The sequence below is a fragment of the Glycine soja genome, chromosome 16, assembly GCF_004193775.1.
Source record: "Glycine soja cultivar W05 chromosome 16, ASM419377v2, whole genome shotgun sequence".
Lineage (NCBI taxonomy): Eukaryota > Viridiplantae > Streptophyta > Magnoliopsida > Fabales > Fabaceae > Glycine > Glycine soja.
This window is the reverse complement of record NC_041017.1, coordinates 37348611-37407064: the sequence shown is the minus strand read 5'-3', so window position 1 is coordinate 37407064 and position 58454 is coordinate 37348611. Positions and strand designations below refer to the sequence as shown.

The following is a 58454-nucleotide window of genomic DNA, read 5'->3' as shown; positions in this document are numbered from 1 at the left end:
CTTTACTAGTTTCTTTGCTATACCTAACTCACGTGTTGAAGGTATGGTGGTCCTTAACTGCAAATGCCTATGGCCATATGGCATATGGCGTGCTTCTCAGTTCTCACCTCAACTTTGACTCTCAAGGGCTCGCACACGCATATATGAAATATTCGACCTTGCACAAATAAAAAAAATATATGATTAATTAAAATATTAATATTATTAGAGTTTAATTTCTATGCATTTAATTTTTAGTATAAAATTCATTACACTAATAATCAATTAAAAAACATTGTTATTATGATTTTTAAAGTGTTTATCATAAAAATCAATAAACTTAATATATATAACATATGTGACGGACTAATAATGTAACTTTTTTTTATAAGTTCATAGATTGATTTTTTTATGATGATGTTGGTATCAAATAGTTATAAGTGAAAGTATCATTAATATGTGAGATTGTGAGCACATACAATCAATATTTTTTTTAATATAATTTATTTTATATTTAAAGGATAAATTTAAATATTTAATTATTTGATTAAGAAACATAAATTACTACTATTGTATTAACACAATATATAAACTAGTTACTCGTATTATTAAACTAGTTAACATAAATTTTACTACTAAATAATAAGGTTAGAATTATATATGATTTAATGGCCACTCAATAATGAAAAAGTTAATATCTTTAAGGGTGTGTCGGTAGTTCTCCTTAATAAAAAGAAATGAATCTTGCTATAATTAATATTTTTTCTTGTAAAATAATAATAATAATAATAATAATAATAAAGAATATGGCGGTACTAAAATTCAACTCAGTTGTGTAAAAAAAAAGTTCAACTCAGCCATTACATGTATCTATCTAATCTACATGGCATTATTTTCCTTCTTATCCGTCATTAATAGCCTTTAATCAATTCTCCACTCCCAACTTATTCCCAACTAAGATTTAAAAAAATAAAATATGAGAATGGAGGCTCCTCATTACGGCGAGCTTGTAACGAAATGACAACGTTAACCATTGGTTCATTCATCAATACAACTCAGTATTAATTGGCCCCACCCATGAGCTCACGTGGATACCCTTCTCTCAATCAATCTCATCTTTCCACCATGGCTAGTTTTGCTTACCAATAAAGAAAGGGTTTGGTTTGGCTTCAGAGGGCAATGGGCATGCCAAATTAATTAGGCTCATGTTCCTGCACAGTATATTTGTATGTCACAGGGTGAAAAAATAAACAGGGTGTTAAGCTATACATTTTTTTAAATGTTATATTATCTTATATACATGTTTTTCATTGATTAAAATTTATTAAAAATTATAAAATTATGAATAAAATTTGTTAAATAAGAAATCATACCAAAAAATTTTGTAAACTTTAAAGAATTTAGTCAAAAAGTGTGTTTAAAAAGAATATGTTAAAAGACACTATTGTTACCGACCAAATCTAACAAAGTTGATAGATAATTGAATTTTTTAAATATATTGATAAATGTTCAACTAATTATACCTATGAAAAAATTTTGTTTAAAGAGATATAACCACTTGGTTTATGACCTTTATATCTTAAAGATTAGTATGATAGTTTCTGATTATACTTATATTTTGTTTTTTAAGAAAAAAAAAAAAAAGAGACGGTGTTGTTAACCTTTTTCAAAAAAGTGAAATGGTAATGGAAGAATGGATAGAGGGTCACAGGGAAAACTTTAAAAGCACACACAATATGAAGTATGAACACATACTACTTCACAGGGTTAAATGGGGGTCGGTTTGGCATTAAATGTAGCTACCAACAACTAGCTGCACAAATTAATTGCTTCCATATAATGGCCTGAAACTTAGTGCTTGCTGCTCTCTTAATATTTGCTTGGAGAATTGGGCTCTCCCAAACAAGTAGCATGTAGTAGCAGCAGCATATGTTGTTTGTGGTCATCCCTTACATCAGTTGATCAGAATATATAATAGCCTTTGCTCCAATCACTTCCTCTTGTTCATGCCATAAACTAAACCCTTTCAACAGTTACAAATGTATGCAACTCCACAAAGGCTCTCTTTTTGCATGAGACATCCTCTCTCTTAAAACCTCCCTCCTTCAGTCAAAGCTCCCCCAATCATACTATTCCCATTTCACCACTCACACTTTTTTCCTCTCGCTCTTATAATAACTTCCTCATATATACACTTACTCTCCTTCAATAGGGTAACTTTTGAATTTGGTGCCCCCCCCATCTTTTTTTTTCTCTATTTTGTTTTGGAGTTTGGAACATATATAGTATTGAAGCCTAAAAGATTTTGAAGAAAAAAGCGATGAGAAACTCTGAAGCACCAACACATGGTGGCATGGAGATAGAAGCAACAAGGCCTTCAGCTGGGAATGGTTCAACAATAACCCTACCAGGGTTGAGTCCTCTGAGTGAGACCCTTTGGAGGGAAAAGGCCAACACTGCAGAGATCATTGGTGATGTCTCAGCAAGGCTCACATGGAAGGATCTGACTGTGATGGTCACTCTCAGCAACGGTGAGACACAGAATGTTTTGGAGGGTCTAACTGGTTATGCTGAACCAGGAACCTTCACTGCTCTCATGGGACCCTCTGGCTCAGGAAAATCTACTCTCCTCGATGCACTTTCTAGTCGTTTAGCTGCAAATGCCTTCCTCTCAGGCACCATTCTCCTCAATGGTCGCAAAGCAAAACTCTCTTTTGGCACTGCTGTGAGTCTTTTTTCCTTTTTTGCCTTAACAAGTTATATACTCCCTGGTAGCTAGGTATGTGTTAATATATAGGAGCTTTATTTTATACTGTTAGATACTATATTTTTTTTATTTTTAAAATGGAAACTTTATGGTATCATGGGAAATTTAAGGGCTTTGATATAGTTACTCAGAAAGCCTCTCTTTTTGTTTCTCTCTTTGTACTATGTCCAAACTCTAGGAGTTTTCTGGGAACCATAACAACATAAAATTAAAAAAAAAAAAGATAGATTTTTAATTTCAAGAATGGAGCAAAATGTTTCATTCTCTTCTGGCTATGTAGTAAATGCTCTATACTAAATGCATGCTAGCTGTCCGTGTCTATGTTTGATTGGAAGAATATATAGTTAGTTTGGTGATAACACTTAATAGTATTACTTTCGTGATCTATCTTTGTTTACTTTAGGATTTGTTTGGTTTTGAACTTTTTGAGAGTAACTATGGTCTATGGTTTTTCTTAATTATGCCTAATAGACTACTACTCCATGTGTTATGTTTGAACATTTAAGCATATCATTATTAATTTCTTATGCTACTTTTGCCAAAGGGGTACATAATTTGTTCCTAACAATTGGTTCATTATGCGTTGTAAACATAATTAATTAGGCCTATGTGACACAAGATGACAACTTGATTGGTACCCTAACGGTGAGAGAAACGATATCATATTCAGCCCGTTTGCGTTTGCCGGATAACATGCCATGGGCAGATAAACGTGCTTTGGTTGAGAGCACCATAGTGGCAATGGGGCTCCAAGATTGTGCTGACACAGTGATTGGAAATTGGCACTTGCGTGGGATCAGTGGTGGGGAGAAGAGAAGGGTTAGCATTGCCTTAGAAATCTTGATGAGGCCAAGGTTGCTTTTCCTTGATGAACCAACCAGTGGACTTGACAGGTTGTTAGATATCATTTTATGTGCATTTATTTTCCTTGTCCTAAGTGATCACACGTATGCTATTTAGATTTATTTAACTGCTACCAAATATGTGTGTATAATTGTGCTCCATAATTGTGCCTTTATGGTGATTGACATTTATATAGCAAAAAGCATAGTCATGCACGTTTAATCTTAATTTCTCCCCCTATAAATGCAGCTTTTCCTAAATGGGGTTTTCTTCTGGTACTATAATTTTAGTAAAATAGAAAATATATTATGTAATGATTTAATTTCATTATACTGTTTGTAAAAAATATTTTTATTTGATAATCTGCAGTCATGTCTTTTAATAAGTTTCAAAATGTCAAAATTTGCATTTGAAATTTTTTATAAATAAAAGAATAAGTATTTGATATTTTAAAATTTTGATACTTCTCCTTTTTATGATAATGAATATGACTTCTCCTTTTTATTTTATTTGGCTTTTAAGATAAGGAATATTTCTTTAAAAAATTACTAACTTTTTTGGTTACAAAAAATTTACTATGATAAAATACTTTCTGAAGTTTTGTTAAAGTGATAAATATTTTGAAACAAATTAAAATAATTAAAAATGTGGGATTTTTTTTATTTTTAATGTTTTTACAACAAGAGAAAGAGATGTTTTAAACATGTCCTAAAATACACAGTAAAAAAAACCATTTTAATTGAAGGAGCGGTTCAGTAAGTAGATAGGTTAGAGAATTCTCTTTTCCAAGTATTTTGTCTTTTCTGCTGTTACGTCTGGGTGCAATTAATTGATGTATGCTTGTCTTGTAGGTGTTTCTAATTTCTATATCCGCGTAATAATAAACTTTCTACTAGTATATATTTCGGGAAACGAAAAACGTGCTGCAATAAATAAGGGCAATGCAGTCTCTCTTTACATAATTTATCGTAGAAGTTCTTATTTTTCTCTATAAAAAAATTGTACAAACAAATACAATTTCTTAAAATGAATTTGGAAGTTATGTCTTCGTCTTTTTGTTGTTCTACATAGTCACAACATCAATTTGTGTGCACCTTCTAAAGGGAGATTACAATATTCTATAAATAATAGTATTTTTGTTGGAGAATGTTTGTTATGTCCCCAATTGTTCAAATTTGTAAAGTAGGAACATCTCTTTTTGCTGAACTTATGTCTTGATTTTTTTTGGATTTTTGTCTTTTGTGGCAGTGCTTCAGCTTTCTTTGTGACTCAGACACTACGTGCCTTGGCAAGGGATGGAAGAACCGTGATAGCCTCTATTCATCAGCCAAGTAGTGAAGTGTTTGAGCTATTTGACCAATTATACTTGCTCTCTAGTGGCAAAACTGTTTATTTTGGGCAAGCTTCCGAGGCATATGAGGTTCAACTCATTTCTCATTTTTTTTTTCTCCTTTTTGCAATGTTTCTTAAATGTACTATGATTGTAAAGAAATGGAGTTTTTTTTGTGATTGTTCCAAGTGATTTTGTCTGCAGTTCTTTGCACAAGCTGGCTTTCCATGTCCTGCTTTGAGGAACCCTTCTGATCACTTCCTCAGGTGCATCAATTCTGACTTTGACAAAGTCAAGGCCACTCTTAAAGGGTCCATGAAACTCAGGGTATTCACCTTTTTCTGCTTTATTATGACTCTCAATTTTTGTTTTTCAATTTTACAGCACTATATATACAGTCATTAATTACTAACCATTTTCTCACTTAAAATATACCTTTTAATTTTTATTTTGGTTGTAAAGCTCTTTCCAAAATTTTGAAAGTATTTTTTTACAAGGGGTGTGTGTCGGGGGGGTGGGGGGTTGAGTTTATTTATTTACTTTATTTCTAAATATTATCACTACTTTTAATTAGGTTATGGTTATGACAACATTAGTTTCAATTTGTGTTTTTTATCAATTATTGTATAACTACATATGTCTTTGCTAACATTTAGTTTGAACCTTACTTTCTAGTTTGAGGGAAGTGATGATCCTTTGGACAGGATCACTACTGCTGAAGCTATCAGAACTCTTATTGACTTCTACCGCACTTCTCAGCACTCTTATGCTGCAAGACAGAAAGTGGATGAGATATCCAAAGTTGTAAGTGCTTTTGAATGGATTTAATTTAAAAAATACCCAAACTTAAAAATGATGCAATTGAGTATAGTATATATATGCTCCTTTTTTTGTTCATTTTCTGGAGTCAATTCTACAATGTTGTGATCTTAAGAATGATGCATTTTGCAGAAGGGAACAGTGCTTGAAGCTGGAGGAAGTGAGGCTAGTTTTCTGATGCAGTCTTACACCTTAACCAAACGTTCCTTCATCAACATGTCAAGGGACTTTGGATACTACTGGCTTAGGCTTGTTATCTACATTGTAGTCACTGTTTGTATTGGAACCATTTATTTGAATGTGGGAACAGGCTACAACTCTATTCTGGTACTTATCTTTGATACTTGAAAGCAATTGAAATTGTTATAAATGGAACAGTTTGGCAAGAAATTTGTCTTTCTTGGAGTTCATGTGCTTGACTTGTTTTTTTCCAGGCTAGAGGTTCTTGTGCATCTTTTGTCTTTGGTTTTGTCACCTTCATGTCAATTGGTGGATTCCCTTCATTTGTTGAAGACATGAAGGTAAATGTTTTGTGGCCCTTATGCAACCACTAATTACAATCATCATTATACTCAACATAATGTAGTAGAATATCTGACACATGCTATTTCAATCACAGGTTTTCCAAAGGGAGAGGCTTAATGGCCACTATGGTGTCACTTCATTTGTCATCAGCAACACATTATCTGCAATGCCCTTCCTGATTTTGATCACCTTTCTCTCTGGAACCATTTGTTACTTCATGGTTCGCCTACACCCTGGCTTCTGGCACTACCTCTTCTTTGTGTTGTGCCTTTATGCCAGTGTCACAGTGGTTGAAAGCTTAATGATGGCAATTGCTAGCATTGTCCCCAACTTCCTCATGGGCATCATTATTGGAGCAGGAATTCAGGTATGCATGTCTCTCCCCAGAATCTAGCACATGTACATTAAATTACACCCATCCAAAACATTAACATCTCTTCTTTTAAACTGAGAAAACTTAGATGCAGTTTCGTAAGTGCTTTTAGTACCGTTCTCCAATTAGAATTGGAGTTTCATCTCGGCTGTGATATTTAATGGAATATTTTATACAGAAATTACTGAGATGAAACTTTAATTCTGATTGCAGACATCACTAACAACATCTGTAGAGCTGCATCTAAGTTTTGTCCCTTATCAAATGTCAGAGTACTAATTACACACCATGTTGCATAAGCAGTTAAAACTAGTTTGTCTATCTCGCTATGGATATTCAGAAATATTGATAACTCTTCACCTATTTAACACCTACGTATAGAGAGATAGACACAATTTTCTTTTGGTAAAACCTTTGAGCTTAATTTGCTCTATAATATGTTAAATAGTCCACTTGAATACTTGATCATACATTCATACCTTATTAAATTGATTTTCCCCCCCTTCTATTTTTGAAATTTCAGGGCATATTCATGTTGGTCTCAGGCTATTTTAGGCTCCCACATGATATCCCAAAGCCAGTCTGGCGCTACCCAATGTCATACATCAGTTTCCACTTCTGGGCACTACAGGTAAACATATAGAACTAGCACAGCTCAATTCATGAAAGCCATGCATGTGCTTTTATTGCATCTAACTTTGATGATTCAAAAAACAATGAAAACTCTTTCAGGGTCAGTACCAGAACGATTTGCGCGGTTTGATATTCGACAACCAGACACCAGACCTTCCAAAGATACCGGGTGAATACATCTTGGAAAAAGTGTTCCAAATTGATGTCAACAGATCAAAGTGGATAAACTTGAGTGTGATCTTCAGCATGATTGTGATCTATCGCATCATTTTCTTCATCATGATCAAAGTCAACGAGGACGTGACACCGTGGATCAGAGGGTACCTTGCTAGGAGGAGAATGCAGCAGAAGAGTGGAGCACAGAACACAACTATCGCACCTGATGTTCTCACTCAGTCACCATCTCTCAGAACCTATGTTTCCACTCAAACAAAATGAAGGCATCAGAAGTTTGACTCAAATAACGAAGCTTTCATTATCAAGTAGGGATTAGATATATATAACTTAACATTCTTCTTCTTATTTTTATACATTCTTGGTCTTTAACAATGTTGGCATATACTCTGAGCTTCCCTAAGAATGGGATGAGTAATATGAAATTCTGGAGTGTTTTATTAGTAAGTCTTCAATGCCTACTGTTTATAATTTTTTCTTACCAAATCCGCAATATATATATGTTTCATTGTCCTCCAAGACTCTTGAGTTCAATTAGTACCAAAAGAGGGGGAAAAAAAAAGAGAACTATTTTGTGCAAGGAAAAGATTACCCTCTTCATATGTCTAGAAGCACCATGATCTATTATGTGTTGAACATCAGTGAGCTAGGGTGTGGTCGTAGTCAAGCTTTGAATATTTAGTAAGGACTTACACAAGTGAATTTAATAGTAATCTGACCTAAAACGTTAAGACATTAAATATATGAGTATTTGTTACTTGTATGTTACTTAACATATTCAATTCTATCCAACGTGAAATTTCTTGTTTGCACGTGTATCCCAACAATTTCACACATCGTGGGTTGTCATTATCCCAACAATTTTTTGCCTTTTTGATCCTGATCGTTAAGTGTTAACTAACAATGTTTAAAAGAATTCATTTAATTCATGTTAATCTCAATTGTAACTATAGATATCAAAATGAGATGTTTTAAACTAAAGATTAAAAGAGAAAATTAGTGTAATTATAAGAACCAAAAGAGTAAATAAACATTTTATTATTTAGTCATGTAAACAGATTTTGTTATAATGTATCGTGGATAACTAATTTTGCCTCTCCCTTCTTTATTTCTGTTTCTTTTATTTTCTTCTTATGCTTTTATAAATCCAGAATTAAATTTGGATTTGGTTTCATTTTATATATCTTGGTACTTTTCATAAATTTGTTTGGGCCAACATAGAATTAAAAAAATGGTCTGCTTCTATTTTTATTTTTTTTGGTTTTGGGTAAATTCCATAATCCTAAATTCCAAATGTAAAAACTAAATAATAAAATAATAATAAAACTCGAGACTTTTAGGAGCCTCTATAATCTAATAGCTGATCATCAATATATTTTGTCCTCTAGAATTTATTAGTGGAGGGAGATCCCTTTTTTTGTTCGCACATACCAACAATAGAGGAATCATTATCTCTTAAGTGAGCGAATCATTAATTTAGTTCTTGAAATTAGTATAAGGAAAGTCCCCTGATGCTAAGAAAATAGCAAAATGATTTTTAAATTATCAATTTATTTGACATACTCTGTTAGACTATTTGCAATGAAAGTTGTTTATAGGGTTTTTAAACTTAAAATTTAGTTCTGAATCTTCTGATGATGTGATCTCGCCATTAAAACAATTGTCATGACAATTTTTAACATGAGAACCCTTTGTTTATACAAACAATATATTTTTAACCTTGTGGAGTAATAGTGATGTGATAATTGTAGGTCACGAAATGTAAGTTAAATAACTTTACCATACTTGCATCATTAAAAAGGCTCTTAAAAAGGCTGAGTTGACTTGTTAAATATTTAAGTGACATTCAACTAAACACATGTTCAGAACTGATCAGATTAATCCAAAATTGGATGAGCAACTGCACTTTATTCTCCCTCCATTCAACTAAATGTAAACCAACTTGCCTTGCCCTTGCAATCCCCCACTGCCCATCCTCTACTTGTCACTAGTGAAAACCACAACCACCATAATAATGGCAGCAACCACCCACCTTGAGTCACAACCACAACCGCCATAATAATAATAATACCACGCATGTACCAATGTACATTTTTTTTACTAATACCAATGTACATGTCTGTTCTCTCATATTCGCTTTTTTATTTTTTTTTTGTTAATTTGTTTTACTAGTTGTAGTTGGATAAGGCTCGGCTCAATCTTTTTCTTCTCAATTAATGTTTTGGGATTTTCTTTGTGTACCAGTTATTTTTCTTCTCCACTTAACATATTTTTTATACTTCTAACATTAGTACGACTCTCAAAATCAGCCACATCATTTTCAAGAATGTTGGGTTTTGCATCATTTACTATTGCAGCATTGTTCACCATTATGTCCAGCTTTCCACACTTGGATATAGTTGTGTTAACTGCATTTTCAACATCGGTTTCTTTGGACACATCACAGTGTATATAAGATGCATATTCAGTTCCAATGTCATCTTGTACTGATTGTCGTAGTTGATCTTGAATGTCTGCAATCACCACCTTTGCCCCATGTTTCCAAAAGAGCCTTGCCATGCATTCACCAACTTTTCTTGCCCCACTTGCGATCAAATTAAGCCACTTTTCCTTCTCATCTTACTTGAAAATTATCAGCAATTTTCATTTTGTTTTCTAATGCCCCCTTAAAATATATTTTTCATGGCATAATTGATCTCCTATATCATAAATTTGAGCACTTCCTTTAGACTGTCAGACTCTTCACTCTTTTAATTAATTCACTTTTTTTCTCTCTCTCTCTCTTCTTTTATTATATAATGATCTTCAAGCACAAGTTCTCAGAATAAAATTATTTTTTAAGATTTTATAATTTTTAAATTTATTGCCTTTAAAATATTATTATTACTATAGGGCAAAAGGAGACACTTTGTGCTTCTACGTTTTCTTTAAAATAAAACATATAATAAAGAGAAAGGGAGGAAGTTAAATAAAAATGCAAGTGTACAGTTGAGGGGGTAAAAAATCAGTTATGATGGGGAGAGTGAAGATGATCTCATGTGCAATTGGTAAAGTCATATAAAGAAAAGTGAAGGAAAAAAGAGATGTCTGCTATTATATATTGTTATTATATATAGATCATACAATTATATTCAAATTTAAAAATTAAATTAAATAATATTTTATGTTTTTATGTTAATCAGAAGGAGCGTTTTGCCAAACCTCGGATGCTCTTAATTGTTACTGTATTTATTTTCATGATAGGATATCCATCACCTGACTTTACTTTATGTCATGGAGAAAACTAAAACATATACGAATCATTAGTTAAAATCCTTTAACTATATATGTTATTATGGAGTAATATAATTTTTGCGCGCCTCCCACAATTCAAAAGTGCTAAGATATATTAGAACAACAACAATAATTTGTTTCAACCTTATAAAAGAGTGTGAAATGGATTGCTAGAAAGAAGAGAGATATATAAGAAGAGTGGGAAAAAGAAAGGAAAAGAAAAATAGATATGATATATAGATGATTAATAGAAAGAATAAGGGAGAAATAAAAGCAGAAAGGGCATGACAATTAAAAGTAAGAAAGAGGATGTGAAATAAGTATCATGTTTGGTTGATTGTGTGAATTATTTTAATATATCAAGCTTACTGATATGAGATATATATATATATATATATATATATATATATATATATATATATATATATATATATATATATATATATATATATATATCAAACAATCAATATACACACATGGAGTGCGAGCTCATCTTGTTCTGTGGCTGTACGAGTCTGAATCCAAAAACCGTGGTTTGAACTAGTTAAAGTGCTTTGTGAGTTTACATGCGTATATCTATGACAATAAAACAAAAGAGATGAAAAATATACATTTCGATAGTTGAAAGGACGAAATTAATGTAAGGTCATGTGGCATATGCTTTTGGACTTTGGAGAACATACTTACCAAATAAAACATTTACTCTAAAAATATATTAAAACAGACTAATTATATTTAATAGTGATTTTTGTTTGTTTGATGAGCCCATCTAATTTTTGGTTTTCATTTCTGACGCACGGGATTATAAATTAAAGTCAAATAGCAATGCAATAATTTTTTCAATTGAAATGCACTTCTAAAATAAGCAAAACTAAATGTGACACGCACACACAGTACTCTTCAATACTAAGACACTAAGAAAGTCTCGTCACACACACATATACTTCAATGCTACACACACTCTTCAATGCTAAGAAGATAAGAAACTCTCATCACACAGATATATACTTCAATGCTAAGACGATAAGAAACTCTCGTAGTATGGATTATAATTGAGTCAGTACCCATTAATATTGACCACAATCTGATGGAATGCACTCGTACCATTATTGATAGTCGGAAAAAAAATCCATGCAAGTGTAGGTATTAATTGATATCTAGAGAGAAATTAAAAATATACTATATATATAATATAATGTCATAATTTCTTTTTATAAATGTATCAATGAGATTTTTGATATATAATCTTATTATATGAGTAATGATAAATAAATATTTTATATTTTAAAAATTTCATCATTATTTTCATTTTCTTTAACTCTCTTTTCCTATATATATTATAAACCTTAACATATGCTTTTATTTTATTTTTCTTTCTAAATATTTCATATCACATATTATATTATATAGGTATTTATCAAATATTTTTCTTATTCTTTATTAGTACAGCTATCCTTGTATCACGTTGATCTATTTCCATTGAAATCCACCTCTAAATTCCAAACTCCCAACCAACCCCCACATACTTTTCCCTTCTTTTAAAACCCCTGGGACGCCCAAACCAATATGCGTGTTTGGTTTTACACGTTACTATCCGAGTTAATTAACGTAGAAGTAACGCTATATCTAATTTTTGATTTTTGCGTCTTCCATGGACATATGCAGCTCATGAATGCAAAACACAGGGAAGAGTATGTTTAGAATTAGATGTCAACTAGGAAAGTTCAAAAGTATTTTATTTTATTTTTCTTGTTCTTCATTTAATTTTGTGCCTTAGAATGCAAAAGTTTAATTACATCAAAATTCTTAAAAACAGATTTTCAACAATTGGAAATATAAGAAGGATAAAACATCGGAGACATTCCTGTCCAATGTTAAACTTCATAAATGGTTGTTGGATCGATATTATTTTCATAAAATATAATCTGTTTAGTAAAATAATATATTCTGATTTAGCAGGTAGTACAGTTTTGAACCATGATTTTTTTTTTATAAGCAGTTTTGAAACATGATTAATAGGACGTAATTTTCCTAAAAAAATATAATTAATGCAAATACTAATTTTTATTACAAATTTATATATGAAGGTTCTCAGTGGCATACGAAACCAATGATTGAAATTTGAAATTTGTTTTGTTTTTAAACATTTACTTTATCTTATGTTAAATATTTTTTTTTTATATTTCAATAATTTATTAATTTAATTAATATTTTGGAATATATAGTTATAACTTTTTTTTTGGTATGAAATTTATTGGATTAACTTTAATTTAGATGGTTGTCCCCTCTATCAATTTATGCTGGTTCCATATGGTTAGTTAGTTTTTTTGCTTTGGCTTGGGTACAGCTAGCCCTTCTAATGAATTTGTATATCTTGAAGTCTACATTAGAGAAGCAGATGAAATGGGATGCATTATTTCTCGATCGGGACTGCTTTTATCATTTATATATATATATATATATATATATATATATATATATATATATATATATATATATATATATATATATATATATATATATATAAATGCATTAAATGTTGCTTTCAATCACCGAACACCATTTTCTTTTTATGACAAAAAGAGAGTTTTTCTTCCAGGCTATTTTTGTATATTAAATTTACTCATTTTTAAATTTTTTACGTACATGTAATGATATTATTAATATATTTTTCCTAATCTAATTTTTATTAATACGATAGCCATATAATATAATGTACCAATCATCGTGTCATTGGTCTAAGTAAAATGGAATTTATATATCTTAAATTAAAGTGTCGAATTTGAATATTATGTATGAAAAAGAATAGGTAAGAGAGATTTTAAAGTGATCAATTTTCTTGATGTAAATTAGTTATTGATAAAATCTTATTACATTAATAAAATTTTAAGTTTGAGTCTTATACATAAAAAAAATATGATAAGAAGGAAAAATACTTCAAGATGATCAATTTTTGACATAATAAATATTTCTTTACAATGTTGAATTGGCTTAAAAAAAATAAAAGATGGAAAGTTATGGAACTATATTACATTGGTTCTCAAATAATGGATATTACTCAACACAATGTTAATTAGGTGTATTCAACATCATCAAACCAACATTGAATTAAAAAAACCAACATAGGTTCTTCTCAAATTTAATGCAGGAAGTGAATCATGCATCTATATGAATCAAGTCACATCCTACATCAGTTTATTAACAAAATCAATGTTGAAAGTCTTACCTATTACATCAATTTTCTTTTAACCCGACGCAGAATCTAGATTTTGTTTTATGTTCATTGTCCCATATTTAAATACCTATAATTATGTATTTTTTTATACAATGTTATCGTCACCCATATATGGTGAGTTTTAGGCTTTATAATAATCAACACACAAGTTGTAATCAATAAATTATAAAATGAAAATACTACGTAAAACACATGTTTTATAGTTGTGAAAGTTTTTAACGTACGTGGGAAATTACGATCTGCTATACCAAAGAAACAATTTCGTTATTAACAATAAATAGTACTAGAGAGAGTCTTAACGTGCAGAAACAATGCATACAATGACCAAAATGAATGTTATAAACTTAAACAATGACAACAGTAATTAATTAATATTAATAAAATTGACCTAAGACAATTGCTCTAATGACTTTGCACTCTCCATGTGAACACCAAGTTTATTAAATCAATGTGTCAAAATTTGCAGACACTATAGGGCTGACATGTATCTCCATGGCCACATCAGTGCTGATTAAGTTAACGGAGTTAAGCACTTAGCTAAAAAATAATAATTAAACAACATAATATTTTGTATTTTGAGAGATCAAAATAGTACAAAATTTTTTAGGGGCTAAAATCTAATTTGAAATATTTAAAGGGACAATAAATATATTTTATTTTTTATTTAATAAAATATTTTAAATTAAATTTCAACAATATTATATATATATATATATATATAAATAAAAGATAATATGATGAATGAAATTCTTATAATATAATAATAAAGTATATATAATAATATTTAATGGCATATTATATATATAACATTATTTTTGAAAAAATATATATGACATTATTATGTATACCTTATAATATATAATATTATAATCACATAAATATTGAGAGACTATTTTTCATATTGTTGTTTTCTAACTTAGTCATTCTCAGTATAAGAAATACATTGTACTAAATAGTATAAGAGAATCTTATTGTAAAACAATCACTTACAAGTGATGGATGCAATAGTTATTCTTTTTCAATCATATATTGGTCCATCATAAAATACTTAGCATTCTTTTAATAGTTAAAATAGGATAGGATAAGATATGGTATAAGACTTTGAAAAGTTATAATATTCTATCTAAAGTTCTAATTTTTAATGTATACCAAATAATTAACATTATATTATGATGTCTTGTATTTGAGACAAATCAAATGATGATAGGTTGTAATAGTAGTAGTAACAATAATATTTATGTGATAGTTACATTGAAATAGTATAAGATGGTGCTGAAAATGGGGTGAGAGATGGTGGGAGAGAAGAAAAGGTAAAAAATGATTATCTTATCATGTTATTTTTTAACTTAGGTTTCTTCTATTGAAGCATGGACAATAAATATACCATTGGAGAAAAATAGAGGATAATAAATATACTACAACAAAATAATAAAATAGACAAAAAAAAATAAGTAATTCATATTCTATTGAAACTGCAAACAACATAACCCAAAATAATATTATTCTATCCTATCCTATCATATTATGACCACTGAACATATTCCTTACAATACTTGCCAATGGAACCCAATAAGAAAAACACTATTAATCATTTAATAAATAAACTTTGAATAATCAACGAATATAATCTTTTCTAAACTCCTAGAAGTAACGCACCTTAATAATTTGCAACCACGAAAAAGCTTTCTTTTCAATCAATATGAATATTATCTTGCTAGTAGAGCCCTCAAAGTACGTACTTGCTATTACAACCCAATAAAAAAACTATATTTTAAACATTTAATGAATAAACTTTGAATAATTAATGGATATAATCTTTTCTAGACTCCTAGAAATATAACATTGTTGGGTAGCATATATTGACATTACGGAGTTGGCGGCAAACACGTCACCTATGTACTCTGAATCACACGCTGAGTTTCATTAAATTTATATTGTATATGATTCACGTGTTAATGTGATTAACGCACAATGATAAAAAAAAATGTGATTAACGCACAATGATAAAAAAATGTGTTAACGTACGCCTTATAATTAGCTTACGGAAACATGCTCCATCCCAATTGTGCTGTATATATATATAGAACAGTTTAGTATTAAGGTATGCATGTGTCTTATTCAAAACCTTTTTCATTACAGAACTATACGCAGAAAGATATATATGGCTCAGAGTTTCACCTTTGACAGAGATGAAAAGCAGGTTTTTTTTTTTATAATTATTCTGTCATTAGTTAATTAAAACCTTTTTTCTGCTTTATATTTTCTTCACAATTAAGATAAATGTTCAAAACTTATATAAAAAACATGTGTGCTGAAGTAATTATCTTTTTTTAATCAAGAAAACCATTAATAATTTATTATATTGGTCACGCATATTGAGTTAAAAGATACACAATTACGGAGATTTTTCCCCAGTAATTAGTTGTTATTAGTTATTATTATGTTATTAGTTTATCAATTTTATTAATGATTAATCTTTTATAAAAATATTTGTCTTATCATTTTGATAAAGTCTTCTCTTCCAACGAAATGAATATTAGTTTATACTACTTAAAACCATTGTACTATATTATATTGAAGTTAAAATGTATTTATTGAGTACAAATAAAACATAAATTAATGTGTATGTTCGTATATTAATTCAATAGGCAGCTCGGTAATTAAAATTATATTTGTATAACTCTTAAATTAGTAATATAAAAATCTTAAGTCTAAGAATACTGTATCAATCTCTCATATACATATAAAAATAAAGTGTGGACTAGAAGCATATTAGATGCTATGATCTCTTGATCAGCAAATAGTTGGCTCGGTTATAGAGTTGAATTTGATTCCTTCGAAAAAGATCTAAAAAAATTTTGAGTTTGAATTTGTGAATAAAAAAACAAATAATCATAAGAGAAGATCTCAATAAAGATAAATATGCCGATATATATAACATGGTTAAAAAATATTCTCTTTCTATCAAATTAGTTAATTATATATCCAACTATCAATATACTTTCTGATTATTTGACGATTATATCCTCTGTACAGGTACTTTTCACTGGAAATTCTTGTGTGAAGATAGTGACTTTGAACAGAACCCAGAAGTTAAATACCCTTAATTATGAAATGGTATATAAGTTCCTATCTATTTCTAATTGTATATATCTTAGATAAACTTTCGTTGTTGTCGTTTAGTCTAAATCCATAACTGTGAAACAAATCCCTTTCACTATCGTATCTCTACTACATTGTATGAAAAATGATAATAATTAATATGTTCTTTAACTGTGTGCAGATTTATCAAATAAAAAAGAATTTACAAATGTGTGAGAATGACCCTTCCGTGAAACTCGTGATATTGAAGGTAAATCGATCAGGGTCGGGGGGAGAAGATTTCTTTACGGCCATACCAAATTGAATATGTGGCTTCTTAAACTTTTTATCTTATATTTTTGTTTAAATCAGATATATAATTAATTTTCCTTTAATTGAAGTTGTAAATAAACTTTTTCCTCCGAGTTAATAGGCTAATGGAAAAGCTTTTTCTGCTGGTGGCGATGTAGTGTCAGTAATCATGTCTTCACTTGCAGGTACAATTTCTTTATATCCAAAACTTTGTTCAATAAAAATTTGAGAAATTATATTTACACTACACATTCATATATATATATATATATATATATATATATATATATATATATATATATATATATATATATATATATATATATATATATTTCATAAATTAATTGAATACTGATTTATCTAATGGAAGGTCACCTGGCAAGCTTAAGTGATAGCGAATAATGTATATGTGGTGTTACAAAAAACCTACAACAATAATTTTAAATTTTAGAAAAATGAAAACCCAAATTTTTTTTGGGCCAAAATCAAAACTTACTTATTTTAGGGACAAAACATGTTTAACTCATTTTAAATAATGATTTATTTGCTTGTCAAGATAAAGACTATGTTTATTTAAGAATAACTTTGTAAACAAAATCAAAACTAAGTTACATATAAAAAAATATCTTTGATCTAAATCAATATTTTTTTGGTCTTCAATGGCGCCAATGAAGATCAAACTATGTTTACAAAATGATATAATTCATTAATTGATTTATTATTATTTTTAACAATTTAGCATTAGAAAATGAGGTTGAAAATAATTAAGATGTTTTTAATTTATTTATTTCAGAAACTGAAACAATATTTAAGATATTTTCTAATTTATTTATTTCAGAGCCTGAACCAGATACCGATTAACAATAAAAAAATTGAAAAGCTATTTTCTTTTTAGTGACCGAATTTGACACTGATTCAAATCTTCAAAGTTTTTTGTTTTACTTCTTTAGTACCAAATTTGCATCGGTCACATTCCAGTGAATGATTCCCTTTCTTTTCTATAAGATAGCCTAATTACTTTTAGCAATTGAAGTTTTCGACTGATAATCAGTGACAGATAAATCTTGGGTTGCTACATAGTTTATCGCTAAGGTTGTGTTGATCGGTCACTAAGGTGTGTAGTGAAGGAATTTCTATGTTTAGCTACCAAAACTTTCAGTCGCTAATCAATTAATTTTATTTGTTACGATTAAAACTTATCTAATTGGAAGGTCTGATTGTTTAAGTTTATGTATGGTCTATTCTATTCTTTAAGATACAAATTATTAGATGGTGAAATATAAGGGCTATGCTAATTGCCTGTTACATTCTTGTGTATATTCAAAAAATAATGAAACAAGACAAACATCCTAATGGACTAGATCATCACTTATGAAATGACATAGATGTATTTTCCAACATAATTTTAATCCAATTGACTAGATAATGCACATCCAAATATGTTTTGGGAACTCTATCTTCTCCCTCACGTTTGTCATTCCTAAATCTTCAAGTATGATTCCTATATAAGAAATGATGCTGTTTATTCTTTTTTTTGGTACTCTATGACACGGATGGTTATGGATAGAAAATTAATGTGTTGCTTAAAAAATAATATTTTAATGGTAAAACAAAATTAAGTGTAAATAAAAAATATATAAAAAGTAGATTGTTTAGGGGTAGCACTATTGGAGTAAAATGTGAGTAAATTGCTTAAATATGATATGTCATAATATGTAGTCCAGTTTCGATTCATTTAAAACCCAAAATAGGTTTGCTTAATTGATGCTTTAAGAATAAATTATTAGGTTAGCGCGGCCATTAAGTTAATTGTCTTAATTAACGTATATTGGCAATTGTATTTATTTGTTACGAGGCCATCTTTACGCATAACAAAACTCAGTTACTTTGTAATTTAGAATTACATATGCTGATCTTCTACATGAAGCAGGACACTGGATCTATGCTTCGATGTTTTACAAGAAATTGCTTACTTTAGAGTATTTTATAGCGACCTGCAGAAAGCCTTTGGTGAGTTTGTTAAGTCCCAAATGTTGCTTTAAAATAATCAATTTGAAATTATTTTACTTTAACTTTTATACTTTTAACCAATTTGAAATTATTATAGGAATACCTTTTAAGTTAATTATTATCAAACAAACAAATTTAACATTAAGTGATAATTTATAATAGGATAACAACATAAAATCTATTGACAATGTTTTGTCTACAGTAACAAATTAATTCAACTCATTTCATTAACGATTCAATGATAAATATGTAAAGGAATATTTGTTCAAAAACTTTTAAACTTGCATAACTTGTTGCCACCTTAGCTAGAGAATAAGTAACACCATTTGCTTATCTCTTAACAAACGCTATAATTTGAATTGAGAGTATATATTTACACTCTTGAGATGAAGCCAAGGTCAGAAAATCTTGGCTCGAGGACTAATTAAACACTATGTTAATGTGTGTTTTAAATATTTTGAAATCAGGTCTCTCTCATTAATGGATTAGTCATGGGAGCAGGAGCAGGCCTATCCATAAATACGATGTTCAGGGTTGTGACTGAAAAAGCTGTAGGTTTAAATTTCAAATGAAACTTTTCTACATTATTCTAAAAATATTGCCACTAATTGAAAATGATTTATTTATTTTTATAATGATTGCATTGAAGTCAAGACCTAAAACCTCACAATTGAAAATGGTTATATATGTTGTGTCTTATGTACTGTATTTTTAAGGCCTTGTGGATATGAAACATATATCCTAATCCATTTTTAAATACGCTGTTCATTTAAATTTGATCTTATGGATTATTTGTAGGTATTTGCGATGCCAGAGGCATCCATTGGACTTTTTCCTGATGTTGGTGCATCCTACTTCCTTTCTAGACTACCTGGCTACTTTGGTAATTAACTAGATTTCTTTTCATTATTTGTATCAATGTATGCTTGAGTAATTAAAAAACTGAATCTAATGAATTAAAGACTACAATACATCCATCTAGGGAATTTTTATAGTTTTGATTTTTGATAAATATATCTATGTATGGAAACTAATACAATTAGGTATTAACTTCCCTTACCCAGTTCTCCAATTAACTACCATCTCCAGTAGAAGTTTTTTAAGGCTGGTTCTTAACATAATAATTGGTTCTTCCAAAACGTTATAATTGGAGTGCTCCATGTTGTCTCCACATTTAAGAACAGTTATTGTGGAAGAACTCAGAATGTTTTAAAATTAAAATAATAGTTTTATATTATACAATTTATCAAGAAAACAGAGGAAAAATAACATTGTGAGACCTACTAAAAATAAATTAAGAATCCAAGATGGATGGATTTTAACATTAGAGAAAAAAAGAAAAATTCTTAAATTTATTGAAACCATTATATTAGACCCCAAAAAAATGAAACAAAAACTCAAAATGAGTTTCAGCATTGGAGACGCTCTTCTGGATTCAAAGTACTCAACACAGCTGTACATATATGTACATATTTGTCCATTATTATATTGTACTACCAGCACACCAAATTTCCTTTACATCATGCTAATTTTGCATTTTAATTTTGGCTTGTTTTTTTGTAGGTGAGTACATTGGACTAACTGGTGCACAGCTAGATGGAGCAGAAATGGTAGCATGCGGTTTAGCCACCCATTTTGTCCCTTCAGTGGTAAAAATATTTAATACCTGCTTATTTTACCGATAAAAGTTTAATTCTTATACCTTTTAATAAAAAACACACATATTTTAAGAAAAAAATTAATTAAGATTAATTTTAGTATGCAGTAATAATTGAAAATTAATCCTATTAAAAATAATTCGACTTAATTTTAAAATAAATAATTTTTTCACATTTTTCTCGTCTAATAATAATATGCACGGTTCCTTTAACCAAAGGAGCAATATGCTTTATGTTATCACACTAGTAGAAAAAAACACATTTACAATGTCGTTTTGCATCGATTAATATGGAAGCAATGTGAAAAACTGTGTTAAATTTAAAAAATGCCTATTATGTTAACAATTTTCTATAAAATATATTCTAGAACTTAGCATCCATTAAATAAGTATTTTTCTCAACCCCATTTATTTATCCAACACTTGAATTTCTTATGTAATTTTGAAGTATTATTATAAATTGATCATAATTTTGTTTTTCTGAGCCACAGAAGATAAATACACTAGAAAATGTGCTACAAACTGTTACTAATTCGAATTTACCAATAGCGGAAGTTATAGAAACATTCGCAGAGAAAGCAAATGTGAAGGAAGACAGCTCATTCAGAAGGTAAATAATGAAAACTATAATCATCGATCCTCTAAAGATTTGGGGTAGTTTCAGAGTTGAGAACTAATTAATTCTGATTTTTCACGAAAAAGATTGGAGATTATAAACAAATGTTTCTCAAAAGGGACACTGGAGGAAATTATTATATGCTTGGTAAGTATACATGTATACATATATTAAGATGTACCTGAAAAAACTTTTTATTCTTTAATTTTGTACTAATTTGTGGTCATATATATATGTATGTATATGTGCTGAATATAAATGGTGTGGAATATCATCTGAATTATATCATCTATAGGAAAAGGAATCAGAAAATGGAGCAGAAGAGTGGATAAAAAATGCATTAAGTTCCATGCGATCGTCTTGTCCCTTGAGCCTCAAAATATTTTTGAAATCAGTAAGTATATGATGTCAAGCGAAAAAAAACTTGCTTAATTATAATCTCTATGCAAATAATTATTAACTAGTATGTATAATCAATTAATTAGAAACCTTTACTTTCATTCCCAATTAGATTAGAACAGGCCGTGTACAAAATATTGAACAATGCCTTTACCGGGATTACACCATTGCTGGCCACTTCCTCAGAAGAACCATTAGCAATGATTTCTATGAGGTAATTGTTTTGGACTAACTCCATTTAATGATGCAAAGCAAAATAAATGAATTGCAAATAATATTTAACATTTTTCTGATTTTCTGTACAAAATAGGTAATTCTCTACATGCTAGTGTTTATTTTTAGTCTTAATTACAAACAGTTGTGAAGCCGGGATATATCATATACCATATAAATTTAGATAAAATAGTCTATACACGTTGCTCAATCACAAATTCACGTGTTTGTTAAATTTATTGATAATACGTGTTTCTTTATACTAACAACGTATATAAATTAAATTCATATATATATATATATATATATATATTAGTCATTTTTATGAAAAGGACTATTAACGCCCTTTTATTTGACCCTTTATTCAACTCAAAAACCTACGTAGGGGACAAGAGCAAAGCTGATTGATAAAGACAACAAGCCCAAGGTAAAACTAATTAAAAGATAGTTCTCCTATCCTATCTGCTTTCTACAAAATTTAGATTATTATGTTATATAAATGATTAATTTTACCTTCATGTTTTGTGTTTTATTTTATTAATTAACTAGTGGGAACCTTCAAAGCTAGAGCTGGTTAGCGAAGAAATGGTAGATCAGTGCTTCAGGGATATCGATGAGGAGGAAATGGATTGTCTGAAACTTCCTGATAGATCCAATTCTCAAATTGCAAGCAGGTTGTAGATTGTAGCTAGACACAAGCTTTTGTGTCAGGAGAATTTTAAATAAAGAAAATTGGGTTTGTTAACGTTTAATTTGAGAAAATGTTTGTTATGCGATGTTAATGTTTCAAGGCTTGCAATTAATAAGTTCCGTTTTAGTCTTCTATATAGAAAAATTGGGTATTAGCTCTTATATATCTGTTTTATGCAAGTGTATCCGGTTTGCTTCTATATATGTATTTTCTCAAACTATCATGCCTCATCTTTGTCACACCTTGTACTACTGTGGGAGTCTAATAATAAAATTTCTTGCATATAATATCTGGAACTAGATTTTGAAAGAAGTATAAATATATGTTTGATCAACTTGTTTCAACTCTACTATAATAAATTTGAAAAATGCTGGATAACAAGATGAAGCTGTTAGCGTCGCCAAATATTGCTTCTATATAGAAAGTTTATATGGATTTATTGGTGCAGTATTACTGTTTACTACGGCAAATTGTCTGCATCATAGCAGCAAAGTATGTATGGTGCGGTGAGTACCCTTGTTTTTTTAATGAAATATGCACTTTTGGCTGATCAAAGAAAAAAAAAAACCCGTTTACTACATACTAAAACAGATTTCAAGTTGACCGTGGAAAGCAAAACAAAAATAAGTGATAAGTGTCCAAAGTGCGACACATATAGTTACTTTAGTCTTGGTTGATGTATGATTATATTCACTACTCATGTATGTATTAGAAATCCAACACTTGGGTTATGATTTGATTTTGGTCAACACATGCGTATGTTTTAGAAATCCAACTCTTGGGTTATGATTTGATTTCGGTCAACACATACAATTTGGGTTAATCTAGTGTTTTGGCGAAGTGTCCGGCCCACTATACAGATTGACCTTTAAGTTCAATCCAAAATAGTTATCCCCAACTGAGTATATAATATTATTTTTGTTGACCGATAAAAAATAATATTTGGAGTAGAGAGATGGGGAATATATATATATATATATATATATATATATATATTTAAAGAAAATGATTAAATTATACTGATATAGCTTTGATTTATTATTATATTATTTAAGAGAAAAATATCAAATTATGTATAACTTAAGTAATTATTATTCCATTTAATAACTTCATATAAAATATGATTTTCATTGATTCAAATATTGAATTATTATATTTACATATTATTAAAATTATATATATTAATTTTTGTCAAAATTAAACATCAATAATTAAGTAATCAAATAATTCATATTTTAATATATTTTTAAAAAATTATATTATGTTGATTTTAATTTAAATAAATGAAATAAAAAATAATTTTAGATTAATACGAAATTTTATAAATATAATCTATATAAAAAAATTCAACTCAAAAATGAATTTTAAGAAAATATTATTTAAATAAAAATTATTAAATAATATAATAATCGATTAATTTACTCATTTTAAATGATCATATCAATAACAATACATTATAGAAGAGTTGTTGGGGGGAGAAACCCACATGATTAAAATCTATTACTTATTTTAGGATAAAATGTATTGTTAGAGGCACTTGAGTGAGACAAAATTAAAGGCTGATGGTTAGATTCTTGATCCAGAGGTGGGGTTGGGTCCAAGGTAGAGATCGGCAAGTCCAAAGCCTAGAACGTGGCCGGATCCTACAAGCGCGTGGTTCTATATTTGTGATATGAGAAATCGTTTTCACCACTTCTCATTTGTTTACTGATCTAATTTCTCAGCTTTCCCTTCTTAAGTTATTTATGTACTGTTCATTCAAAATGATTACGCATAAAAGTTGTATTAATATTTAAGTGTAAATTCACTCCATAAAAATCATGAAAACAATATTATTTTAAAAAAATAACAAAAAGATAATTTGAAAAGGGATAACAGCAAAGAAGACAAGTCATTTTTGTTTACTTGGTCAGTTGTACACTCAACAATAGTGTGGAAGCCAATATTGCACATAAGAGGATCTTAATTAGATTAATAAGGAAAAATCAAACTTTGAACATAATCTGTAGAGTGCAACCAAAGTTTTTTGAAGGGAATTTCTATACGCTCTACCCTATTATCTCTCTGCTGGTTATACAATATAAGTTCAGAACCTCTCTTCTTTGCCAGAAAGAGGACATGGCGGTTTTCAGATATCCACCATTGGTATTGCCGATAAAAAAAGACCATAAATTTGAAGGGACCAGCATGTAAAATTCAGCATTAATCGAGTCCAAGACTCCACAGCTCCAAACTCATTCATTTGCCAAAAAGAAAAACCGCTTCTCATGTGATAATGAAAAAGACTAAGGCAAATATCCATGCTGAGAGTGAGAGGGTTGATTTTATTAAGATCACTAGGAAGCAACAAATATTTGTATTTCTCATCCCTTAAATCAAATGAATAAATTTGACACTGATTAGGATTATCAGTGTCAAGGGTTGCGATCCTGTTAAGTGTGCCTTTGACGTACTGTCCATCAAGAAAATCAAACCAACTTGCAACCTTTCTCCTACAATTGTCGCCTAAGCAATGAATCTCACTTCTGTTTTCCGTGATTGTGCTTTCACAACCATAGAAACAACCTTGTAAATGTTTCTTGAATTATCATAGCCAAAACCCATCTTCACAAATGCCATGGGAATCTTAATTTGTATACTTGGCGAATTTTGGGATTTCAACCATGGCGGGGTTCCAAAACTGGACCCAGGCGAGGTCAAATCCTCGTTCATGAGCCGTATATAGCTCTCAAACAAACAAACCAAGCCATTGCTGAGGGAGATATGGACAAGAATGAGGAGCAGACATCTTTGTGAAAGAATTTTGAATACTGAATCAAAGGAAGAAGACACAACTAATAAAAAATTATCAACATCTTTTAAAGGACAAAAATAACTGTTTTCAAAATAAGAATTGTAGAAAATTCAATTCTTTTAAAAGCTAGAGGAAAAATATGGTTGACTTAATTTTTGGATAAGCCAATGAAAAAATGGTTGACTTGACTTTATAATAATAGATTTCATATTAAAGTGTAAATATTTTTAATTATAATTTTTATTAGTATTATAATTTTAAATATGACAACACTTAAGTCACTTTTGTTATTTGTAAAAAGTATGTTCAATATAAGTCTTAACGAAATATATATATATATATATATATATATATATATATATATATATATATATATCAATAATAATAAAATTAAAATATAAAATATATTACTTTTAAAATTCTAGAAAAAAGAAATATGAGTACAAGAGATATGTAAAAATTTATTTAAAAAAAAGATATGTAAAAATTGTTTATATGTATTGGTCATGAAACTTAAGAACTAAAAATACAATTGATTAAAAAAATATTGAACGAAAAATGAACCATAACTAAATTAAATTTCTTAAACTACAACAACTTATTTAAAGTAAATGTGTACATATTTTTATTAGTACTACAATATTTCAAATAGTACACATTAAAAATATTACGTTACAATAATATATTTCGAATTGAAGTAAAATATTTTCATTAGTACTATAACTTTTAAAATAATATATATTTAAAAAATATCTTAGATATGACAACAGTCAAGTGGCATGTTTTTGGGGGAAAGATTAAATACATGTTTCAAAAGACTATTCAATAATTTAAATACATTAATTAAAATAATAAATATTTTCATTGACCCATTAAAAAACAGAATTTATATTACGAAAATGTCTTAAAAAAATATTTTTTTATTATCAGCTTATGATATAATAATTATGAATACTCATATTAAAATATTTTAAATTGTAAAAATATTATTCCTTTTTAACTTTAATTATTTTTAAAAATACAACATTTCGTTTTTTGTATATGGTATCTCTATTTAAAATTTAAAATTCATAAATATAATAAATAAATTCATAATAACCAAATGAATACATGAGTTCAAATAAACAAATAAAAAAAATCATCAATGCCCACTATCATTTTCCTAATACTTAATAATGAAAAATAAATTATTTTATAAAATGTGTATTATAAAAGCATATTACAGACTGAATGACTTTTTTTACAGAATGTATTAAATGATTAGTGACGCGCGGTAAAAAAAGAACATTAGTAATACAATTTATTAAATAAATAAGAAATAGAATAATTAATATTTAACAAGAAAATGTTTGAAGTGCTACTAATTGGTGGAGTTTTTTTATTTGTGGATTTTAGGATAAAAATAATACGAGAACCATATATATGGCCTTCCACCTACCAGACCTCAACCTCAAGATCACAAGATTAACTTACTCTCCAACACACCCCACGTAAATTTCAAACCTTATCATTACTCTCATTGAACAAAATTTGTTTTGTAAATAATCTTTATTAACATGTAGGATGAAAACGATGTCTTTTCATAGTTAAACATCATGAAACTAATCTTCCTAAGAACAGAAATTACTCAAATAAGTTTTACCTCTTCTAAAAAAGGACTAATCCAGTTGATAATTGATTAATATAACCACACGCGAAGATATAATAATGATTACATGTATTATATAGATGAAAGATTTAATGGCGACTGTACATGTTGTACATCTTAGGTCTTTGTCTCACTTTACTAAAGATAATTGACAAAAGGTTATTATTGTGTTTAGATAATAAATTGTGGCCTGGTGAGTAGGGTAAGACGTCCATTGCATGTGCTATGAAGGAAAAAAAAACCTATGGCACAACTATAGTAAACATTCAAACAAGTTTAATCAAAGCTTTCAATGGCACGTGTTTCCCATTTTTGCCTTCCAACCTAACCATTAATATAAAGAACTTAAATCAATATAGAGTGAGAAAGGTTTGAAAATTCTTTGTCTACTTTATATTTGTTCCAATTTCTTTTCATGGATCCTTTCTTCCTTGTCTCTTTCTTCATCTTCCGACAACATGCTGTAGTTAATTACTTCTTCCACCCAATCCCTCCTTTTCCTCACTTCACTTGGCAATATCATGCACACATCTGAACCACGTTATCCTGCGATTCACTCTCACAATAATTTGGTCTAATATCTTGCACTCAAATGAAACTGTCAGCGGGCCCCAATTACGGCCTTATTAACAGAGATGGGGCCATCTTTATTAGAGAGTTTATGAAGTTTTGTCTAAGCTCCTATCTTAAACATGATATGTCACATTAAAGTACTAGTAGTATTAATTAGTTTTACTTTATTATATAAACGGATGAGATTTAAAGTAGGATTTAATTGATACTAATTCAGCTTTATTGTTTGCTGAAATGTCAGTCTTATGTTTTGAGAATATGTCAGTCTTATGTTAGCAAGTTATAATAATTATATTGCTCATTGAAATTGGAGTGTTTATTATTTCAATGTCTACATTATATTGAAATAACAAACACTCCAATGTGGCAACTCAATTGGTTAGGATTATAATGTAGATCGATTGGAGTATTTGGCATCCCAATTTCGGAGTCAATTCAAACACAATTACCATATTACCAAACTATATTTTGGCCGGCAGATCAATTCACACATAACTAAAACCGTTTTAATCATTTTACATATTTTACAAACATATATTCAAACAAACAAAACCTTAATGGTGATTAACTTAATTATAGCCCTTAAGGTTGACTTCATAAACTGCAGTGCAATCATTCTTTAATGTTTATCCACTAATTTTTCAAAAGATATGTTGCAACATTTCATCCTATACATAAAACCCTATTCCTTCAAAATACAGAGTAAAGTAGTATGTTCGTCCACCATAACCAGTGCACAATTGAATGGCTTCTTGCTGTCTCCTATGCCCATGTTTAACACTTGGCCCCGATTGCTTCTCAACAATCCACATTGATTTTGCAGGCTTCTTGTACATAGGACTGTTGGTGATCATAATCTAAGTGCCTTTTGAAATGGCTGGTTGATCCACTACTAATAATGGCTACATATGTCTTCTATAATTATGTACGTACTAACATTTCTTGGTCCTATGCATTCTTCAACTTCACTTCTTTGAAGTGATCCCAAATTGCAGAAGTTTTCTTTACTTTTATCCTTTTGGTGCTCCTCAATTCATTTGCACACAATGTTCCTTCATTTGCATTTGCATTTATATCAATCAAAGGAGTCAACTTATACAAGCACCCTACCTCATCATCATCTTGTGGTGTATCTTCAAGAATAATGAGGAACTATTAGTATGCAAAATAATAAAATCCAAAAGCAAATGATATGGGTGAATCTAAATTACTATGTTTTTTTTATTGCATTTAAATAAAACCAAATAAAGTAATAAACAAATGCTTAATTTGCAATGTTCAAAGTACAAATGCTTAATAGGGTTTGTGCTTATTTTTAAACATAAATATGTTTAAAAGTAAACACAAATCCTATTAAATAATTAAAGTCTATACCTAAGTCTCACAAATTGACAGGCACTTCCTTTAACCCAATAACATATTATTGAGATCAAGTGCAAGTCAAAAGAAAGAAATTCTTATATTAATTTTATGTCAAAAAAAAAAATTGTTGACATAATGATATAATGTAAAACTCGATATTTGTCATTGTAAAGTTAAAAAATGCAACCGAAAAATCAACTACCCAACATTTGTCATTAAAGTTTGGAAAATATTAAACTATCATTTATTTCTTGTGGCTCATATTAATTCACCCCAAAAAAGGGTAAAGCCTTTTCATCCTTACAAATAAAATAAAGAGATGGTAGGTAGTTTACCCAGCTAGTGTCGTCTTGCTCCTACCTTCAGGTATTTTTAGATGTATTACAAATCTGCATTTTTGGAAGAACTGAGAAATCCCTCGTGGTATGAGAGAAATTACTCATAATCATAGCAAAACATATTCTACAATATTTTTTAAACTTCACCTCATTTAATTTAGCAATTTATTACACCAATTAACAAGTTTCAAACTAATTACAAGTTAGTCAGTGTATATACTTCTAACCGTAGTTTAGGGTTTCAGTTGCATAACATATTCTATAATTGTTAATTTGAAATGGCGAAAGGCGCAGATATCATGTATCAAAAAGAGAGAAAATAGAAATCTTATATAATAGATGGTTTCAGTTGAATAACATGCATGAATATAATAGCATATGCTAGGAAGGTATAGGTAACGCTATATATAATTTTACAGAAACATTATACACTTGAAACCATTAAGAATATTCATCATATGAAAACCTTATTTGGGTCTAAAATAACTGGGACAATCATAAGCCGAGCAAAACGTTTGAAGAGCTGTCATCGCCAAGAGCACAAAGGTGGCAAGAAGTGTGAAGAGCTTCCATGAATTGTACACATATTCAGTTAAGGTTCTGTAGAGGTTGGCCTTCCTCTTATCATGGTAGTACTTGTTCACTTTCTTAATAGTCTCATCCAACTTCTCAGTCTTGGTTGGTCCAATGGATTTGCTCATTCCATTGAAAAGTTCCTCAGTTTCTTCCACACTGAGAGAGCTACTTGAATCTATGATCCCTGCATTCTTGAGAAGCTTCACATCCTCCACAGTGTCTATGATGCCTCTCATCAATTCAGTGTACCTTGTGAAGATTAGAAAATCTGGTTTGGTCAAGGCCTCATGAGCCACAAGGTTTCTCATTATCACTTCTGAGTTCACATCCAATTTGAGCACAGGGAGGTAAAATATGCCCTTCTTTTCGTCGAAATCGATGGCCATGTTGCCACCTTCCACGGGTTGGAAATAGACCCCAACTGAGTGAAGCTCACGCACACAAGGGATGTTGACCACCACAGGAGTCTCTTCTTCTTCAGAAAGTTTTGGGTGTGATGAAAGACTTTCAAGGTGTGAGGACATGTTGAGTATTGTATCTATGTGTCGTTTAATAGGTTGCACAAGCGGAATATTCACGTCCTTCAGCTTTTTTGCAGACTCTAGTGTCCATGATAGTACATTTTTAACTTTCTTAAAGTGATTAGATGCAGCTGTGCCTTCAGATTTTGAGCTTTTCTTAAGTGTAGAAGTACCTGTGGTAGAGTCATTATTACCAAGAAAAATTATTAGCTAGATAGTCTCAATGGTTTTGATTGATCTCCATGTGATATATATTTAAGTTTTTCAATTTTGCAAGAAAGAATAATTACAATTGTGTCGTGTGAAGACTAGTGGAGACATATAATAGTTTCATAGTATCTAATAATTTTTCTATTATTTTGGAATTTAAGGAGTATTAGAAATACACTCTCTAATATATTTCCTTTAATTTCTTTTAATTTGTTAAAATTTATTAAAAATTGAAAAAAGAGAATCATTATAAAATTTTATATCATTTTTAATAAATTTTAATCAATAAAAGAGTGTGTGCAAAAAAGTGTATTCTTAGTATTTTTCCTATGGAATTTACACATACCTTCGCTTTGATCAGGTGTTGTTGGTGTTTCAGACTTTTCAGTGTGAGAGACCACCAAATGGTACATAAGATCCAAGATATGGTAATGCTTAGAGACAGCTTCAGAACCTGTGGGGATGTGAGTTACCTTGAGTGGAGAGTGTTTCTTGCAGAATGACAAGAGCATTGAACCCAAGAACTCTAGAACTGAATCAGCAGGTTTGGAGCTTTCAAGCACCAAGATCCTCACTAAGATGTAGGTTGGAATTTGGTTCTCCACCATGATGATGTCCCTTATGATGGCATCCTTGGTTAGCTTCACACCACTTAGCTGAACTTGGTCTTGTAATCCTGTCATGAAGGAACCAGACACTTCCTCATTGAGATAATTGTGGAAGAAATCCAATAAGAACAAACCGTCAATGGCTATGATGTATAATAAGGTATCTTCCTTGAAGTCCAAGTATTTGTGGTAACTAGCACGGATGAATTGCCCTGTGCTGCGGAGTTGCTCAATTAGTTGTTTGAAGTCATGTTTTTTGAAGTGATCTAGGACCCCTTTGGCTGCAAAAACTTTGAACCTTTCCATGGGATAGAGGTCTGGATGAAAGTGAGTATAAGGACCAATGGCTATAAGTTGTGGGGAAAAGGCTTCTGGCTTGGCACAACTCAATGATTTAGGGACTTGGTATATGCACACAGGCATTTTGTTCAAGATTGAGAGGTTGGTTTCACTCACCAACTGGTTGATTTGGATGACCCAGGAATCTTCATCGGATTCTGAATTGAAGATTGAGGGAGAGGCCATGGGGGATTTTGCTTTCCCTGATGGATATGCTAGCTATGCAATATATGTTAGTATGAATCACAATTGATTCTTGGCTTGTTGACACCATAAAACTTTGGTTTATTTATATAGAGAAATTGTATACAATTTCTTTACACGTGAAAATATTATATATATATCATGTAGAAAGATAAAAAAGAAAGAAAGAAAAAAGTGTCTGAAATGAAAGACAATGAAATTAAAAAAATATTATGAAGATGTTTCATAATATAAAATACTAATGTTTTGAAAATTTTATAACTCTTTTAAAAGGGCGGTAGAATGAACTCTGATTGTGACAGACAACCACCTGTGTAAAATGTGGATGAATTTCTCTGATTATTAATTATATATATGATTATAAGGGGACAAAAATCGTACTTTTTTAAATTATTTTTGGTGTTATTTTTTAATTGGAATTGAAATTTTCCTTTGATTGATTTATATTGACCTGTCATATAGACTTTTATTTCTACGTCAATCACTAAGATAAAACTCAATTTTAATTTTAATTCACAATACTTTTAAGTCTATGGTCATGGTCATGTGCCCACATTAAATGCAATTGCTGTCTTGATTTGCCTCTCTAATCTTGTGCCGATAAACTAAGGAAGGTGACAGATTATCTCAGGCTCTTCAATTTCATCCTTCATTAATTACTAGTTTATAAAGGTGAAATAAATTTCTATTACTATTTGTAAATACAATTTAATGTAAGCCTTCCAAAAAATAAAACAATTTAATGTATTTTAAGTCTTTTAAAAATTGTTAATTTAAGGCCATCAGAAATACCATGCATGAATTTCTAAAACACGTGATTCGCACTACAGTTTCAAGTCTTCGATGTTACCCAAGTCTTTCACATTATGATCATGCGGCCCACAAATATATGCAATTAATGTGATGAAAAGTGATTTTGTCGCTCTAATGTGAACCAGTTGCAGCTGGCAAGGATTCCAGGCTATTGATCAATTCCATATACTCCAATCTTTAATCTTTGTAAATATAATTTAATGTGATTTTAATCTTTTAAAAATTGCTAATTTTAATTCTTGTAAATTTTAACATTTTTAAGAATAATTTCTATTGTTAATTATGTAACGTAGAGTACAATCTAATCATTTTATCTCAAAATAGATACCATGTAACATGAATAGATACATAACATATCATTAATTAATAAAAATAATTTTTAAAAATTTATGAGTATTAAAAATAACAAAATTTAAAAAAGCACTACCGATAATACATATAGAGAGAGACTAATAACATATTCAATTGTAGTTTATAATATCAATTAGGGTTTTTTTTCCATATCATTTGGCATTAGCTTATAGTAAATATTCATGTACAAATAACTACTGATGAACTTATTTTATGCCTTGGCCAATTATTAATTCTATCAGAACATGCCAATAAAAAATTAGTTATACTTGCATCATTATTGATACATACTATATATTCATAATAACAAATAAATTGAGGAACTCAGCTGCATAAAAATACAGATGCAATCATTATTTTTTGCTAAGTAGTACTACAATTATCATGATTAATTAGTATGTGACTGCTATATTAATTTTTTTTTGCAAGATTGATCATCTTATGACACTAGTTTCAATTAACCAAAAGTTTACATGGAATTTTTTTTAAAGATGTATGAATTTAGATAAACTTCTCAATAAATATTTATAGATGAAGAAATTAAAAAGTAACATGAATCAAATTTTTTTCAAAAGTTAAAATCAACTTATACTGTATCTTCACATTTGGATTAGTTAGATGAAAGGACCCGCTAAAAGTCATATTTTTTATCTAAACAAAATAAAAACTGAAAAAAGTCATATTTTTTTTTTATTCCGGTCAATTTGATTTTCAATTCCTATTTTCTTACAGTGTTTCAACTTTGCCCCCCACCCGCCACCAGCTCTGTCCAGTTTTGTCTTAACAGATGCTATGGGAGTTTAAAGACCTTAAGATTGTAATCTGTTTGTGTCCTGTTTAACTATTTTTCCACTGATAAAAAAATATTTTGTTCACCTACTTTATTTATACATTTTAATATATTATTTGGATCAATCACTAGTGATATAGATGTTTGTTTTGGAAACATTGTGATATATTATTGTTCGTTGTGAATTCTAAAATTTCATACTTTATTTGCTTTGTTTTTTATCTTTTGGCACTTAGGTTTTAATCGATTTTTTTTATCATACCAACAGATAAGAAGGTTATTCATTGTTTCCGTTATCTGCTAAGCCTCTTCAAGCTTCCCTCCAATAAATAGTCGAAGGTAAGTTTGAATTATTAAAACTTATCAAAAACAAATTCGTGTGGGTGCTGGAGAAGACCAATTATTGGTTCTCTTGCTTGTGAAGTTAAATAAAGGGGTTGATTCAATCACAACCTGAGTTAGGGAATTAAATAAAAAAGGTGACGGCATAGATATAGTGCTATCATTATTGTTAATAATTGTTTATTTGAAGATAAAAGTTGACATTTTTCTGATCCTGATGAATGTTATTGGTATGAAACAGTTTTGTTAAATACAGTTTATATCCTCATTCAGTTTCACATGCTCGTTTGGTGTCTGTATTAATTCATCATTATGGCGCAACAAGCATCATCATCATCATCATCTTCTTCTTTCATATCAAAATACAAGTATGATGTGTTTCTTAGTTTTCGTGGTGCAGATACCCGTTTTCGTTTTACGGGTAATCTATACAGTGCTTTGAGTCAAAGGGGAATCTTTACCTTCATTGATGATGAAGCTCTGCGAAAAGGCGAAGAGATCGCACCTTCTCTTGGCAGAGCAATAAAAGAATCCAGGATTTCCATCATTGTTTTCTCCAAAAATTATGCATCTTCAACATTTTGTTTGGATGAACTTGTCCAAATCCTTGAGTGTAAAACAAAACAAAACATGTGGATTTTTCCGGTGTTCTACGAAATAGATCCATCAGATGTGCGGCAGAAGAATGGGAGTTACAAAGAAGAGTTTGCAAATCACGAAGGTGGAAGATTCAAAGATGATATTCAGAAGCTGCAAAAATGGAGGAACGCTTTGCATCAAGCAGCTAATTTGTCTGGTTCGCACTTCAAAATTGGGTAACACACCTCTCTCTTTCTTGGTTTCAGTTTAATTTACTTTTTCCGGGAATAAATGTTCGTTTTTTATATCTAAAATTTTATTTATAATCTATAATGATAACTATAATAAAAAAAATATTTTCTCTAGCCTCAAATATAAAAAACTAATTAAAAAATTTAAATAAGCAGTAACAATCTCAATAAAAATTATTATTTTTTAATTTATCTTTCATTAGAACTTAATATTGAAAATAAAAACAGAATCATTGGAATTAAAATATTAATTAAATGAATGTATTTTAGAAATTATAACATTAAATATAGTAAAATTAACTAATATTTACTTATACTTCAGACTAAGAAAATGCTATATTTTCTTCTTATATTTAAGATTGGATGGAGTACTTTTTGTGATTTACCTTTTTTAATAAACTATTTTACTCTTTTACCGCTTTCTAAACTATCCATTAATTTACTTTTAATTACTTTCTAAACTACTCAGTCACTACAACTATTATTCTTCTACAGGCTCTTATATAAAACTATCTAGAGTAAATTATTAAAAGATAAAAATCAATTTTAATATTTTAAAAAAAATAAAAGATGTGGAAAAATTAACAGGTCCATATTACCTGTCTTTCTACCAGTAACTATAAATAAATAAATATTTTTTAGTATATAAATAATATTACATTTAAAACTAATAAAAACATATTTGTTTATATATAAATTTTAATTTTGAATAATTTAAATAGTAATATAAGGTTTTGCTTAATGTTGCGTATTTCAATACAATTTAAATCTTAAATTTTGAAACAGTAAACATTTTATTCATTAATATTAAAAATATTTATTACTAACAGTAAATTAACACTTTACGAGGTATTACCTTGGTTATGCTTGGGTTTCTATGACAGATAGAGATTTTTAAAACTAAACTAAATCAGACATTAAGTGGAACTAAAACTTAAAGCTAAAATATCCTTATACAAGAGCAAAACTTAAGATGGTAAACTACTCCATTACATGCTTGGGACTCAGATGCCGTACAAGTTTATAGATTCACATATTTCACCCTAAAGATAGGTCCCTGTCTTTAATAGAGTCAAGTTAGGTGGTTCTTTATATATTTCTGGATTTCTTTTTTTCCTTGAAATTTTTCTATCATAACTCTTAGATGTTGACTTGTCAAGTTAATAGAGCCAATGTAAGGTGTGAATGAAATATGTATTTTTTTCTTCTAGGTATCAAAAGTCAAGAAAAATTTATTGGGAATTAAATGTTCCGAAATTTTTTCAGGTAAAAAAAACACTCATCCACACAAATAGACACATACAATCCAATGATCCTTGAGTAAATAATTTTTCTTTTGTATGCGACAATAATCTCTTTTATTGAGAAAAATCTATGTCCTTTTTGGTTGGTCATATTTATCGTGAGGGCAACACTTGTGCAGATAGATTGATCTCTCATGGAATTGATGAAAATGGATTTTGTCCGTGGGACTTTGTTCCCTCATTCATACCTCATTGTTTTGTGAATGATAGACAGCAACTCGATCACATAATGTTAAATATATAGAAAATTTCTCTTTTCAGGAAAGAGCTAGAATATATAATTACATTACAAGCATCTGATAATTTGAAAATTAGTGTGGTTCTCACGTAAGGTCACACACAATCACAGTCGCCAGGAAAGAGAAATTTTCTATATATTTAACATTACGTGAGTTGCTGTCTATCATTCACAAAACAATGAGATATGAATGAGGGAACAAAGTCCCACCGACAAGAGCTAGAATAATTACATTACAAGCATCAGATAATTTGAAAATTAGTGTGGTTTTCACGTAAGGTCACACACAATCACAGTCGCCAGCATGCCATTTACATAGCACTTGATAATGGGCCACTTGAGTAATTAGAGTGGAAGGAGATTTGATTTAAGGCAGAAAGTTCAATCTCTAATTATTATCTTGTAAAGAAAACTGAAATAGCTATCTTTTGAGCAAAAATTAACCGACTAAGATAAATTTAAATCTTCAAGTCAATAAATATGACAGTTTTCTCAATATATAATTAAGGATATATATACTTGCGTGACTAAACACTTCGGTGTTTTTTGTTATTATGCATGGCTTAAAAACATTTGTGATTTCTTAAGAAGAGAATTATAAGTAATGTTTAATTTCTAACTTTATATAATATTCTTGTGTTGCACAAATTTATGTTAGCATAGAAAATATAATTTAAATTTGTAAAAAATATAATTTGTCAGTCAACAATAATTTCCAACTTCATGATGTTACCCACAAACAAACATATATATGCTGCCCCCAATTGTAGGAACCCACAACATAAATGCCAAGAAGTGTCCATATTAACATAAATTAATTTCAACAATTAACCAAAACCAATTTGGGAGTTTGAATTTACAAGCCACTTGCCATAATTCTCATCTTTGTACATATATAACACATGTACAAAACATATGCTCCATCTAACTCATTTCAATTTCAACAGGCTGGTAACCTCTCTGAATCGACTCTTTCACTGCATCCAACACCACCTGAGTCTTGCTTCCTACTCAAAACTGGCCAAGTCTTCTCAGGCTTCATTTCACACCCCTTAACCTTTTGAACCAAATCAGCAAACTCCTTAACCATCAAAGCATCTTGAGAAAACCCTGTCTCTACAACATGCTCATTTGGCTTTGGACACCACATTCCCGGTTCAATCTTCCCATAATCCAACTCTGAGGCCTCCAAAAATTTTCCATGCCCTAAACTTTCTTCAAATGGAAGAGCAAAATCATGGAGACGAAGACACCCTTTTGTTCCCAAAACTGTTACATCAAAGGTTACATAGGAGAGCCACAAGAGATTATTGCACCTTCTTCATTGAGAATTGCTCCTGGGAATGCAAGCACTGATTTTGGAAGTTCATAGTCCACAGTCCATAAGATGGCTCTTATGCAATACCAACCAGTGTCACCTAGGGCACCAAGACCATCTAAATCTGGCTTCACACGAATGCTGTTTTTGAGAAATTCAGGACCAGGGTTGTATGTGAGGCAAGTGTGTATCTGATGAAGAACACATGCAAAAGATATATATACTCAATAACATGTTTGAAATTATAACATCAGGTTACGTGAAATTGTACATTAAAATATAAAAAGATTATATCACATGTTTTATAAGATAAAAAAATTGTATTATGGAACTAAATTAAAAATATATATATTAAGTTAAGGTACTAAAACACTCCATTTTATATACCTAAAATATATAAAATATTTATTAATGATGTGTTTTGTAATAAATATCTAAAATTTATTAAATATTATAACTAGTTGTTTGTAAATATTCATTTAATAACTAACTAAATTAAATATTCATTATTAAATAATGAGATATAAATATTTTTTTAACATGATATATCTTCTTTTCTTTGATATGAATTTAATTAACAGTTTTTCTTAACAGTAGATCTCTAACTTTGTAAATAGTTGGCAAACGTTTGTTGGGCAATGTCCTGTTTAATTCTGACCCAATATGCTAAAACACCAGAGCGTCAAGACGGAAGAAATAAGAAATATCTGGGTGTAAAAATATCATAATCAAGTTGCGAAAGAGTCCTCAAATCAACACTTGGTAGCTCGTTAGATATGTACAACGTTCTAATTAAACAAATAATAATAATAATAACTTCTTTTTTTACAAGTAAGTTGATATCTTTAGGTCAATATATGCATAACTTTCTGGGCAAAGAAAGAATTGAGAAGATTAAGTGGAAGAAGATTAAGTTTCAGTTCCTCTCGCAACTAAATTATGAGTAGAAAAAAGAGGTTATTATGCATGCTTTTATGATACACAACAAGCACGTCGTCCTCAACTGGACGAGTTTTGTCGTTTCTACTTAAAGCTTATTATCATCATGTGTTTTTAGTTAACAAATTAAACCTAATTAAAGATAAACGTTATTTAGTAATAAGAGCAATATCTTGATTGGGATTATTAAATTGAGAGTCTGAATTATTGGAGTTGAAATAAGGAAGGCTTACAAATTCTTTATACTGTTGTTATTTTAGAAATATAATTTCGTTTCCAAGATTTATTAAATTCAGAATGGTTGCTTATAGCTCTACTTAACCTGATTATATTCAGAATGAAATCAAAATTTTACCCTATCTTATGCATAAATATAACCGTGTCGTGCGAGATTACATTTATGACCAAAGCCCACATCGAATGGTATTATAATAGCAAGTGAACTGGTTACACTATAAAATGAAAATGTTGTCAAGCAATTACTTACGGAACCGTGTGATGAACACAAAGCGAATTATTCTTTCGCCTTTTACTAAAGAATACCGTGTGTTCGTCACTCAAAGCGGTATACGCCTATTTTTGGAAGAGCACTCCAATGGAGGGCTCTGCAATTTCAGTGCAAATTTCGCTCATCTCTTTGTTCTGCTTCTTCAATTTGAAACTCAGCTGCTAGTTGTTTCAGTTCAGCTTCTTCACTGTGAAACAGAATTGCAACTGCTGCAACGTGGCTTAGATTGAACCATGCCACTCTTTAAATATTATTGAACGAATATTGATTCTGTTTTTGTTGAACAGATTAGTACCTTATGTTCGCTTGTATTTCCAAAGCCTCTCCGAGGAAGAGCTAAATAATAACCTTTTCCGGAAGAAAGGTTTATTTGAATGAGGGGAATAAATTAGGGAAGATACTTTGGAAATTTTTTATTGAAAACAATACGGGGTCGATGAAAATGAAAATGTAGCAAAACATTATCTAATAGTGAATTGACTTATCGCAGAGTGACGTTTGATTAATTAAACTTAAGCTTTGTTGAAGTTATATATGGGATTTAGCATGAATATCCAGCTGGGTTGTGAAATGTGTGTACATGTAATGCCTTGTGTTCCTCGTTCTTCAATTATGCAAACTCTCTTCATTCATACAGCGATTTGAGAAAATTCAGGAGCATTCATGAATTTTTGTATTGAAAAATTCAAGATCCAACACATTAAACAGGCCAACTATATTGTGGAATTATTGTTTCTCTTTTTCATGGAGAGCAAGGACATGCATTTCTCAAAACCACTTCAAATTGTTGTTTCTTTTCAATTCTCTCACTTGAAATTTTTGTACTGATTTTTTTAATCCTTCCATTTATAAAAAAGAATCTTGATTAATTTAAAATTCAACTGAAAAATAAATTTAAAATTTGATAAAAATTATTTTCACTAATGACGAAACTCATATTATTCAAATGATTCAAGTATATTAATTACATTTGTTCATTGGTTAAAAAGCTTGTTTGAGGCCCAATAGTCCCACATCAGTGAGAAGAGATAACAATCACTTGATGTTTTATTATAAAATACACTTTTCAAATTAATATACTTCATACTCTTCGCAGCCTTAGCTTTTTACTAAGATCAGATATAGTTTATGTTCTTATCGGTTTAATATGTGGGCGATTGGCACAACCCATAATTAAGTTTGAACACACAAGTCGCATGAGAATGATAAAAATGACCCAAATTTGCTAAAATAAGAATAATAAAAATGACCAAATTTGCTAAAAGCAAATTACTGGCCACTGAGCTTTTATTTCTTGTTTTATTTGTCTCCCCTAACATAACAAACAAAGCCTAAAGGGGCTTCGTCCATTTGAGAGAGCTATTAGTTTTTCTAGTCATCTCTGGACTTGCAAGGTTTGTAGCAGAAGTCGTTGGTGTCAAGACAACGACACTGTCCTGGCTGTGAGCGTGTGCACATACAGCTCTTACAATCTGAGTGGCATGAATTCAGCCTAATATCTTCACAGCTGCATTGAGGAGGCATTGAGCGTGTGCACATGCAGAGATCACAGCATGGTTTTGAATACTCATCATCATCATAACTTGATGACTGATCACTTTTGAAGAAGCTCAGTTCCATGCGTGCAGCTGTAACCCCCACAAGGAAAAGAAGCAACAAACACACCTTTAGCACCACCATGTTGTTCTTCAAACTCATCTTTATTAATTGTTTTTGCTGTGAAGAGAAAAGAACCCGTGAAGTGAGTTATTTATATTAGAGGATTTGCAGATATGAAACGAGAGGTACTTCTGAGAGTTTTACTCTGTCGTGGAGTTACATGTCATGGCTTTTTTTACTACTGGATTACATTTGAAAGGTGGCACACATGCATGATATGGACATTGGTGTTGGTTCCACGATTACTAGGTGCTGTCTAGCTATATCTGCATCTTCTGCATGAAAAACAGGTCCAAGTATATTAGAAAATTAATCTAAGTATAATCAAAATTTTGAAATAGAATAGGAGAATTAGTTAATTATATTTGATGGGTGACTAATCAGTGTCTTATCAGAACCAAAACCGTGATTCAGAAATTAAAGGAGAAAATATTTAATTCTTATCTTTTTTTAAAAAAAAAAAAAATTATCATCTTAAACATATATACAGCCCCAGCATTGAATTATTCTTTGTATTTTTTTTTCTTATTTTCTTTAACTGAAAATAGCATTTCATCATTTTCTTTTCTCTTTTTAAATAATAATATTCTTTCTTTCAATAGTTCTTTTTTGAACTTTAATATTTCCCAAAATTACTTATTTTTATACTGATCACCTTATTCTTAATTATAACATGTCTTTTATTTTTTATTTTTATGATGACATTTTAAAAAAAGTGTAACACGGTTGTGTCGAGCAGATCGAATTCCTAAAATCATGATTATATATACTCATTCATAAACTACAAATGGCCTAATGGAATATTTGCTATCATGAAGTTGAAGGAGAAATTTCTTAGCCCTACTTTTTTTAATTATTTTCAATTTCAACTCATTTAATTTTATTTCTACTATTCCACTTCCAAATGTACTTAGATTACTTTCTTAATCCAACCTTTTTTATTCAACTCATTGCAATTTTTATAATTTCTACTGTTCCACTTTCAAATACACTTAGATTATCTCATTGTAGTCACAGGGAATAATATATTTAATGGAATAATTTATGTTGTATTTTTATGTAAAATTTCTTTTAATTAATATAATTACCTATTATGAGTAAAATTAATCTCCAACGCATGAATTTGAAAGCATCCATATGATGTCTGATCCAGACCAAAAAAAATGTACTTAGATTAATTCTCTAAGAACTTCTTAATACCATGCAGAAGAACATGCAAATAGACAACGCCTAGCAATCGTGGAAGCAACCTAAACCTTCATATCGTGCATGTGTGCCACCTTTCCAAGTATGCAGAAAAGGCATGACATTACTGCTCCAAGACAAAGTAAAACTCTCATTATGTGTCACATTCCATATACAAATCCACTTATAAACATAAATAACTCACTTCCCGGGCTATTTTCACTTCAAAATTAAGAAGAAAAAAAAAGGGTTTAAACAACATGATGGTGCTAAAGGTGGGTTTCTTGCTACTTTTCCTTGTAGGAGTTACTAGTTTAAAATTTGGTTAAATAACCATTTTTGTCTTGGGTAGAGTAATAGTAAATTGGTTTCTCAAAAATAAAAATTTTAATTTTAATTCCAAAAAAAATATGATAAGTTTATTCTTTTGTTAATTTTCGTTTATCACTGTTAATGAAAAAACATACGTGATAAAAAAAAATGAAAATTCAATATAATTGTTAAATAGATTGAACTAAAATATCAATAAATTTACCGTTAAATTAAAATATTTATTAGACCAAAATATCATTTATTTTTTTATTGAACCAAAATATCTGTAATTTTTTTAAATCAAAATGTTAATATATTTTCTGAAAACAAGTCTATTTGATTGATTATAAAAAATATTTAGATAAATTTACTTGAAATTAAAAAATTGTAATATTTCTATCCGTTATTTTAGTTATTTATCATATTAATAAGAATAACATGATATTTTAACTATAGCAAAAAAGTAAAATTCTCACCTCTCTCCGAATTTTTTTTATGAAAAACTTGTTAAAAAACATTCTTGAAAAACATTATTTTACCGGAATCTTAATATTTTTTAAAAAAACGGATATCAATTAAACATCAAAAATTAAGATTTCTAATCCAAGATTATCAGAAAACTCAAAATTTCTTCTCTAGCAAATGTCTCCTCAAGGAATTAGGATGATGACGTGGAAAGTTTCACAGAATGGTTTGAATGTGCAATGCAATTTGAATGTGGAGACAGGTTTGCACTGTCTCAGGGGCTGCACTATAGAGAGGCAAGTCTGGTCTTATTTTTGCAATTCTCTGAATGATTCGTTCGATAGTCATGATTGCAGAATGTGACTTTTAAATAACTTGGGATCATGTCGTGATCAAGATTACAATTATTGGAACATTTATTTTCTTTGGAGTCACTTTGTCTTTTCTCTAGAAGTATTCTAATGAGTATATCTTCTTAAATAAGAGGATGCATGCAAAGGACATCGTAGAAGGTATCTCTAATTAATATGGTGGATTCTATTGTTAAAAAAAATTGTACAATGATAAGATCATTCATGGTTTACAAGGTCGGAAGCAAGTTGTTAGTTATTGGCAGCCACCTTCACCAAGGCAGAGTTCAAACTTAACAGTGATGATGCAGTAGTAGTTATGGGGGTGTAGCGGTTTGTGGAGGTATCATTAGGAATGAGAATGATTGCAATTATTTTTTTCATATGCTTTTAAGCTCAGATTATACTCCAATATTACACAGGCATAGTTGTGGGCAATTGCAATTGGAATCTAGCTTGCATATATGGTCAAGGGGTTTCAAAGAATTGGAGGTTGAATATAATTCTAAGACTACCGTACATTGATCTACTTTCAGCATGGATGTTTATCAACTCATATAGTGTTCAAATTGGCCAGTTTGGTGAAGGACTTTGAACACAAAGGGGAGGGATGTATGTATTCCTAAAAGCACATATATATGTGACGAGGGAAACCAAGTAGCGGACCTATTGTCTAAGCATGGTCTTAATATTGACCCTCATGGTTATGTCTTAATTAATATTTGTCAAGAAAAATCCATTTAGGATACATTTTATTAGAAAGTGAATTTTTTAATGAGATTAACTCAATTCTACAAAACCGTCTTGTAAAATAAAGATTACTTTTTATTTATATAATTTATTTTGACATTATATTTTTATTCAATGTGGATTTTAAATAAATTGTTTTGGATGTCTTAGTTCCTGTCTTTCACAAAAAATAATAATATATTTCACACTAAACTAACCTTAAATGAAAAACTCATTTTGAATTGGATTAGGATTTTGATGGACACTAAAGTTGGATTTGAATCGAGTTTGAATATGTAAGCACTACCCTTTAACTTACACCTCTATCCTTTGAAACTAGCTTGCGAGATATATATATATATATATATATATATATATATATATATATATATATATATATATATATATAAAAGTTTAAATTTCATTTTCATATTTTTATTTTTATAATAATTAAAATATACAAATTACAAAAAAATTAAATTATAAAATTAATATTATACATTTAATATAAAATATTATATAATTCTTAAATATTTTATTTTCAAGATATTTATTATTTATTATTTATTAATCTTTAAATTTTATTTGAATTAAAATGTAATTAATAACTTAATATATAATTTATTTAAAAATATATAAATAATTAAATATATAAAAAAAGTGTGTTTCTAACAAATTTTCTCAAATATAATAAAATCTAACAAAAACGAAGTTAGATGCAATTTTTTTTCCACCTCTCTTAAATCCATCCCAAATACACCCCAACGCACTAGTATCGACCTAGTGGTAAGAGGGTTTGGATAAGTCATGAGATTTTAATTTTGTTGCTTGTACAAAATAATTCTAAATACATTCATATTTTAAATAGAAAAAAAAAGAAGCGAGTATGAGGAATAATCTTGTTGCTATCGTTGTACAAAATAATTTCAAATACACTCATATTTTAAACATGCAAAAAAAAAAAAAGGGGAGTGCAAGAAAGTTTCTCATAAGTTTTCTCAAATCTAATGAAATCCAACAAAAAACAAAGTTAGGTATAAATATGTTATTTTTGTCTCTCTTAAACCCATCTCAAATAAGTCAACACAAGATTAACCTACTGATCAGAAAAGAAATTTTAGAAGCTTACACAAGATCCTAGGTTCTAGTCTAAGCATCATCATTGTTGGAAAAAAAAAGCATACCTTATCTTTTATAGAAATGGAAAATGAAGAGTTAAACACCGGGACCCATCCCATTGCCACATATACCTAAGTAAGTAAAAAAAGACATGCCTGAAAATAAGTTATTTGATGTGGTCTTGTGGGGTCATTCCGTTTGCTTTTGTGTTAGATTCGTGCCTGTTGTACTTTTCACCGTTTTATGCTCTGTTTCAGTGAACAACAACGCTGCTTCTTCACTCTGCCCAGAGACACGCACACTGCTCTGTACTCTGTACTGCACTAATCAGCTATAACTCTCTCAAATCTCTGCTTCTTCTAGAATCTTCCACGGTACTTTCTCAACACTCTCACTCTCAGTCAACGCAACCTCTTCACCGGGTATCTACTCTCTCTCTCTCTCTCTCTCTCTCTCTCTCTCTGTTTTTCTTTCCGTTCCCCAAATTACATGATGTTAGTTGTTGTTTATGTCGTTGAAGACGATGATTTTATAGGGGTTTTCGTTCCATTTTGCTTCTGAATGTGTGTTTCCTTTGGTTAATTTATATTTGTATGTTATATTCTCTCTGATTATTCTTGGTGCTTTCGGCTTCTCTCTGATTCATTTCAGGTTTCAACGGCAATAGAAAATGCATGCCATTTTTTTTTTCTTGCTCTTATTATTTTCTGTTGTCAATCTGTCATTTTTTTTTAATGAATTTGATTGTTTTGTTGGAGATTGGCAACAGAGAGAGCATGTGAATAGGGAAATTTGCAAGGTGGAAGACTGAAAGCATTTAGTGGAGGAGGTTGGATTTAGGGTCATTTATGATAGGTGGGATGGGTGATGAACCTCATGCAGGTTCTTTCGGGCTGGAGGAAATTTATGGGGGGGTTCCGACCCCCATGAGAAGGAAAAGGAAATACAGGACAAAGAAAAAGGAATATCAAGGATGGGGATCGACTTCCCTTATTTGGTTTCTCGAATCCATTGGTAGAGATACCAGCACCGAGATAACTCAAAGTGAGGTTGCAAATATTGTAATGGAGTATGTTAAGCAGCACAACCTCTTTCATAAGACAAAAAAGAAGAGAATTGAGTGTGATGAGAAGCTGCATTTGCTGTTTGGGAGGAAGACCATTAGCCGGCTGAAAATCAATGACTTGCTTGAGTCACACTTTGCGGAGAACTGTGAGGAGTCCTCTGATGGTATTTTCTTTGACTCAGAAGATGATGAGAGTGCCTTGACAGCTTGTGAAACCCCGAGAACAGCACCTTCGGAGAGGAAGAGTCAACCAAAGAAACCAGCTTTTGAAAAAACAAGGAGCTGTTTTGCTGGCATTGTTCCTGCCAACATCAAGCTTGTTTATTTGAAGAGGAGTCTAGTTGAGGACCTTTTAAAGGACCCTGAAACTTTTGAGACTAAAGTAGTTGGAAGCTTCATAAGAATCAGATGTGACCCAAATGATTACCTTCAGAAAAACTCACACCAGCTTTTGCAAGTCACAGGTAATTTGGCTGCTGTTGGTTGATTATGACATTGCATTCTAATAAATGCTTCCCCCCCCCCCCCCCCCCCCAAATATACACTTCACTTTGAATAGGAATGTTCATCAACTGCTTAAGTTGAACTTATGTTTGTAAGAAACAGAGGTTACAAACTGAAATGTACTTAATTACTTCTTTTTACATCATTAGTTTTTAGGTCACATGTATATGATGAAAACTGCTTAAGCTTTCAGTTTTTAGGCCAACTGAAATGTACTTTTTTGTACATCATTAGTTTTTTACATTGTCTGGATTGAAAATTTTGGACTATTTGAAATGATGACAATGAACAAAATTATCTAATCCTACAACATCACGCTGGTTGGGACTTGGGATTCTCATAAATGAAGCCAATCCCAATGTGCTTATTATTTTGTACTCTATTTTGCATTATTAGTATAGGTCAAGGCCTGGTGTGGTTTGTCCTAATTGAATGATTTGGACTATTCACCATGAATGACAATGAACAAAGCAATCTAATCCAATAACCTCAGGCTGGGTGGGATTTAAATAACTGGGAAAAAATTGTACTTAATTGTGTACTGCTTTTTGACATCATTAATTTAGGTCACGTGTCAGTTATGATTCATCCTAATTGAATACTTTAGACTATTCACAATGAATAACTGAACAAAAAATCTAATCTATATGGTTCCCTATTAATTTTCTTTGGGCTCCTTCCGGAAATTATTTCTCTTAGTGTTTTGTATCAATCTATTATTTGTTCATGAATTTTGAATGCAATTGACAGTTGAATATGACAGATATAGAACAATTAGGCAATGATATTTAATTCTTCTAATTAGCTGAATTTTTTTCTGCGCTACCATCCAGGTATGAAGAAGAGTTCTGAAGTAAAGGGGGAAATTCACCTTCAAGCTTCTGGTTTCATTAAAGACATCAGGATTCAAATGCTTTCAGATGATAATTTCTCTGTGGTACAGTTAATATGTCTTGCTACTTTCAGTTTTAGCTTTATTTAGCAAAAATTGTAGACTCTGTTAATGAGGGTTAACTCAACTAGTAGGATCAAATTTTATCAACTTGAACCCAGTTTGAATAAACTCTTAGCAAGCATTTATAAGATAAGAAAATAAAGAGGTTTAATGAATCAAACTTCTCCCATTAGTTTTTTAGAAGCTCCCTAATCTAATTGTCCAGAAGCTAGGTGCATAAGTTGATTTTAACTTTAAGGGAGAAATTTGACGCATTTTACCTCATATTTTTTTTCTCCTATAAGTGTTTGTTGATAAATTTTTCTGAATGAGGCCTTAATGGTCTATTGACTCAAAGGTCTTGGGTTTGTTTCATGCTAGTGATCTCTCATTGGTATGTCATTTGTAACTGTAAGTGCCATTTTAAATGGCCTCTCATTGGTATGTCACTTGTAACTGTAAGCACCATTTTGAATGGCTTGTGCTATGCCATGAACTTGGAATGCAGAAACTTTTTCTCCCCTTAAATTTTCTTGTACCCAAAAAAGAAAAAAAATGTTGACTCTGGTGTAAGCCAAAACTGCCAAGTTTTCTGTGTGTAATCATTGTTCTTGATCAATTTCTATCAAATTAATGCTGGAATACTTCATTGACAGTTTCAAATAGGCACATGTTAGCTGGAAGTTGATGGTTGGTTAGATATTCTTTTCTGCTGATTATCTTCAATACTATCATTTTGTATCCTAAATATTTTTCTTAATAATGTGAAGATTAATTATGGATGTGATGAATGCATAAGGTCTGCCTGTAACCATGCCTGATAGAGTTAATGCCAAATAAATGGTAAAGCAAAACAGGACTCCGGGGGTGTGGGAAGGGGGGAGGGGGAGTTCTATGCATCATAATGGTATATGTTGTCTTCTGACTATAGCAATTAAATAAGAATGGGAAAACATCTTATCATTAATAAAGTTCTAGAAAGTGATTCAAGTTTTGATATAACTTTTTGAACCAACTTAGAGAATCTGAAGAGACAAAGTATACTTCTTCAAGCTTTTATTCTAGTACCAATTGGTGCAAAACTAAAATGTGGGAGAAATAAAGGACGGGGTGGGAACTAGAAGAAAGAAATTGATATAAAAGTAGTCTTGTTAAGTTTTAGTAAAGCCAGTACCTTGCTCTAAACTTTGGGGGTCTGGGGTAGCTGCTGCTATTTTACAAAACCGCATCTTCAGTCTAACCTGCAACTACAGGGTTTATTTATGGATAGTCTCAAGGACAAACCTAAAATATAACAGACAATAATCTAAAGTTAGTGTCAAGTCATGTAGGAAAATGCAAAGCTTAGAAATTAAATGGAAGTCTGAGAAATAGGACAAGGAGCAAAATGGTTTGGAAATTCTTTTACTAAAACAAAACTCGAAGTAACTACCATACAAATTCCGAACTCCATGCTCTACTTTGGAAAAAGTACTTTCTATTATCAACATTAATAAGCTAATAATTATTTTGTCATTTTTTTTATATAAATTTGTTTTACTTGCTAAAATAGTTTAAACAAGTGTTGAGTGCTTACAAATAAATAGCATACTTTTGCATAAGAATCACAACTTTGTGTAGCTACTTTATACTATCTTCTCAATGATATTATCATTTTCAAGACCTTTCTGCTTTCCGTATCTGTATTATTCTGCCTTTAAATTTTTTGGGTTTGAGATTATGTGACTTTGGTTTCAGGAGGAGTGTGAGGATTTGCACCAAAGAGTAAAAGATTGCTTGGTCAAGAGACCTATGATTGTAAGCTCTTTTTATTGCTTTGAATTATTCTAAAATTGTGAAATTCCTGCAGCACTAGAACAATCCACTTCCATAAATTGTGAAGTGAAAGGAATACAGAACACAATGTATTCTGTATACATGCAAGTCTGTTTTACTCTAGATACTAGATATTTTGTCTGATTCTTTTTCAATGAACAATTTACCAAATTTATTGATTGAATTGAAATGGTTGTTTCAGAAATCATTGGATTATTCTTATAAATTGTTGAATCTTTTTTGCTTTCTGTCAATTCATCTATCTTTTTAATTTAAATTTAATAAATTGAAATTTGAAAAAAAAAATATTTTCGTCAGGACAATGAATCTAAATAATGACATTTTCTTTTATACATGGTAGGTGGATATGGAGCAGACAGCTAGAGTATTGCATGAGGATATGACTAGGCATGTATGTACTGAACTGCAACTGAACCTTTTGTTTTGATTGCTTTCATTTATGTTTCTGTTCATGATTTTCTCATAATTTTTCGAGCTAATTTTTGAATCGTGAATATAATCAAATTGTAAGATTAAGGGAGGACACAATGAAAAACAGCTTGAACTATATCATATAAATGATAAATAATGTATAGTTTTCAATATAACATTTTTTACCAATAAATTGACAAAATAGCTTGACCACAAGTCTCACAAAGCAAAATCATTACACATAATTGAGTTTGTGAAGCCTCTATTTAAGAAGGATGAAAAAGAGCAACGGAATGTCCTATTTCTTCCTGTAGCCAACGTCACCTAGTTCATGTTTGGTAATAGATCATTTTATGGAAATAATTTCTGCCTTTGAAAGGTGGTATAAATAAGTGACCTCAAAATAAGCTGAAGTAAACACACACCTAATGGGAAAAGACTTGGTTACTGTTGTATACTATAAGAAGGCAGCTGGAGTCATTTTGCAGGCAGTCCCACTTTTTACTCCATGTGTTGGTGTTTGTATATATGCTGATGACTTTTGTTGTAACATGTTTATGCACCAGGAAAAACCAAAATTCAGTTCTATAGCAGCTTGCATTTTTTATACTTCTTTTTATGTGATGATTTTGTTTTAGTGGCTTGCAAGAGAACTTATTCTGCTACAAAATCTTATTGATCAAGCTAATGAAAAGGGTTGGCGCAGAGAATATCCTTTTCTGATATTTATTAGATTGACGAATTTTCTATATTGTGGTAATGTCTCCCCATCCATTTTTGCATCAAAAGATAGCAACAATCTAGTTAACGCATTACACCACTCTTGTTATACAACTAAATTTGTTCTCTAATAGATACTTCATACATATTAACTGTACTATTTGTCATAAATAAAACCATTGGCTACTTATGGCAATCTATATACATAGTAGCCAATAACAAATTCATGATCCTTGATTGTATATATTTCTAATTCTAATTTTATTTGTTTATTTTTGCAAATACTAATACTGATTTGCTTGTTCAACTAATAAATAAATAAATAAAATGTTGACTATTGTTGATATTGGGAAAAATGCAAGTGTCACATTGATCAGAAATATTGTCCTAATAGGTAACCCTTATCTTATGAACTAACCTTTGAGTTGAGTTAGATTCAATCCCAAATTGTAAGGTGGTATCAAAGCCTATCCTAGATTCAATATTGAGCCACCTACCTATTATTTGCACATCAAGTCTCACATTATTAGAGATAGATGTATGAATCGTGCATATAAATGGGGGGCAACTTTCACCCTATGAACTAGCTTTTAGGGTTGAGTTAGACATAAACTCAAACTGTATGAGTTGGTCACCTAATTGATTTGAGCCATCAAATCAATTCTTGTTCAGTCTGTGTTTCATCTGACAGTTGCATAATTCTTCTTTAATCTGTCTAATATTTCCTGCATCAATTCTTTCAGTATTATTGTAGGATAGTTTTACTTTTAGGGTGAAGCATATTTCTCTTCCGAACCACATCACATACCTTGGATATTTACTCAATTTCTCTCCTAACCCCAACCACCTGAGTTATGCCCAGGTGGCATGGGAGAGGAGAGGGGGCAATCTCTGTGCTTCTATATGGCTTTCACTTATTCTTTTTTTCAGTAAAGTAGTATACATACTCCTGAATTAAAAAGCAATCAATTGTGGTGATGAACATTGTGTTTTAAAATTCTGTCTTGTCATGTGTATAATGCTATTGCTTTGTTTACTGATCCTTTTTAAGTCAAAAACTGTAAGAAAGGTTTTCTATGAAGAAAGGATTCCTTAATCATTGGCAGTACACTGGACGAGTACCTACGAAGAAGGGAGAAGCTTCAGAGTCCTGACGAGCAGGAACGGTTATTGCGTGAATTTCCTCAAGTTATTGCAGATGAGCAAAAATCAGAATCTACAACACCAGATGTTCTAGATAAAAACGTAGAAAACAATTTACAGGAGTTCTGGCAGGCTACCTATACAAAATCATCTTCAGTGACTGAGGTCCCAAATGCTGTTGCAAATACAAAATTGGATATTGCTGATCTTGTAAAACAACAGAGAAATTCACCAAAGTCAATGTCCATTCCCCGCAGAGCACCAGAAGTTCCTCTTTTGGATATGACAAATAATAGCACTATGTTGAATTGCATTTCTCCAGACACCACAGGTTTGTTATAAACATTCTTCTTTTTCCATGATTCTTTATGGTAATACCTATCTTTTGCCCAGCATCTCTCTCTTTCTCTCTCTGTAATTTAAAAATATTGTATCTCTTAATGAATACCAACCGACTCATCTTAGTCCATGCTAATGTCATTCTTTAATGTTCTTGGCATCTTTTGGCAGAGCACCAATCCCGTGGCTTATCTGTCCAACTGCCACCATTTCAACAAACAAACTTTGCATATAAGAATGACATGTCTAAGCCAGCCAATTCACATGAAGCGAAAATCTCTCAAGCACTGCCTGACAAACAGATGTGGTCATCTCAGATTCGAGTTATAAGGCTAAGTGATGGCTTACCTGTCCAACAGCCACCAGAGCAACAAACAGACTTTGCATATAACAATGGAACATCTAAGCCAGTCGAATCACAGGAAGGGAAGATCTCTCAAGCACTGCCCAACAAACAGATACGGCCATCTCAGCTTGAGGTTATAGAGCTATGTGATGACTTATCTGTCCAACAGCCTCCAGAGCAACAAACAAACTTCACATATAAGAATGGCATGTCTAAGCCAGCCGAATCACAGGAAGTGAAGATCTCTCAAGCACTGCCCAACAAACAGATACTGCAATCACAGCTCGATGTTATAGAGCTAAGTGATGGCTTACCTGTTCAGCAGCTGCCAGAGCAACAAATAAATTTTGCATATAAGAATGACATGTCTAAGCCAGCTGAATTGCATGAAGTGAAGATCTCTCAAGCACAGTCCAACAAACAAATACAGCCATCTCAGATTCAAGTTATAGAGCTAAGTGATGACGATGATGAAGAAAATGAAAAACCAAGTACTGCAAAACTGGTTCCTTCTGTGCAATCGGATACCTTGATGTGGCATTACAGAGATCCCATGGGAAATGTACAAGGACCATTTTCCTTAATTTCTCTGAAACGTTGGAGTGATGCTGGCTACTTTCCCCGACATTTCAAGGTCTGGAAGTCAGGTAATAGGCAGGATGAAGATGTATTACTGGTGAACATACTAGCCCAATTTTTCCCCCTTTAGTCAAATTGCTTATTGATGCACATTGTAAAATCCAGGTCAATAATTGTGTTGTGATTACCAGGTAACTGCAATTGTAACTAGAAACTCATGCTCTCTAACTGAGTTGTTGTTCCTCCCTCCCCCCTTGCTTGTCTACCTCTTGACCTTGTCAAGATGAATCGATAACATTGAATCATATTCATACATCGTGCATCTGAATTCTGAATGTTAGATTGTTTGGACAATGTGGAGCGATGTTGCAATGCTCCTTACCAGGCTATGGTTGTCCAAACCAATGATTGTTTAAGCTATAGTGAAAATATCAACTTGGCAAGGAGGTTGATGCAATAGACATGACTCCACCATACTTAGGGAATTGTCAATGAGCTTGCACGATATCTTCTCAGACTTGAATTACAAACAAGCTGGTACCAATATGTAAATTTACGACTATTCTCAACGTTACTTTAGGATTCTTGCTCCCTCGTTCAGTGGTTGATACAAGTTGTTCCTTGTTGGATAGGGTTGAGTACCTAAAAGGGAACTCTAAAGCAAGGTTATCAAATTAAGATTTGAATCATGAATCTAAAGGATATATAGTGTTTAATATAAAAATTCTTGAAATAGATTAAAACAACTTAACTACAAGTCTTATAAAACAAAATTATTAGCTATGATTTGTGAAGCTTTTATTTTAGAAGAATGTAACAAAGTCCTATCTTATTATGTGAGGTTGGTTATATGGATCACATGATGTTATTTGGTAAGATTATAAACTAAGTTTTAGAAATATTATTAAGCATGAGATCATCCTTTACAATTTCTTCTAATATTCTTTTTGGTCTTTCTTTTCTCCCTTTCATTGTATTAAAAATCATTTAATTTATTATTTTAATTGGCACCTCTTGTGTTTTCTTTGTATATCTCCATATCATTTTAACCAGTTTTTCATCATATTTTAGAAGAATGAAAACAAAGTAATTAAATAGCTAAATAAAGTGCATGCATTGAATGAGTGTGATAAATAAAGCAGTAGAATAATAAAAAAAAAATAATTTCAAAAGTGTTTCTTTAATTCCTAGGGAGACAAGTTAGTGATGATGCGGAAAAAGTCCCTCAGCGTCGAAGGCCGACAATATCTGCACGTAGACAACGGGTCGCTACAACTGTTGTTGAGGATGTTAACCTTGTTGATCATGGTGCTGATGAGGTTCGTGAGGAGCCTCAGGTGCCAACTACTGATGATGGAGGTGCAGATACGAAGGGTTTTCCAGGCGGACCCCAAGATACATCAGTGTTGCTGAATTATGTTTATCATGTGGCAGCCTCAGTTTGGACAGGAGAGGTGGTTATTTATTGAATTAAATAATATTTGAATAACTATTTATCATTTAACCCAAAGTAATTTTTTTTCAGGAATGTCCTAAGTTGAAGTTGGTATCTCATGGGAGGAAGGTAGAGAAATTTGGAAAGCCTGTACCTGAGATTGAAGGCATAGTAGCTGCTACGGGATTAAGTTCTCTGATTACTTGTTCGTTTGACACTGGTGACAGAGGACTTTTATCTGCTTTTGTCGAGAGGTGGCACAAGGAAACAAGTAGTTTCCATTTACCGATAGGAGAGGTGACTATAACCCTCGATGATGTGGCATCCTTGTTACATCTTCCAATTGTAGGTGCCTTCCATACCTTCGATCCTCTTGATGTAGACCAAGCTGTAGAGTTGTTAGTTGAGTTGTTTGAAGTGAGTACAAAAGAAGCAAAAGATAAGACTAACCAATGCAGAGGGGCGTATGTTCGCCTAGCTTGGCTACGAGACATTTATCGTAGCAAATGTGACGCAAGACAATGGACTTTAGCTGCTCGAGCTTATTTATTGCATCTAGTAGGTTGCACACTCTTTGCTAACAAGAGTGCCACACACATCAATGTGGTATTCTTAGACGCATTTCGTGACCTCAGCCAATCCAGAAGTTATTCATGGGGAGCAGCTGCACTAGTCCATATGTACGAGAATTTGAATGATGCGTCAAAACATACGACAAAATATCTTGCAGGTTATATCACTCTATTACAGGTTTATAATTTTGTGCAGTGTTGGATTTACGAGCATTTTCCTACAATCGCTTCCACTGTTGTTGATGACGATTATCATGAAAGGAAACCACGTGCTTGTCGATGGAAGTCTGGGAAGACATTACCAGTGTTGACGTATCGTAAGCACTTGGATAGATTGACGTCAGATGTTGTTTGTTGGATTCCTTATGGTGAACACCGTTCATCTAGAGAATTTGAGCTCGTCTCATTATTTTCCGGACATATTAGATGGGGTTCATCTATTGTCGTACACCAATCAGAGAGGGTAGTGCGACAGTTCGGTTATGTGCAGACCATTTCTCCATACCCAGCTACTCCATCCTTATCTATAGAGGAGATTGATGATAGATGGCTTCATTTTTCAGAATACCTTGCACCGGTTGGACAAATTTGTAGTGCTCTTGGACAGTGTGCAACAGACTACATGGAGTGGTTCTATAGGATATCTCACCCTTTCATGATTCCAACATAGCCCGAGGAGCCTCCTAGACATCCACCTGTGATGCATGATGATACATTTTTTGTACCAAATCCTCCTCAGCAAGTCATGGATGCTATGCTAGAACCACCTGCACCTACAACTACTAATGTAGATATGCCTCGACATGCAGTGGTATAATATTATTTCAATTTATTGTTAGTCATTTTTTGTGTCATGCTTTCAATAATTTATTTTTACCTTGTTGTCAATGTCGTAGGATGCTTGCCAACAGATAGCAAAAAATTTGGAACACATGATCAACATGAAGATGGTTACTGTTGGAACTGAAGCATGTACTCTGATTGAGCACTGCCTGAGATTGGCTAGGGGTGTCACTGAGCAACATAATGTTTATATTCAGTCGAGACGAATGAGGGATACACAGGACACATGAAGATAGTTGGGATTGATTAAGTAGTATAAGATATATGTATGCAATATGACTTACCAATGTTTAATATTTGTCATTATTTGCCAAGCTTCGTATGTTATCACTGGTTTTAATTTGCATTTATGTAGTATTTGACTATTAAGTTCTTCGCCTAAATAGATTATGTTAAACCCTAATTCCTAAATTAAGTAAACCCTCAATCATCAACCCTCAGTCAATCATAAAGCATAAACCCTAATCATGTAAACCCAAAACTAAGTAACCTGTAAACTCTAAAAACTAACTCTTAACTAAGTCAATCATAAACCCTAAACTCAATAAGCCATACCCATTAAATCTAACACTAAAATAAGTCTACTCTAACCCCAATATTGCATAAACATTAAACCCTAAATCTTAAATCATATATCCTAAACCATAAATCCTATATCATGAACAATAAAACATAAACCCTAAATAATACACACTAAACCAAAAACTCTTAACCCTAAGCCATAAACCCCTACAACAAACAAACTAAACCCTCAACATTTATCCCTAAAATAAGTAAACCTTAAATCACGTAAACCATAAATCCCATAATTATTTCTTTCTTTTATGTTTGGTAAATTTGTCTTTTTTCTAATTTGAATATTTGCATAGTTCATGAATGCATAAAAGAAATAATTATATGAACATTCATTGAAAGACACATTAATTGCCACATTACATGACTTATCCATGTTTGTTTCACAAGTATGTAAGTTAGTAACATTTCTTTAACAATAACTAAATGTTCAATATTTTCCTAAATCAACAAAATGTGTGGTCATCCTCATCAAATTGGTATACTTTTGCATTCTACTAATATAAGGAATATTCCACATTTTTGCTTGATAACGACAATGTGTTGACCATAACAAAGTTGTTGGTGGCAACAAACAACCGTCTCTTAGAAATACTTGTTACATAAACACATACACAATTGAAGAGACACACCCATTTTGACTCTCACATATTGACTTCATCATCCATCCTTCACTTCTCAACACTAGTTTCGCTCACAGCTTAAAGGGACACTCCCATTTTTTTATTACCCGTAACTGTCCATACTAAATATTTCTTGTATGCCTTATATTTTTCACTCCTTTCACAACCAATTAAAATATATGAGGTCCTTCCTCTATTTCCAATATTTGTGTCTGACCTCATAATCACGGTCACAAAACCAATATTATACGCAGCAGAGCGAGCCAAATGCAAAACATCATCATGGGTAACAAATACCTACAAAAGGGATAATACATGTTTAGTCTTTAAGGAACATTCATTTACTTACTTTAACATAATATAAAATTATATTAATACTTAGAAGTATTTAAGACATTATAACAATCAATATTTTTAAACACACCAAGTTCCTCTCCATTTTCTTCATTCATATTAACTTTTTCAAACATTATGTTGTCATATATCCACTGATATTCGTCCATCTTAACAAAACATTCAAATAAATTCAATGTCAAATTAACGACACCATACATAATTCTAATTATTTATAAATAAATATTTATTTTAAAAGAACTTCCATGTTAAAGTAATAATATATGACACAATTTTATTATTTTTTTACTTGCATAAAGTAGTTCAAGTAATAATATTTACACAAATATTAGAAAGATTTAATTACTCATTCGATTTTTTCTAAAAAAAAATATAAACTATTTTTTTATTACCTTTTAGTCCTTGCTACAAATTACTTATAAATTATCAACTCTTTTTTATTACAAATTATGTTGCGACAAATTATTTACGAATTACTTACTAATATTTTTATAGTTAATTGTAATTCATAATATTAATCATATTTTGATGATAAGGATTAAAATGGAATTTAAATAAAAACTATAACATTAAAAAGACCACTTTCAAATTGTAAGCACTAAAAGCTAATTAAAATGAAAATTAAAAGGACTAAAAAATTCAAATTTAAACTAAAAAAGACTAAAATTATCAAACTATATGGAACAAATAAGTAATTAAACATATTATAAAAAATATAACTAAATTTATAAAAAAAATTATAAAAATTTAAAAAATAATTTTGGGTTATATGTATTAACAATCCGTATATGTGATTCAGATTGACAATCTGTATAAAGTTT

The 58454-nt window shown here is 30.7% G+C and overlaps 6 protein-coding genes and 1 non-coding gene across 9 annotated transcripts; 5 read left to right on the top strand and 2 right to left on the bottom strand.

The window, feature by feature from the left end:
* The first annotated feature begins 1846 nt into the window (after positions 1-1846).
* LOC114391043 (ABC transporter G family member 11-like) lies at positions 1847-7924 on the top strand. The gene is made up of 10 exons (XM_028352045.1): positions 1847-2704; positions 3350-3639; positions 4838-5009; positions 5124-5246; positions 5595-5723; positions 5871-6065; positions 6173-6259; positions 6358-6630; positions 7160-7267; positions 7369-7924. Exons 1-10 carry the CDS (start codon positions 2300-2302, stop codon positions 7705-7707), a joined length of 2121 nt encoding a protein of 706 aa, XP_028207846.1. The 5' UTR covers positions 1847-2299; the 3' UTR covers positions 7708-7924.
* Positions 7925-9687: 1763 nt separating this feature from the next.
* Positions 9688-10002, bottom strand: LOC114390043 (secoisolariciresinol dehydrogenase-like). Its single transcript, XM_028350726.1, has one exon. It carries the CDS (start codon positions 10000-10002, stop codon positions 9688-9690), a length of 315 nt encoding a protein of 104 aa, XP_028206527.1.
* Positions 10003-16070: 6068 nt separating this feature from the next.
* LOC114389044 (probable 3-hydroxyisobutyryl-CoA hydrolase 2) lies at positions 16071-23169 on the top strand. Of its 2 annotated transcripts, none has more exons than XM_028349633.1 (14): positions 16071-16151; positions 16988-17068; positions 17235-17303; positions 17466-17529; positions 19275-19354; positions 19822-19905; positions 20153-20237; positions 20918-21003; positions 21503-21621; positions 21714-21774; positions 21929-22021; positions 22139-22240; positions 22625-22666; positions 22789-23169. In XM_028349633.1, exons 1-14 carry the CDS (start codon positions 16113-16115, stop codon positions 22918-22920), a joined length of 1137 nt encoding a protein of 378 aa, XP_028205434.1. In that variant the 5' UTR covers positions 16071-16112; the 3' UTR covers positions 22921-23169. The 2 variants fall into 2 exon arrangements, with proteins under 2 accessions (XP_028205434.1, XP_028205433.1); XM_028349632.1 differs by having other exon boundaries at positions 21923-22021.
* Positions 23170-29947: 6778 nt separating this feature from the next.
* Positions 29948-32214, bottom strand: LOC114389603 (putative UPF0481 protein At3g02645). Its single transcript, XM_028350306.1, has 2 exons — positions 31299-32214; positions 29948-30915 (listed from the first exon to the last, which is right to left on the bottom strand). The coding sequence occupies exons 1-2, from the start codon at positions 32083-32085 to the stop codon at positions 30113-30115; spliced, it is 1590 nt and encodes a 529-aa protein (XP_028206107.1). The 5' UTR covers positions 32086-32214; the 3' UTR covers positions 29948-30112.
* Positions 32215-34237: 2023 nt separating this feature from the next.
* On the top strand, positions 34238-38342 carry LOC114390313 (TMV resistance protein N-like). Its single transcript, XM_028351016.1, has 2 exons — positions 34238-35214; positions 37719-38342. Exons 1-2 carry the CDS (start codon positions 34712-34714, stop codon positions 37825-37827), a joined length of 612 nt encoding a protein of 203 aa, XP_028206817.1. The 5' UTR covers positions 34238-34711; the 3' UTR covers positions 37828-38342.
* A 1175-nt stretch (positions 38343-39517) lies between these two features.
* On the top strand, positions 39518-39633 carry LOC114391293. The gene has a single exon (XR_003662094.1). It is a non-coding gene; the product is annotated as a U5 spliceosomal RNA (small nuclear RNA).
* A 5903-nt stretch (positions 39634-45536) lies between these two features.
* LOC114389096 lies at positions 45537-56428 on the top strand. 2 transcript variants are annotated; one of them, XM_028349687.1, is made up of 11 exons: positions 45537-45777; positions 46125-46885; positions 47759-47862; positions 49597-49656; positions 50036-50086; positions 50745-50815; positions 51936-52300; positions 52480-53301; positions 54425-54687; positions 54759-56051; positions 56137-56428. In XM_028349687.1, exons 2-10 carry the CDS (start codon positions 46204-46206, stop codon positions 55908-55910), a joined length of 3570 nt encoding a protein of 1189 aa, XP_028205488.1. In that variant the 5' UTR covers positions 45537-45777; positions 46125-46203; the 3' UTR covers positions 55911-56051; positions 56137-56428. The 2 variants fall into 2 exon arrangements, with proteins under 2 accessions (XP_028205488.1, XP_028205489.1); XM_028349688.1 differs by having other exon boundaries at positions 46114-46885.
* Positions 56429-58454: the final 2026 nt, after the last annotated feature.

Excerpts from the sequence above, each read along its gene's own strand:
- LOC114391043 (XM_028352045.1), top strand. The coding sequence starts at position 2,300 with ATGAGAAACTCTGAAGCACCAACACATGGTGGCATGGAGATAGAAGCA. Across the intron at positions 2,705-3,349 it reads AACTCTCTTTTGGCACTGCT|GCCTATGTGACACAAGATGA; the intron begins GTGAGTCTTTTT and ends ATAATTAATTAG. Across the intron at positions 5,247-5,594 it reads AAGGGTCCATGAAACTCAGG|TTTGAGGGAAGTGATGATCC; the intron begins GTATTCACCTTT and ends CTTACTTTCTAG.
- LOC114390043 (XM_028350726.1), bottom strand. The coding sequence starts at position 10,002 with ATGGCAAGGCTCTTTTGGAAACATGGGGCAAAGGTGGTGATTGCAGAC.
- LOC114389044 (XM_028349632.1), top strand. The coding sequence starts at position 16,113 with ATGGCTCAGAGTTTCACCTTTGACAGAGATGAAAAGCAG. Across the intron at positions 19,355-19,821 it reads CGACCTGCAGAAAGCCTTTG|GTCTCTCTCATTAATGGATT; the intron begins GTGAGTTTGTTA and ends TTTTGAAATCAG. Across the intron at positions 22,241-22,624 it reads TTAGCAATGATTTCTATGAG|GGGACAAGAGCAAAGCTGAT; the intron begins GTAATTGTTTTG and ends AAACCTACGTAG.
- LOC114389603 (XM_028350306.1), bottom strand. The coding sequence starts at position 32,085 with ATGGCCTCTCCCTCAATCTTCAATTCAGAATCCGATGAAGATTCCTGG. Across the intron at positions 30,916-31,298 it reads AACACCTGATCAAAGCGAAG|GTACTTCTACACTTAAGAAA; the intron begins GTATGTGTAAAT and ends ACTCTACCACAG.
- LOC114390313 (XM_028351016.1), top strand. The coding sequence starts at position 34,712 with ATGGCGCAACAAGCATCATCATCATCATCATCTTCTTCTTTCATATCA. Across the intron at positions 35,215-37,718 it reads GGTTCGCACTTCAAAATTGG|GCTGGTAACCTCTCTGAATC; the intron begins GTAACACACCTC and ends CAATTTCAACAG.
- LOC114389096 (XM_028349687.1), top strand. The coding sequence starts at position 46,204 with ATGATAGGTGGGATGGGTGATGAACCTCATGCAGGTTCTTTCGGGCTG. Across the intron at positions 47,863-49,596 it reads CAGATGATAATTTCTCTGTG|GAGGAGTGTGAGGATTTGCA; the intron begins GTACAGTTAATA and ends CTTTGGTTTCAG. Across the intron at positions 49,657-50,035 it reads TGGTCAAGAGACCTATGATT|GTGGATATGGAGCAGACAGC; the intron begins GTAAGCTCTTTT and ends TATACATGGTAG.